Source organism: Dendrobates tinctorius, unplaced genomic scaffold (genome assembly GCF_039654945.1).
Source record: "Dendrobates tinctorius isolate UK_male_01 unplaced genomic scaffold, ASM3965494v1 ptg000044l, whole genome shotgun sequence".
NCBI classification, from domain to species: Eukaryota; Metazoa; Chordata; class Amphibia; order Anura; family Dendrobatidae; genus Dendrobates; species Dendrobates tinctorius.
The window spans coordinates 27,167,519-27,239,607 of record NW_027361712.1 but is presented as its reverse complement, the minus strand read 5'-3'; the positions used below and the strand labels follow the sequence as shown (position 1 = coordinate 27,239,607).

The following is a 72,089-nucleotide window of genomic DNA, read 5'->3' as shown; positions in this document are numbered from 1 at the left end:
GCAACTCTGGTAAATCGTTTGCTTGAGGCATTCCCAGCACGCAGCAGCGGTGATGGTTCTCACACGAGCCGTACGGGCCGGGGGCAGCTTGGCAGAGGTGTTCGTGGTGCACACAGCAGAAGTGGCGTTGGAGACTGGGGTTTCATGACAATGTTGTGGACTGATTTTTCAAGTACCGCTCACACAACTGGTAATACTGCATCGATGGAAAGTGACAGGAGACAGCAGTTGTCAACTATGGTTACAAACTACTTTTCCTCCCATATCGATGTTCTCCCACACAGGTCATTCCCCTTTGACTATAGGGCCGCTAAACTGGACACCTGGCCTGAATTGGCACAATATGCCTTACAGGAGCTCGCTTGCCCAGCTGCAATTGTGCTATCGGAAAGAGTCTTCAGTGCAGCTGGATCAATCCTGACAGAAAAAAGGACCCGTCTGTCAACCCAAAATGTGGATGATCTAACCTTCATTAAAATGAACCATGCATGGGCTTCCAAGGATTTTGTCCCACCTTCCCCTGATGACACATAGGGTGACAGAAAAATGGCTTGCTTTGGTCCACCTCTTCCTGGGACTTGACCTATTTCGCCTTTTGCATCAGCTGAATGTCCAACATCAACATATGCCACTTTCTAAAACTCCCTAACTGTGCTGCCTCCCCCCCCATGGCCGGGGTCACCACCTAGCGCACGCAACCGTGCGAGTGCCGTTGCCCTGGACAGGTGGGTAGGCAGACTCTTGGGCGCGGGCACTGGCACAGGGTCCCTCATAGTGCAATCAAGTGTCTCTGACAGTGGTGGTGCACACCCGCCGTCAGACACACCGCCGTACTATGAGGGGCCCAGTGCCAGTACCGACGCCCACGAGTGGCCCCCCTTGCTTGGGCAGGGCCCCAGCATTTGCAATCTTTACCTCTCCCTGCTCCTCCGCTGTGTAGTCTGGGCTGTCAAATCCATACTGGGCCTGACACCGTCTGAGCCTGCCTCCTGATGTATAGACATATATTTTGAATGTGTACACTATGCTATCCATACATGTTATCCGGGGATACGGTACCCTTTCTCACCTTTGTGCAATCACGTGCAATCCATACTGGGCCTAACACCGTCTGAGCCTGCCTCCTGATGTATAGACATATATTTTGAATGTGTACACTATGCTATCCATCCATGTAATCCATACTGGGCCTGAGAACGGCTGGCGAGTAGTGTTGAGCATTCCGATACCGCAAGTATCGGGTATCGGCCGATATCAGCGGTATCGGAATTCCGATACTTAATTCCGATACTTTTTTCATATCGGATTCCGGGATCGGAATCGGAATAGGAAGTTCCCATCATGCTATGAGCCTGCTTGCTTTGATTAAGCCAATGGGAATCCTCCGAAGTGTGGGCACATCCTGTTAGGCATGTAGGCATGTTAACTATTGGCATGGCTGTGATTGGCTGCCGAAATGATGTCATGATGCACTATAAAAGCCACCGCAGCCGCCATTTCTGGTCACTCTGCTGTGAATTCAGTTAGGGACAGGCTGCTGTAGAAGACTGTGAGGGACAGTTAGAAATAGCGATTCTAAAAACAATATTGTGCTTTATCCAGGCTACATAAACCACCACTGTAGCTTGCTTTTCCCTAGCAGCGCTGTTTTCACAGCTGTCTGCAAGGGCTGTGTGAGTGCAGCTCACGCTGTGGAGTGGGTCCTGCAGCCACGTCAGGCTGTAGGCCACCCAGTGTGATCACTGCTGCCTCATACATCTTTTATTTTTTGAGCTGCATTTTTTAAATAATTTCAATCTAGTGTGCTTCCATCCGTATCCATATACGTTGGTTGCAAACACTAGTAGTAGACAGCGGAGCCTTTCTGCAGCCTTTCAGTGCTAGTGTCCACTTTGCTGCACTGTTCACGGCTGTCTGAGAGGTCTCTGACTGTGTGTGAGTGCAGCTCACGCTGAGTAGTGTGTCCTGCAGCTACGTCTGGCTGTAGGACGCTCAGCGTGCGTCACTGCCTCACACATATTTTTATTTGAGTGCAGCTCATTTTTTCTTCTATTAGTGTGCATCCATCCGTCTCCATCTACGGTGGTTGCAAACACTATATAGGAGTACACAGCGGAGCCTTTCTGCAGCCTGTCAGTGCCAGTGCCCACTTAGCTGCACTGTTGACGGCTGTCTGAGAGGTCTCTGACTGTGTGTGAGTGCAGCTCACGCTGAGTAGAGTGTCCTGCAGCTACGTCTGGTTGTAGGACGCTCAACGTGCGTCACTGCCTCACACATATTTGTCTCTGAGTGCAGCTCATTTTTTCTTCTCCTATTAGTGTGCATCCATCCGTATCCATCAACATTGGTTGGTTGCAAACACTATATAGGAGTAGATAGAGGAGCCTTTTTTTCTGGCTTGTGCCCTGCCGGCGCAGCCAGATTAGTATTACCCAATTTTTTTGGAGCCTCATCTTTTGCATTGTAGGTTACCTGCCTGCATTGTAATAGCTCCAAAAAGTTGGTGATACTATCAGTTTCAATTCTTTGTTCTCATACTTTGAGTTTGTTTCAAACAAAGAAACCACATAAAAAGTTCACCAAACACTACATTTTGAACTTGTGTAGGCCACATCAGCTCCTATTAAAGTCTAGTCCACACACACACACTTCATAAAATTAGTGTTTCTTGTACCTGTAACCAGCTGTTCAGGAATAAGCACACTAAGGCCCCCCTTTGTCCTTTTTTGCCTATCTTAAGCAGTCTTGCAAGATGAAGAAGGCAGGGAGTAAGGCGCGGGGGCGTGGGCGTGGGCGTGGAGTTTCAGCAGGGAGAGGACGTGGGGATTCTGCAGGGAGAGGACGTGGGGATTCTACAGGTAGAGGACGTGGGGATTCTGGGCCTGCTGCGGGCACCAGTGGATCAGCATCCCCCAGTTTTAGCAGGCAACAGTCCTTTATGCGCAGCTTTGTAGGACCTCAACGTACCCCACTGCTGCGGGAGGAACAAATTGAAGCCGTTGTCGGATGGATGGCAGCTAACGCATCGACTTCAATTACTTCCGCATCCTCTCAGGGTCAGAGCACCGAAGAGCAACCATCTGTCTCTTCACCACCTGCCAAAGTGCCCAGGCAGTCAGAGAGACATGGACAGGAGCCATCACAATCTCTACTTCTGTTCTCGGAATCTGTTGGCTTGGAAAGAGGGGGCCAGCCAAGCAGCATTCCTGAATGTGAAGAAGAGGGAGTATGCAGTGATGCGCAACTTCTTTGTCCCTCTGAATCTGAAGAGGCGAGTGGGCCAGTGCCTATGGTCAGCACACCTCAGTACGCATCAGATGATGACGAGACTCAGTTGCCACTTTCTGGTGCGTACGGTGCTGGCGAGACAACCCCGGAGAAGCAGCTGTTTGAAGAGGGGAGGGAAGATGATGAGGTCCTTGACCCATCATGGCGTGAGCAACAGGAAGGTGGTGGGAGCAGCTCGGAGGAAGAGATTCCCCTACCGGCCAAAACAGGAGGCAGAGGGAGGGGGAAGACTTGGTTGCCTGTACCCTCCACTTCGGCACCCGTTAGGAGCATTCCTCCTTCCAAAGGCAAACCGGGCGCTCACAAGAGTTGCAGTGCGTGGTCCTTTTTTGACACAGTTGCAGATGACATTTGCTTTGTCAAATGCAAGCTGTGTCATCAGAGAGTCAAAAGAGGGAGAAATGTCAGCAACCTCAATACCACAAATATGTGGAAACATGTGCGCACCAAGCACGAGTTGGAGTTGCATAGACACCCTCAAGACGTAGGCCAACGTACAGCACCACCTACCACCTCTTCAGTTCGTGTTGGGCCCTCTTCCTCCAGCTCACACACTGCTGGTTCGGCTTCCTCACAGGATCGCCAAGGAAGAACCTCTGCCACTGTTGTCCGGAGACCCTGTCAGATTCCACCCATAACAGCACGTTCCCATCCATCACAGCCATCGGTAGCACAGGCATGGGATAAAAGGCGCCCTTACTCGGCAAACCATCCCCGAGCACAGTCTCTGAATGCTGGCATTGCCAAACTTCTGGCAGTTGAAATGCTGTCATTCAGGCTGGTGGACACTGACACCTTCCGGGACTTAATGGCATTGGCAGTCCCCCAATACAACGTGCCCAGCCGCTTTTATTTCAGCAGGCGAGCCGTCCCTGCCCTGCAGAAACATGTTGAGGGCAAAATAAAACATGCGCTACTAAACGCCGTTAGTAGCAAGGTCCACCTGACCACCGATGCGTGGACCAGTAACCATGGACAGGGACGATACCTTTCCCTCACTGCCCACTGGGTCAATGTTGTGGAGCCGGGTACGGATCTGGAGAGTGGCGCTGTACGTGTTCTTCCAACGCCACGGATTGCAGGACTCCAGTCTGTACACATAGACTCCTCCTCCTACTCAAGTTCCTCAGAAACAGCAGAGCAGGAGCCTGTTACGACCGATATGAGCACAGCCGTGGCCAAACGTCAACAGGCTGTACTCAAATTAATTTCTTTGGGGAATCGAAGCCACACAGCGCAGGAGCTCTGGAATGCTATCAAGCTGGAGAGCGATGTGTGGTTTGGGCCAGCGAATCTCCAGCCGGGCTTGGTAGTGTGTGACAATGGCCGAAATCTGGTGGCAGCTCTTGGCCTAGGCAACCTCACACACATCCCATGTCTGGCACATGTTCTTAACTTGGTCGTGCAGAGCTTTCTGAGGGACTATCCGGATCTTGATGCACTGTTGCACAAGGTCCGCATAGAGTGCGCTCACTTGCGACGTTCCAGCACGGCAAGATCGCGCCTCGCTGCTCTGCAGCGACGATTTGGCCTTCCAGAACATCGCATCATATGTGACCTACCCACCCGGTGGAATTCAACGTTACATATGTTGGAGCGGTTGTGTGAGCAGCAGGCAGCAGTCATGGAGTACCAGCTGCATCAGGCGCAAACAAGTCGCACTGTGCGCCGTTCACACTTCAGCACCATTGAGTGGGCCTCTATGAAGGACATCTGCCTCGTTTTGCGTGCCTTCGATGAATCCACGCGGATGGCGAGTGCAGATGATGCACTAGTCAGCATGACTGTCCCCCTTATCTGCCTGCTTCAACAAACACTGCAAGCACTAAGGGATGAGGTTTCAGAAGAGGTGGAGGATGAGGAGTCCCAAATGCCATCTGCTTCTGGACAGTCTGCGCTACGTGTTTCCTCACAAAGGCCTAGGCAGGGGACACTTTGTGAGGAGGATGAGGAGGAGTCGATGGAGGAGGAAGACATCTCTCCAGAGGAGGGAGGTACACAAACCTCTACTCAGTATGTACAGCGAGGGTTGGGGTGATGCAGAGCAGGTCGAGGTCACGCCTCAAACAGGGGACAGCGGTTCTTTGGCAGTTGGGAGTCTGCAGCACATGGTTGATTTCATGCTGCAGTGCCTGAGAAACGACCGCCGCATCGCCCACATTCTCGTCTCGGCTGATTATTGGGTGTACACCCTCCTAGATCCTCGCTACCGGGACAGCGTACAAAGGCTCATACCAACGTTGAACCGGGAGCGTAAAATGCGGGAGTACGAAGAGTCACTGGTGCAGTCCATAATGTTTTCCATTCCACCCGACAGCATTGTTGCAAGTGCTTTACAAAGCAGCTCTGTGCGTCGAGGCAGTGGAGGAAACTCTGCACAAAGAGGGAGCAGAGGCAGTGCCGCAGCACAAGGCAAGACCACTATGGCCCAAATGTGGCAAAGTTTTGTGTGTCCACCACAATTGTCTACACCATCAGCGACGCCTCGAGTCAGCAGGAGGCAACGCTTCCGTCAGATGGTGTCAGACTACATGTCTTGCCCTGTCGCTGTACTCCCAGATGGCTCTTCCCCCTTCAAGTTTTGGGTCTCTAAGCTGGATACATGGCCAGAGCTTAGCCAGTATGCATTGGAGGTGCTGGCTTGCCCTGCTGCCAGTGTATTATCGGAACGTGTCTTTAGTGCCGCAGGTGGTGTACTAACAGACCGTCGCACGCGACTATCTTCCGATAATGTTGACCGGCTGACTTTTCTGAAAATGAACAAGGCCTGGATCTCCAAAGACTTTGCCATTCCTCTTACAGACTAAATTAGTGGTTGGCAACTGTATCCAGGTCTGCTGGTGTGTTCATTTTTCTACCACCTGAACTATAATCCCTGTGCTTCAACACAGCCAGTTGTCGCTCAGATGTGTCGTCTGCACAGAGAAACACACTAGCTCCTGTGTTACTGGGGTTCAGTAATGCCAGCTGATCCCCTGCTGTGTGGACGGCAGAGTCACCAGCTCCATCAACATTCAAACCACTACTGATTTTTAACCGTGCCCAACTTAGGTCTCTGGCTCCACTGTCTCTACTATTTCCCCTGACCTCCAACCCCGCCATCTACATCTCTGAAGTGGCGTCAGCACAATCTACACTTGTTCCTGTGTTCCTGTGGCTCAGTCCCATCAGTTTATCCCCTGATGTGTGTCCGGCAAGGTCTCCTGCTCTGTCCACATTCCCATAACCAGTAGTGGGAATGAGGACAGAGCTGGCGAACTTGCCGGACAAACATCAGGGGATCAACTGATGGGACTGAGCACCAGTAACACAGGAACAAGTGTAGATTGTGCTGACGCCACTTCAGAGATGTAGCTGGCGGGGTTGGAGGCCAGGGTAAATAGTAGAGACAGTGGAGCCAGAGGCCTAAGTGGAGCATGGTTAGAATCAGTAGTAGTCCACAACCTCCATAAAAACCGCTGCCCATTGGCCTCTGCATGCGGCATGCGTAATCCTGGGCACCAACAGCGTCAGTTGGTGTTCAGAAGTGTCGTCTCCACAGAGCCAAACACATTCGTTCAAGTGTTAGTGGGGTTCAGCACTGCCAGCTGTTCCCCTGCTGTGGAGATGGCAAGTCTCCTGCTGCCTTCACCTGCCAAAATCCAGTAGGCCCCAGCCTGCTCCTCGCCTAATCCTGGGCTCCAACAGCGTCAGTTGGTGTTCAGAAGTGTCGTCTCCACAGAGCCAAACACATTCGTTCAAGTGTTAGTGGGGTTCAGCACTGCCAGCTGTTCCCCTGCTGTGGAGATGGCAAGTCTCCTGCTGCCTTCACCTGCCAAAATCCAGTAGGCCCCAGCCTGCTCCTCGCCTAATCCTGGGCTCCAACAGCGTCAGTTGGTGTTCAGAAGTGTCGTCTCCACAGAGCCAAACACGTTCGTTCAAGTGTTAGTGGGGTTCAGCACTGCCAGCTGTTCCCCTGCTGTGGAGATGGCAGTCTCTCCTGCTGTCTCCGCATTACAAAGACAGTAGGCCTCTGCCTACACCCTCCTATTTCCTGGGCTTCAACACAGCCAGTTGTAGTTCGGAAGTGCCGTCCACACGGAAAGAGATACTTGCTCCCGTGTCTCAGTGGGGTTCAGTAACGTCAGCTGATCCCCTGCTGTGTGGATGGCAGTCTCTCCTGCTGTCACCTCATTCAAAATTCAGTAGGCCTCTGCCTACACCCTCCTATTTCCTGGGCTTCAACACAGCCAGTTGTAGTTCGGAAGTGCCGTCCACACGGAAAGAGATACTTGCTCCCGTGTCTCAGTGGGGTTCAGTAACGTCAGCTGATCCCCTGCTGTGTGGATGGCAGTCTCTCCTGCTGTAAACTCATTCAAAATACAGTAGGCCTCTGCCTACACCCTCCTATTTCCTGGGCTTCAACACAGCCAGTTGTAGTTCGGAAGTGCCGTCCACACGGAAAGAGACACTTGCTCCCGTGTCTCAGTGGGGTTCAGTAACGTCAGCTGATCCCCTGCTGTGTGGATGGCAGTCTCTCCTGCTGTAAACTCATTCAAAATACAGTAGGCCTCTGCCTACACCCTCCTATTTCCTGGGCTTCAACACAGCCAGTTGTAGTTCGGAAGTGCCGTCCACACGGAAAGAGATACTTGCTCCCGTGTCTCAGTGGGGTTCAGTAACGTCAGCTGATCCCCTGCTGTGTGGATGGCAGTCTCTCCTGCTGTCACCTCATTCAAAATTCAGTAGGCCTCTGCCTACACCCTCCTATTTCCTGGGCTTCAACACAGCCAGTTGTAGTTCGGAAGTGCCGTCCACACGGAAAGAGATACTTGCTCCCGTGTCTCAGTGGGGTTCAGTAACGTCAGCTGATCCCCTGCTGTGTGGATGGCAGTCTCTCCTGCTGTAAACTCATTCAAAATACAGTAGGCCTCTGCCTACACCCTCCTATTTCCTGGGCTTCAACACAGCCAGTTGTAGTTCGGAAGTGCCGTCCACACGGAAAGAGACACTTGCTCCCGTGTCTCAGTGGGGTTCAGTAACGTCAGCTGATCCCCTGCTGTGTGGATGGCAGTCTCTCCTGCTGTCACCTCATTCAAAATTCAGTAGGCCTCTGCCTACACCCTCCTATTTCCTGGGCTTCAACACAGCCAGTTGTAGTTCGGAAGTGCCGTCCACACGGAAAGAGATACTTGCTCCCGTGTCTCAGTGGGGTTCAGTAACGTCAGCTGATCCCCTGCTGTGTGGATGGCAGTCTCTCCTGCTGTAAACTCATTCAAAATACAGTAGGCCTCTGCCTACACCCTCCTATTTCCTGGGCTTCAACACAGCCAGTTGTAGTTCGGAAGTGCCGTCCACACGGAAAGAGATACTTGCTCCCGTGTCTCAGTGGGGTTCAGTAACGTCAGCTGATCCCCTGCTTTGTGGATGGCAGTCTCTCCTGCTGTAAACTCATTCAAAATACAGTAGGCCTCTGCCTACACCCTCCTATTTCCTGGGCTTCAACACAGCCAGTTGTAGTTCGGAAGTGCCGTCCACACGGAAAGAGATACTTGCTCCCGTGTCTCAGTGGGGTTCAGTAATGTCAGCTGATCCCCTGCTGTGTGGATGGCAAAGTCTCCTGCTGCCTACACAGTCGTACCACTACTGATTTTTAACCGTGCTCCAATTAGGCCTGTGGCTCCACTGTCTCTCGTATTTCCCCTGTCCTCCAACCCTGCCAGTTACAGCTCCGAAGTGGCGTCTGCACAATCCACACTTGTTCCTGTGTTACAGGTGTTCAGTCCGATCAGTTAATCCCCTGATGTGTGTCCGGCAATGTCGCCTGCTCTGTCCACATTCCCATTATCGGAATGTGGACAGAGCAGGCGACATTGCCGGACACACATCAGGGGATTAACTGACCGGACTGAACACCTGTAACACAGGAACAAGTGTGGATTGTGCAGACGCCACTTCGGAGCTGTAACTGGCGGGGTTGGAGGACAGGGGAAATACGAAAATCAGTGAATCCACAGGCCTAAGTGGAGCTTGGTTCAAATTAGTAGTCTACAACCGATCTTAAAATTTCTTCAATGCAGCCTAAGCCTGCTCCGTGCTTGTCCCTGGGCTTCAACACAGCCAGTTGTTGCTCGGAAGTGCCGTCTTCACAGAGTAAAACACTAGCTCCTGTGTTTGTGGGGTTCAGTAACGTCAGCTGTTCCCCTGCTGTTTTGATGGCAATCTGTCCTGCTGCCTCCCAATTGACAGCACATCAGGCCTCAGCCTGCTAAGTGCTTGTCCTGGGCTCCAACATCGCCAGTTGCTGCTCATAACTGACTTTGGCACGGGTACTCCCTCCTGCCCAGCTTGGTTCCAGCCCTGCCTGCTGTTTCCGGGAAGTGTCAATGTCAGTTTGCCACCCCAAGTTGCCATGTCGTGTTGCGGTTGGGTTAGCCGAGGCTAGGGTGCCAGCAGTTTAGGTGCTTCCTATGTGGACTGCGGGTTCTGGTAAGAAAGGTTTGTTCCATAGTGCCAGTAGGACAAGCACCCCCTGTAGGACTGTGTGATTCGGTAACTGCGGCCAGCTTGCGGCATGCCAACTTTGCTTTTCAGGGGTAACTTCTGATACCCCTCCGGGTTCCAGCACCGTCAGCTGGTTCTCATCAGAGCCTTTGGCCTAGGTGCCTCCATCTCGGTATCCGAGTTCCAGCAACGTCTGCTGGTCCTTGGTAGTGCTTTGTAGCACAGGTACCTCCTGCTTAGTAACCGGGTTCCAGCACCGTCAGCTGGTCCTCGGTTGTGCCATTGGCTCTTATTCCTTCTGCTGCCCCTCCGGGTGCCAGCACTGTCAGCTGGTCCTCGCTATTTCCATTTGCTCTTGCAGCTTATGCTACCCCTCCGGGTTCCAGCACCGTCAGCTGGTTCTCGTCAGAGCCTTTGGCCTAGGTGCCTCCATCTCGGTATCCGAGTTCCGGCAACGTCTGCTGGTCCTTGGTAGTGCTTTGTAGCACAGGTACCTCCTGCTTAGTAACCGGGTTCCAGCACCGTCAGCTGGTCCTCGGTTGTGCCATTGGCTCTTATTCCTTCTGCTGCCCCTCCGGGTGCCAGCACTGTCAGCTGGTCCTCGCTATTTCCATTTGCTCTTGCAGCTTATGCTACCCCTCCGGGTTCCAGCACCGTCAGCTGGTTCTCGTCAGAGCGTTTGGCCTAGGTGCCTCCATCTCGGTATCCGAGTTCCGGCAACGTCTGCTGGTCCTTGGTAGTGCTTTGTAGCACAGGTACCTCCTGCTTAGTAACCGGGTTCCAGCACCGTCAGCTGGTCCTCGGTAGTGCCATTGGCTCTTGTTCCTTCTGCTGCCCCTCCGGGTGCCAGTACCGTCAGCTGGTTCAAGAGGACAAAGAACAGGAAGACAACCACCAAGATGCAGAACAACAAGAGAGAGAAGACAAAGAAGCATAAAAAAAACAAAGCAGAAGAACATTAAGCATAAGACTAATACTCTGAGCAAATGATATTATCTTATTTATAAGCAGAAGAAGACTAAGCAGTGTATGGGGGTGAGTCCGTTCCTCCTCGTGGTGCCCCTGGAAAAGGCCTGCTTCTGCAGGCCAAACTGAACGCGGACAAATCCTGTTGTAAATCTTTTGTGACAGGCAGAACGGAAGGTGTAAACTTCTAACTTTTCTAGATAACAACTACAGGAATGCCTGACACAAACAAGAATATGATGAAGAAGAATAGGAAGAAGATGAAGAAGCTGAATATGTAGAATAATAATTGTTGAATAAGAAGAATATGAAGAATGTAAGAAAAGGAAGAAGAAGAAGAAGAAGAAGAAGAAGAAGAAGAAGAATGTAAAAAAAGGAAGTAGAAGAAGAAGAAGAAGAATGTAAAAAAAGGAATAAGAAGAAGAATGTAAAAAAAGGAAGTAGAAGAAGAAGAAGAATGTAAAAAAAGGAAGTAGAAGAAGAAGAAGAAGAAGAATGTAAAAAAAGGAAGTAGAAGAAGAAGACATACATGTCTGGCAAAATATAAATGAGGCTAACATAGTCAATATCTTTGTAACTCCTAACATCTTTAAAAAAAAAAGTTTAATTCCTGCTATTCCATTTGATTGGGCTAAACCTCTATGGCTTTAATGTCTCCTCCACCTCCCACAATACATTCTACATTATTCTTAGTTGTTTTTCTTCATGTAGAATTAACCTACAAGGAAAGAAAGGTTTTTTTTTAATTCCGATATTTTGGCCCCATTGACTTGCATTGGTTCCCGGTATCGGAATCGGCGATACCGATACTTTTTTTTAAGATCGGCCGATCCATTCCGATCCGATATTTTCAAGTATCGGCTGGTATCGCTCAACTCTACTGGCGAGCTGTTAAGCAAGCTACATCACCTGTGGTTTGCACACGTAAGTTTTTCATTTTTTCAGGCCTAAGGTTAGGCCTAATTCCGGAACTGCGGTTGACCTGCACTTACTGGGAAATCATCGTTCGTGGGTAATAATTGTAATCACAGATCCCCATCACTAACGTTGTTCAGCGGGTTATCTGCACCTGTAAGCGACAAACGCTGGCCTTTTCAGTGTAGCGCACATGCAGCCACGGACATGTAAGGCCATGACACACCAGTTATTGGCCAATCTCATGTGCCAGAGCCTCACGTGTCCCTCTAGTAAGCCGGACTTGGACCGCCGGGCATGACAGTCTCGTTCGTTAATGGAATTAAGCTTGCAATGTGTGCATCTTTTCTGTAGCTGGCATGGTTGAGGTTTCCCAGGTGGAGTCGAATTAAACCGTAGGCTCCACTCCTTCTGGACATTCCTTTAAGGTTCAGCTTTGCAACCATACTGCCCACGTAAAACAAACACTTTGCCTTCATGAACGCTGTTTGGAAGGTCATGACTCGTGGGAATAACGCCGCCCAATCAGTTAACCTGCTAGAGAGATCCTTCGTTGCTCCCAAGCATGACATCACACTCCCTAGGAGGAAGGTAATGCCACTGTGGCGACCGTACTCCTGGGGGCGACACAAGTGCACTGATGCCCAGCCACTGTTCGATGAATCTGCTGGTACATTGACCCAGACCACTACATTCCCCTCGCACGCTACACGGCCTGAATCTGACCTTGATGAAACTCAGGTTACCCTTCCCATATACAGTTCCATCTTACACGGTGACAAAGAGGAAGCTGCAGATGAAAGTGCAGGTTCGGCCCACCCGCCATCAGACACACCACCGTACTATCAGGGGCCCTGTGCCAGTGCCGTTGCCAACGAGTGGGCCCCCCCTGCTTGCTCAGGATCACAGCACTTGCAAGGTTGAAATACTGTGCAGTGAGATGGAAGATGGGAACGACGAGGAGTCCAAACTAGTACAGGGATTCCCTAGCGAGGAGACTTATTTCATTGTTTTCAATGTTGGGACAGCAATTTTTGGGGAGCACTATACTCTGGAGAATGATAGATGGGGCCCACCATACACTGGAACATTCCAAAGGTGGACATCAGACACTGGAGCAGCATTTACAGGGCCCATTATACACTAGAGCATTAGAAATGGGGCCCATTATGTTTGGAGCATTATTTGGGCCCATAAGACAGTGGAGCTTCATCAATGGGGACCAACATATACTGTAGCATTATGTGGAGCTCATCATATACTGTTTCAAACATTATATGGGACCAATGATTCTGTATGGAGAAATAGATGGGCTTTGTCATGAGATGTAAAAAGTGAAGTATTTTTCATTGTACTATACCACTATTTCTCTGCCGTATCGGAGCATGATGAGTTGTGGTATGTGTTAAAGGGGCGCTCTTTCACCCAGGGCACATGAAAACCTGGAGCCAGCCCTACCCCCCCACATCTTTAGCCAAATAACCCCCATTTTTCAGTGCGTAACTTGTATTATGAAGTTAATTAAGGTTGACAAGCTTAAGTAAGAAGAATTGATGCTTTTGGCATTCAAATGGGCACTGTAGGTGTGTTTCCTGTCCTCCTCTCACTGCCGACTTTTATTCCCCATTGACTTACATTGGGTTTCGGGTTTCGGGACGACCCCGACTTTTCCCTATAGTCGGCCGATCTTGCTCGACCCGACTTTTGGAAAAGTCGGGTTTCACGAAACGAAACTCGACCCTAAAAAACCAAAAGTCGCTCAACTCTAGTAGGCACTACTAAAGTGTCATCAATTTCCCCAGAGCATAAATAATATAATGGGGCTCTGACACCCCTTCCACTACAGGGAAGCCACCAGATGGAAACACAACTTGGAGCCTCCACATTTCCAAAAATTGTTTATAACATCAGCACCAGTAACCACCGCAGACTCAGAAGCCAGAACAAAGGCCTTTCAGAATGCAATAATGTGAGATACCAGCAGCGCTGAAAACATGTTCTGAGAGAATGCTGGCTGCCGAGCATGACAAAACCTCCAAGGAGTGAGATGTTAATAGACTAAAATGACTTCATAAGGGACAAGTTTGGAGCCAGTTGGTTAAGGAATAGTTTTTACCCACATAAATCCCTGTGTGACTCCAGACTCACAGCCCGGGTCTACTAAAATGCACTAATGTGAATTGCACCCTAATGCTTGTCCTAATATGTAGACTTTTTGACCTTTTAAAAGTGTATTCACATATTCAAAACTTTGATAGACTTGTATCTGATTCAGAAATACCATTCCCTCGATCCTTATGCTTTTATATGTTGACCCTAGACTTGTCTTACTCGAGTCCTTCATTATTAAAGGGAACCTGTCACCCCCCAGAGTGTTTTTAAGTAAAAAAAGCCACTTTCAGCAGCATTAAGGCTGCATTCTGTGAAGGTGGCTCTTATGTTTCTGATCCCTAGTAACACTGAAATATTGACTTTTATAAAATGCTCCCCATACCTGTATTGAGTCCCAGAGGTAAGGTGCCTCCCCCTGTATCAGCCGCCTCCCAGCCATCCTTCTTCCCCCTCTTGCATCTGTGAGCAGCCTCCTGCTGTGTTGCTGTTACATGCCAGCGCCTGGGCTGTGCCAACTGGTCTCAGGCAAGCGCAGTGCGTGCTGCCTGGGAACTGACATCAGGCTATCGCGCCTCCGTGTTGCAGAGGCCCCAGATCCCACTCCGCAGTGTGAATACATCATAACACACTATATGGCTGACAAATGGAAGCCTACAAAAAAATTTAAAAGCCTTTTTTCAGTTTTCGATATCACAGAAATGTTGACAGGCCATGAAACACTCTATAGCTGAAAAATGGAAGCCTACACAATTTTTCAAAGCTTTTTTCTGTTTTAGAGGTCACAAAAATGTTTACAGACCACGTGACACTGCATAGCTTAGAAATGGAGGTCTGCAAAATTTTTAAAAGCTTTTTCTTCATTTTAGACATCACAGAAATGTACTCCACACTACAGAATAGTGTATTGCTGAGACATAAAACCCTGGAAAATGTTCCAATGGTTTTTGGGTGTATTATATAACACAAAAAGCATGTAATATTGTTAGATCAAAATAAAATCAATTTTGTCAGCACCCACAAAAAAGCCGCAGCTATATATTTGCCAACAGACTGCATAGGCCTAATCTCTGTCTACTGACTGGATGATTCTGTCACTCTCCCTGCTCCTGTCAGATGGCCAACTATTCACAGTATTGCCACAACCAAGATGGCTATGGCATTACAATGACTCACAGACAATTCCTGCATGCTTATTAGGTGTGCAACAGGTGCCAAAGATGCGGGGCAGGGATTCTAGTTTTACATCAAGCTCCGAGTAACGATCACATCCGAGCACTGTGATACTCGCGCAGTGACGGACTGGGGTGCCAAGGGCCCACCAGTAACATTAACTTTGGGGGGGCCCACTTTCACCTGCATACAAATATTATACTGCCCTCATTTACAAATGTACCTATATCTCTATATAATAATAAACTAGGTAGTTTGGTAAATGAATGTTGAGGCGCTGCATTTTTTCTGTACAGAGTGAATCAAGAGAATTATGCCAAGTACTGTCATACAGTGTGGTTGGGGGCCAAGATCTGCATAGGGGCCACCGGGGGATTCCCCTGTTACCCTATGGGCCAGTCCAAGCCTGTACTCGAGTGATAACGTACATATATATGTCATATGCCGGGTCCCTGCCTTTGATGCAGGATCCAGCTCTGCTATGTGTAGCACAGGTGATTGGACAATGGTAGCTCCAAGTCTTCTAACAGAACTATTAAATATAGCAGAAAGTGAAAAAAAAAAGTTTCTAAAAATAAGAAAAAAATTAAAAAAACACAAAAATTCAACTCACCCCCCCTTTGCCCCATTGAAAACAATGAAAAAAAATTCACATGTGTGCATTTCAGAAATATCCAATTGATAAAAGTCTTAAATAAACTAACCAGATTGGTAGACAGCATAACAAGAAAAAAAAATAGAAAATTCAGAATTATGTTTTTTCAACTGCTGTAACACTGTAATAAAATGCAAAAAAAGGTAATCAAAACATCATATCTTCCCCCAAATTATATCAGTTAATATATGAGCTCAGGGCGTAAAATATGTCACCATCCAGCCCAGATCCCAGAAAATGGAAAGGTTATGGGTAAATAAAAAAAGAAAAAAACATTGTGGAATTGCACTTTTTTTTTGCTAAATTACTGCACTTGGATTTTTTTTCTCATTTTCCATTACACTATGTGGTAAAATCAATGGTGACATTCAAAAGTACAACTTGTCCCACAAAAGAAAGCCCTCATATGGCCATATTGACTGAAATCTAAAAAAGTTTTGGCTCTTGGAAGATGGGGAGAAAAAAACAAAAACAAACTAATGGAAAATGGCCCATGGGTGAAGGGGTTTGCACCACTTTTATCAACTATACGAAGGATTCTCAACTGTTTTATTTTCCTTTTTGATTTTTCTGGCCAATAGTCTGGAAAGTTTTTTGAAGCAGACATGGTAATTAATACACAGTTTTTGGTATTTTTATCAAATTCATCTACAAATAACAATTGTAATTCACTTCAGAGTTTGAGGAGAGTGATGTGGTGATGATCAGAAGGTTGAGTTTGCTGAGCGCGCTCGGCTGTCCAAATTCCTTCCGTGCGTAATGACATTTTCTATTTTTTTTAACTCTTAAACCTCACTGAATGCTGAATCATGAAACACTTTACTATAGACTTATGGGAATTCCATAAACTGAGGGTCAGCTTCGGGAAAATTATTTTCTTTTAAAGTAATGATTATTTAGGACTTTTAAATCCTGTTTAGTTATTACCCCCCAAGTTAATGGGAGACATTTGAAAAAAAAAACTAAAACTGAAGACTGATCTGACTATACACTCCTACTTCTACAGATTTACATTTCAATAAAGAGTGGTTATCAGGGAGTACCAAATCTGTTCTGGAAAATAATTGATGCCTTATTGTATAAAATGTAAACTCTATTGATGAGGCATTCAGACAACCAAAAGTAATAAGTAAATTCATTTTAGCGACAACCAAGAGATTGATGCTTGACTATACTATAGCTGTGGATTCAAATTTGGCTTCAATGATGATATGAGAATTTCCAAATATGAGGAGTTCTTCCCTCTCATATTACTCCGAAGTATATACAAAAGTGAAATCTGTCTTTCACTTTGACAGAAAATAGTTTTCTAGCCATCTTTAAGTGAGGAGAAAAGCTGGGTTGTAACATTTAATCTGTAAGTGTGCATTTTACAGAGCATATTAAAACATATAGAGTAAATGTAAGGCAAAAAAAAAGTGTGAAATTAATTCCATGTTGTTTTATGTCTTGGGGAAAAAATTTCATCATACTGGATGAGAAGATAAGAACCTCAAATTTGGACGCTGTAAAATAAATCTAGACAAAAAGTCTGTAATAAGCTAAAATAACCAATTTAGAAACAAAGAAAATATGTGGTGGTCTTTTGGAACCATACCAGTCATGATGTTGAGATATTGGAGGAGCTTCAGCCCCTCATGTATTGAAGAAACGGGATTGATTTTTCCTCCATATAGCATCATCATTTTTGTAGTTTATACCAATCTATCGGTGTCGGATTTCTCATCGTCAATGTGGATTGGGATACACTTGTATGAGCAAAGATATGTATGCCTTCATATGGTTATTAGAACATAGAGGCACGGAGCATATCAACCACCAAAAATATTTTTAATGACAAAATAGATCATAAGAAACAGTAGAAAACATAGATCTCAAAACAGTTTTAATCAATAACAGAGCTGTTCAAATTGGGTCAAAGTTGCACCAAAAATATGGTGTCACCCCACAGGCAGGAATAGATAGAAATAAAGAAACATAATCTTCAATTTACACTTGTTTTTTAACTATTGCACTGTTTCTTATTATCTATTTTGTCATTAAAAATATACCTTTCTAATGACTACATAATCTTTGGTGGTTGATCTGCTCCTCGTCACTATGTTCCAATGTTAATTGGGAGAGCCATAGAGTTATAGCCCACATTAGTCCTGGTTGACAACCTAAGGACTATTTATGTATAATATGGTTTCTGTATCTGAGATTTTGTATCTTATGGCTTTATATGGTACGCAAGCATTCTATTTTTTCTTGCCAAAGACAAAAATGAATCATTAACTTTTTAGATGGGAAAATGGGCAATGACATCTTTAGGTAGAATTCTACATTGAGATCCCTTCCATGAAACCCTGTGAGCAGTATTTTTATTATTTTTCCAATATATAGGAATAGTAAGAAATAGAGAAAAATGTAATGTTGTTTCTTCTGCTCTTTTTTTTTCTAGATCAATAATTTGCAGCCTGAGAGCTGTAACTTCCTTTTCTAATGTGATGCAAATCCACAAGAGACTAATGGAGTCTAGGAAGCAAGTTTCTGTGTACCGTCTCTAGCTCAATCCTACTCTATCTATAAATCCTGAAAACCAGGAGTAATGATGTCAGATTCCTCAGTAGTAGATTTATGCTGAGTCTTAATTTCTGCATTACCACCAAGAGATTTTGTAGTTTTAGATTTTGACCCTTTTCATTTCTTGCCTGCTGCATTAATAGTGTTCCCCCGAGGTTTTGAGAGATAGTCCAAAGCAGGCCCGGATTGGCAATATAACCAACCGGGCATTTTCCCGCTGGGCCGCTGTCACGTGGGCCGCTGGCGGCAGCGCCCAATCATCTGGCCGCTTGCCAGCTGCTGCGGCCACTGTTTCTCCTGCCGCCGGCCCTCTGCGGGCACGGCTGTGATAGTTTCCAAGTTCCTCCCGCACTGCAGGGAGATAAGCCGCCACGCCCCCTCCCCCATCCTCGCCCTAGCATGAGACCCCCTCCCCCCGAGCCACTCACAGCGTCGCACTCGCTTGCCTGCTGGCTCTGTTCGCAGGACCTGTGATGAGGTCACAGGAGGGGAGGAGTCAGGGGGTCACATGATCAGGAGCCTTTGTCCAGACCCCCGAACATGTCACCCCTGACTCCGCCCCTCCTGTGACCTCATCACAGGTCCTGTGCGCTCAGCCTTGCCTCTACCGTCTGCAAGACTCTGCTTTGCTGTTGTCATGGTGCTGGTTGAGGTAAGTATGTGTGGGGTCAGGATTTACAGTGTGGATGTAGCAGAGCTGTGTGTGTATGAGGTGTACGGAGCGGAGCCGTGTGTGTACGAGGTGTACGGAGCGGAGCCGTGAGTGTACGAGGTGTACGGAGGGGAGCCGCGTGTGTATGAGGTGTACGGAGCGGAGCCGCATGTGTGCGAGGTGTACGGAGCAGAGCCTAGTGTGTACGAGGTGTACGGAGCAGAGCCGTGTGTGTACGAGGTGTACGGAGCAGAGCCGTAGAGTCGTGTGTGTACGAGGTGTACGGAGCGGAGCCGCGTGTACGAGGTGTACGGAGCGGAGCCGTGTGTGTACGAGGTGTACGGAGCGGAGCCGTGTGTGTACGAAGTGTACGGAGCGGAGCCGCGCGTGTACGAAGTGTACGGAGAGGAGCCGCGCGTGTACGAGGTGTACGGAGAGGAGCCGCGCGTGTGCGAGGTGTACGGAGAGGAGCCGCGCGTGTGCGAGGTGTACGGAGAGGAGCCGCGCGTGTGCGAGGTGTACGGAGAGGAGCCCCGCGTGTGCGAGGTGTACGGAGAGGAGCCGCGCGTGTGCGAGGTGTACGGAGAGGAGCCGCGCGTGTGCGAGGTGTACGGAGAGGAGCCGCGCGTGTGCGAGGTGTACGGAGAGGAGCCGCGCGTGTGCGAGGTGTACGGAGAGGAGCCGCGCGTGTGCGAGGTGTACGGAGAGGAGCCGCGTGTGTGCGAGGTGTACGGAGAGGAGCTGCGCGTGTACGAGGTGTACGGAGAGGAGCCGTGTGTACGAGGTGTATGGAGAGGAGCTGCGCGTGTGCGAGGTATACGGAGAGGAGCCGCGCGTGTGCGAGGTGTACAGAGAGGAGCCCCGCGTGTGCGAGGTGTACGGAGAGGAGCCGCGCGTGTGCGAGGTGTACGGAGAGGAGCCGCGCGTGTGCGAGGTGTACGGAGAGGAGCCGCACGTGTACGAGGTGTACGGAGAGGAGCCGTGTGTACGAGGTGTACAGAGAGGAGCCACGCGTGTACGAGGTGGACAGAGTGGAGCCGTGTGTGTATGGAGTGGAGCCATATGTGTACGGGATGTACGGAGCGGAGCCAAGTGTGTACAAAGCATACAAAGCGTGCTTTTCCCACGGACACAGGAGTACACGGCGGAGCCCCGAGGAGCATTTTAAAACACACACATGACGTTCCACCTGAAGTGATGTGCTGGTAGCTGACCGGAAATGAGATAATTTCTTGAGGAGATTGTGACGGAACTAGGAATGCTTCAGATCCATCACCGTGTCCTCCTCCGACAGCGCAGACAGCAGGATCACCTTGGAATCGGGGATGCCGGCCATGTGAGCGGATCATGATAGGTCCTGCACCGGGAGGCTCAGGTGGGCACTACAATGGGAGCCGGGCTGCTATAGTATCTTTGTAGAATCTTTCTTTATTTCTTTCTCTCTTTTTCTTTTTCTCTCTGTTCTTTCTTTCTCTCTGTTCTTTCTTCCCCTCTTTTTTCTTTCTTTTTCTTTCCTCTCTTTCTCTCTGTTCTTTCTTTCTTTTCTTTACTTCTTTCTTTCTCTCTCTGTTCTTTCTCTGTCTCTCTCTGTTCTTTCTTTCTTTCCCCTCTTTCTTTCTCTCTCTGTTCTTTCTCTGTCTCTCTCTGTTCTTTCTTTGTCTCTCACTGTTCTTTCTTTCTTTCCCCTTTCTTTCTCGCTCTCTCTGTTTTCTTTTTTCTCTCTCTCTGTTTTCTCTCTTCCTTAGTGCCAGTCAGTGTGCCCATAATGCCAGCCACTGTACCAGTCAGTGTGATCAGCAGTGCTAAATGGGTGCGATTAGGTGTGCACATGGGTGTGACTAGTTGTGAAATGGGTGTGGCTGGGCGTGGCCAAAATTTGCAGCGGCGCGCACAGCGCGCATCAATCTTTATCCGTCTTTCCCTTCTTCAAAAGTTGGGAGGTATGATAGGGGCGGCTATGACCAGGGGGTCTGGTTGCCCAATAGAGAGCAGTTATGCCAGGAATTCTGTAATGATGCATACAAAAGGGGACAGAGATTTGGGAGGAGTACTGTACCTAAAAGCAATAAATAGGACTGAGCTGAAATACTGGGCACAGCTATGACTACATGTTATATAGTCGTGTTAATCTCCTCTCACTTCTTGTAAACTACAAGTGTACAAAGATATTATATAGTCACCATGTGACTAGTGGGCCTGTGTAACTTCAAATGCCAGGGCTGAATTTTAGTCCCAGTCCGGCCCTGGTCCAAAGCCCTCTTTGTCGCTTACCATAGTTATTTTCAGAGGAGATGTAGAGGGTGGAATTCTGGAGTGAGAGCTATGGGATCCCGATTTTGAGGAGTTATGCAAAGTAGGGTGTTTTTGAGGCCTTCAGCAATTATTAAAAAAAAGTTGTCAAGCGCCGCAGTTCCTCATCCTGTCAGCTACAAATTGGCATTGTGGTCAAGAAGATTTCCCCAGTCAAGGCCGATGTCTTTAACCTTTGAGTGTTGTTTGCAATGTCTCTTCATGAGGTAGATGAGGCAAGAGATCAGAGCTGCACCGCTATCTTGTCCCGCGGCCAGGCTGTGTCACAAAACACTTTAATAAACATTTGACAATCTTTTCAACACCAATTATTTCAGCCATGCCGAAAAACGTGTAGCAAGAAATGCCTGGTGGTGGATAATCATACAGAAAGAAAAATGTGCCAGCATGTCACAGAAGAGGTGTGGTGTGTACGGTGGTCAGATTGCACTAGTAAAATAGGTGTGGAAAAACAGACAAATGTCTGCAGTTGCAAAACTTTTTTTTTCTAGATTTTTAATAAAATTCAACTCCCTATCCAAAAATAATATAATAAAAAATATTGCTAGTTATGTACTTGTTTAAAAAAAAAACAGAATTTGCAATAAGGCACTGTATTTGTGTGGCATGCACAAATGTAAAATTTGATTTACAAAACAAATGAGTCTAAAAAAAAAAATCGCTTGAGACACACACTTTGTGAGGTAGACAGCTGCAATTAAAAGTAAATCTGTCACCCACATATTCTGAGCAGCAATATGTAAAGACAGAGACCTTGATTCTAGCATTGTGCTACTTACAAGTAGGGCCGGTTTTAGGCAAAATGGGGCCCTAGGCAAAGTTTAAAATGGGGCCCCAAATGCTAACATATGGCACCATCACACAGAAGCATTTCAATTGTATTTACATGCGCTGAGTTCAGGCCGCTAAATGAGTGTGGTCGACAATAATGAAGTCGTTCAACACTTGTTTCCAGGCCTCTTTCCACTGTCTGAGAAAGAATGATGGGGACAGAACAATCACTAATGGATCAATCTGTCCCCATACAGTATCATGTTAGCAGCACATCTACAGGTTGCACCCTCCATATAATATAATGTGCCCCATAGTCCTTCATATAATATAATACACTCCTCAGTCCTCCATATAGTATAATACACTCCTCATAGTCCTCCATAGAGTATAATACACTCCCCATAGTCCTCCATATAGTATAATACACTCCCAATAGTCCTCCATATAGTATAATACACTCCTCATAGTCCTTCATATAATATAATACACTCCTCACAGCCCTCCATATATTAAAATACATTCATTCCTCCATATAGTATAATACACTACTCAGTCCTCCATATAATATAATACACTCCTCATAGTCCTCCATATATTAAAATACACTGCTCAGTCCTCCATATAGTATAATACACTCCTCATAGTGCTACATATAGTATAATACACCGCCAGTCATCCATGTAGTACAATTCACTTCCCATAGTATAATGCACCCCATAGTTCTTCATATAGTATAATGTATTCCCCATAGTCTTCGATACAATATAATGCAGCCCACATATAGTATAATGCAGCCACCCCATAGAGCATAATGCAGCCACCCCACAGAGTATAATGCAGCCCTGCCATACAATATAATGTAACCCCCCATAGAATATAATATAGCCCTCCTCTTATAGTATAATGCAGCCACCACTTAGAGCATAATGCAGGCACCCCAGAGAATATAATGTAACCCCCCCATAGAATATAATGCAGCCCCCCTCATATAGAATAATGCAGCCCCACAATGGAATTTATGTCAGCCCCCTCATAGAGTGTAATGCAGACTCCATAGAATATAATGCAGCCCCTTATATAGTACTAGCTATGAACCCGTTCTACGCCCGGGTGGCGAGCATTTTTATTGGTATATGTTCTCCCATCCTGGTATGTGCTGCCCCCCTCCTATCCTGGTGTGCATGGTACCCTAACCCCCCCAATCCTGGTAAGCATGGCACCCTATTCCTCATCCTAGTATGCATGGTCCCCTCACCCCCCTATCCTGGTATGCATGGTCCTCTCACTCTCGTATCCTGGTATGCATGGTCCTCTTACCCCCCTATCCTGTATGCATGGTCCTCTCACCCCCCTATCCTGGTATGCATGCTACCCCTCACCTCCCAATCTTGGTATGCATGGTCTTCTCACCCCCAATCCTGGAATGCATGCTACCCCTCACCCCTCAATCCTGGTATGCATGGTCCTCTCACCCCCAATCCTGGTATACATGGTCCCCTCACCCACCTTTTCGTGGTATGCATGGTCTCCTCACCCCCCTTTCATGGTATGCATGGTCCCCTCACCCCCCTTTCATGGTATGCATGGTACCCTCTCTCCCTTTTGTGGTATGCATGGTCCCCTCACTCCCCTTTCATGGTATCAATGGTCCCTTCACTCCCCTTTCGTAGTATGCATGGTCCCCTCACTCCCCTTTCGTGGTATGCATGGTCCCCTATCTCCCCTTTCGTGGTATGCATGGTTCCCTCACCCTCCTTTCGTTGTATGCATGGTCCCCTCACACCCATTTTGTGGCATGCATGGTCCCCTCACCCTCCTTTCGTGGTATGCATGTTCCCCTCACTCCTCTTTCGTGGTATGCATGGTCCCCTCACCCTCCTTTCGTGGTATGCATGGTCCCCTCACCCCCATTTCGTGGTATGCATGAACCCCTCAACCTCCTTTCTTGGGAAGCATGGTCCCATCACCCTCCTTTTGTGGTGTGCATGGTCCCCTCACCCCCCTTTCGTGGTATGCATGGTCCCCTCACCCTCCTTTCATGGTATGCATGGTCCCCTCACCCTCCTTTCGTGGTATGCATGCTATCCTTCACCCCCCAATCCTGGTATGCATGGTCCCCTCACCCCCCAATCCTGGTATGCATGGTCCCCTCACCCCCCAATCCTGATATGCATGGACCCCCTCATCCCTATCCTGGTATGCATGGTCCCCTTACCCCCCAATCCTGGTATGCATAGTCCTCTCACCCCCCTATCCTGGTATGCATGCTACCCCTCACCTCCCAATCTTGGTATGCATGCTACCCCTCACCTCCCAATCCTGGTATGCATGTTACCCCTCACACCTCAATCCTGGTATGCATGCTACCCCTCACGCCCCAATCCTGGTATGCATGATCCCCTCACCCCCCAATCCTGGTATGCATGCTACCCCTCACCTCCTAATCTTGGTATGCATGTTACCCCTCACCCCCCAATCCTGGTATGCATGCTACCCCTCACCCCCCAGTCCTGGCATGCATGGTTCCCCTCACCCCTATTAAACTACACACATAAAAAAACATTTATACTCACCCTTCTTTCCTGTGCTCCAGTGCTGTCACCACGTTCTGCTGGAGGCCGGGGGAGTAGTCTGTCGCCGGAGTACGCTCATGCCCAAAGCTGTGTCCGGCGCCATATTGCTGAAGACACACTGCAAATGTGTCTTCAATAAAATGGCGCCGGATCGCGCTATGCGCATGCGCGATTCCGGCCGCACTCCTGCCCCGGTCTCTGGCCGAAGAGAAGCGCCGTGGCAACGCTCCTCCCAGTCAGCTAAGTATGTAAGTATGGCGCCAGACATAGCGGTATGCAGTGTGTATGTGTACCGCCATCTCTGACGCCATACACACTCCTCACCGCTGGATGCCTCATTCTGTCTGGAGCCAGACTGTGCAGGTGCGTCGCGCTTGCACAGTCTATAAAGGCTTCGGACAGAATGACGCTTACAGCGTTATATTATAGATAATGTAGCCCCTCCATAGAATACAATGTAGCCCTCCTCATATAGTATAATGCAGCCACAATAGAATATAATGTAGCCCCCTCATAAAGTATAATGAAGCCCCCATGAAATTATAATCTAGCCCCCCCATAGAATATACTGCAGCCCCCCACAGAATACAATGTAGCCCTCCTCATATAGTATAATGCAGCCACAATAGAATATAATGTAGCCCCCTCATCTATATATATAATCGTCTTATTCTGTCTGACTGTAACCGAAATCCTGCCTTGCTGATTGGCGGCTGCGACCAATCAGCGACAGGTGCAGTGCGCAGGTGCAGTCCTCATTTAGAAGGACCCACGCCACTGCTACCGTCGGGAGATCAGCGGTGCTAGCCACTGATCTCCCAACGGTTGCCGCGGGTCATCTCCGGGCGCATGGGCGTCAGCGGCGACGCAGCCGGGAGATGACTGCAGCTAGCCGGTACCCAGGGTCCGGAGGAGAGGAGACTCCTCCAGACCCTCGGTACGTACCATAAACGTGTAAAAAATAGAATTGAAATAAAAAATTGTGATATACTCACCTTCCGATGGCTGGATTTTTTTTTACTAAAAAGTATTACGCTGCATGCTGCTGCTCTCTAGTTCATTAATAATTAACAGAAAAAATACTGCACAATTGCAATTCAAATGAAGCAGGACAGAGACCAGATGCATCATATGAATGATCAAGCAAATCAGTCCAACATTGTAGGCATCTCTGCTATTTCTCATCCCATCAATTAAATCCCATTTTTATTTGCAGATTACCCCACTCATCTTCTTCACTGCTGCAGTTGTACAGTACATCACTTTACTGTCTGGAGTGCTTGTCCAATGTTTAAGGCTTTTACTTTCTATAAGACAATGTGGCAGACCTGGCACAGGGCCCCCTCCCACATTGCATTTTCTCCTGTATCTGCATTATTCTCCCTCAGCATTTTAGATCTGTTGTCTCAGCGCAGCAGGCACAATGATGTCACTTCATGGTGCCCGCTGCTTGGAGATATTCAGCGCTTCAGACCACACACTGAGGAGGCCAGAACAGCAAGGGGGAGCGTAGTATTTATTTATTTGTTTAAATAAATAAGCATGTTGTGTGGCACATTATATTATATGGAGGTGGATTATAATATATGAAGTGCAATGGAGTTGCATTATGCTGTATGAAGTATAATAGGAGAACATTATACTATGTGAAGAGCAATGGGCATGCATTATTTATATGTAATTCAATGGGGAGTATTAAGCTATAAGGAGGGAAATGGTGGCTCATTATACTATATGTAGGACTTTGGGGGTGCATTATGCAAAATGGAGGGCAATGTGGGCACATTATATTATATGGTGGGCAATGGGGGTACATTATACTATATGGAAGACTATGGGGTGCATTATACTAAATGGAATGCATTGGGAATTTGTTCTACAATATGGAGGGCAATGAGGGAGCATTATACTATATAGAGGGCAATAGGAGCACATTATACTAAATGAAAGGCAAAAGGGCGCATAACACGTCATTAAAAGTTATGTTGTGGTCATTATACTATACGGAGGGCTATGTGTGGGCCATTATACTACAGTATATGGAGGGATCATTATATTATATGTAATGCAATGGTGGTGCATTATACTATATGGAGTGCACTTGGGGTGTATTACACTATATGGATGACTATGGGGTGCATTAAACTATATGGAGGGCAATAGGGGTGCATTATATGACATGGAGGGCAATGGTGGTGCATTATACTATATGAAGGGCAATGGTAACACATTATACTATATGGGGGGCAATGGGGGCACATAATATTATATGGAAGGGAGCATTAGACTAGATATAAGGCAATGTAGGGTACATTATAACATTTGGAGACATATATGTGGGCCATTTAACTATATTAACGGCTATATGGGGCCCATTATAATATTTAGAAAGCTATATGAGGGCCATTACACTATTTGAAGGGCTATATGGAGCCAATTATACTATGTGGGGGTCAACATAATATATGTGGGAGCCTTTATACTTTAAGGAGGGCTACGTGGGAGCCATTACATTGCTTGCAGGGCTATGTAGTGGTCCATTATACTGTTTAGAGGGCTTTGTGTGGGGCCATTTTAATGTTTATATAGCTAGTGTTGCCATTATGCTATATGTAATCAATTATACAGTGTGATGGTTTGTGTATGGTCTATAATACTGTGTGGACGGCTGAGTTTAGACCATTATGCTGGTTAGAGGGCTGTGGGGTGGGGGCCATTATACTGTTTAGAGGGCTGTGTGGAAGACATTGTATTGTATGGAGGACTAGTTGGGCTATCATACAGTGTGGAGGGTTGTGCTGGGATCACCATACTCTGTGGAGGGTTGTGTTGAGGCTATTATACTGTGTGGAGGGCTGTATTGGGGATATTATACTGTATGGAGGGTTGTATTAGGGTCACAGTTGGGGCATCATACTGTGTTGGGGGTCACTATAATTTGCAAGGGGATACAGTAGGGTCATCATACTGTGGATGTAGAAGGTACAGTGGAATTCACTGTGAATGTATCATACTGTGTGTGGAGGGCACTTTTTTGGCATCCTACTTTATGGGGGCTATGACAGAGCTTAAATATTGGGAATATTACTTTGCAAGAGCTGAAAAATGGTGAGAAAGACTTTTCTGTGACTATTCATTTTATTTAGGATGGGGGGGCAATTACAACTTCTGTTATAGGGGCCCCATGATTTCTATGTACGCCTCTGACATAAAAAGTTTTTTTTTTGCCTGCATTCTCTTCCTATTTTTTTTTAGAGACTGTGAAAGTCCCACCATATTGGCTGTGCTGTACAATGTTAAGTGGTGCTTGTAAGATATTATGAGGAAACCTGCAAGGTCAAGCCTGAGGTCCTGTCAGCCTTAATGTGAACCTTGACCACAAAAATAATGTTAAAAATCGAAAGCTCTGTTAAAGTAGATTTTTTAGTAGTTTACTGTAGAATTTAAAGTATAGATTAAGCAATTTAGACATTAAAAAGTTGGATTGAAACAGCACCATTTTAAAAAACCATGAAAAAAGCTGTAAGTTATCTATCTTGCTGTATTCCCTGAGCACCATCTGAACTATAAAAATTGAGTGGATAGATAGATCATCCATCTTCCTTCAATGAGTACCCTAAATTAACAAAACTCGGAGCTCGCCTACCTCTATCATTTTGTTTATTGACATCTGAAGTATGTAGATGTACGTACTTTCTGTCCTGCTACATCATGCCTTTAGGAGGTAATCAAAGTCTTCATAATGATCATGACGACATACATAAGCATGTTTGTCAATTGTTGCCATGGACAAAGAAACTGAACTTTAGTTTTGCTTGCTATTGCAGAAAACAAATCACTTTAGGCTATAATAGCTGAATTATTAGCACCAGGGTTGGGCACTGTCGTGGACACTTGTGACACTACATACACACCCTGTCGCCGTACGTCCTCTGGCTGGACTAGCGGCACAAGGACAAGCAGTATATAAACAGCTCCAACCAGTCCTAAACACCTAGAAGCTTCACCAGATCTTCACATCAAGGTAAACCACTAAGCTTATTCATGCTTATTCCAGACTACTAGCTAATTGTGAGAAGAGAGTTTCAGAAAGAAATGTTAATTATTAATTTTATTATTATTATTATTAGTATTATTAGTATTATTATATACTTATTTCATTCATGTTCTTGTTTGACATGGAGGACATAGATTTGTCTAGATAATTTCTTGATAAATTCATATAAAATATCTAGATTTTACCGCACAGTAATATTTATATCACTTTGCTTTTTCTTGTATGTAAACAGCAAACACATAAAGCAAAGCAGCTAATCACGTAAAATACTCTACAATATTTCTTCTGAATAAGGCTCGAAATGATTGAAATAGCATTGTCCTTAAATGTCAGGTTACCAGTGATACTCACAATGCATTTTCTAATTGGTTTGTAAATTTTCATTATAATGGATATTTGCTCAGATTTTAAGAAATCTGCCCAATAGTGAGGAATGTTATAATATAAATACGTGATCATTACTTGTCCGCTGTCACTCAGTGGTCAGGTCACCTCCGGTCCTGTTGTGATGATGTCTCATCCAACATTAAAGTTACTACAGAAGCCAATCACTGGCCTCAGCAATGATGTTTGCACACAAGCGTTGATTCACTCATGCAAGGGAATTGGACAGATTACACTAGTGACACTCACCTCAAAGTCTGAGCAGAGTTTGAGTCGAACGTCTCCTTAGTGTGATCTGATTCTCTTAAATGAGAGAATCGTAACACAGGTGAAGACAAAATGGAGACCATGATTTCTCCATCTTCTCTATTCTGTGAGTCTGTGGAAATCAGACTGCCCTGAGATGTCATCTGGGTGCAGTCCGATGATTTCGACTCACCCATAGACTTGAATGGGTGAGTGTGATCCGAGTTGCACAGAAATTCCCAGCATGTTGCGTTTTTTGCCTTTTGACTAGAGTTGAGCGACTTTGGTCGGATCGGGTTTCATGAAACAAAATTTGAGTCGGATGAAACTGGTCCGACTAGGGCAAAAAAAGTCGGAATTTCGTCCGAAACCCGACCCCAGTGCAAGTCAATGGGGAATAAAAGTCGGCATTGAGTGGAAGACTGTCATCAGCTCAATGCCGACTTTTATTTCCCATTGACTTGCATTGGGGTCGGGTTTCGGACGAAACTCTTACTTTTTTTGCCCTAGTCGGACCAGTTTCATCCGACTCAAATTTTGTTTCATGAAACCCGATCCGACCAAAGTTGCTCAACTCTACTTTTGACAAATTGGCGTGAGAAAAAATAAGCACTGCCTCATGGAATAACATTGATTCGAGAGCTAGCCGATAAAACACCTTGTCTGATGTATACACTCACATGAATGAGCCCTTACCGTGAGCTACTTACCTGTAACTTGAAAAAAAATCCAAATCTCTTTAATTCTTAACATGGTTTCCTAAACATTTCCAATGGAACTGAGACAGAACTTTTAAAGTTAATGGAATACATCAAAGTATTTTTAAGATCATTTGCAAAATTAAATCCTCCATATCCATAGGGGCTCCAAAAAAAATAAACCCTAGCGCCACTGAAAAAAATTTTTTGTCCATGAAACAGTATAGTGGCATACCACTGAGTGATGGTGTTTCCAGGGAGGAATGACAAAGCATCATAGTTACATTTTATATAAAAACTATTTTGCTTCTCCATGTAATACTCGTGACATGGGCATGACTTCTAAAATGAATTCATCAGCCGTATCCTTCCTTCCTTTACTCCTTTTTTTCAAACCTGACCACCTTACACCACACTTTTGGAGATTTTTTGAGTGAAGATGAAATAAAATGACGGACGCATCTTATCTTAACAATTAGTAGAAAATTAAACCAACTTGTCAAAGAATCTAAAACAAATCTTAACGACTGTTTCCCTTTATATTGTAGGCACAATGAAGATTTTACTAGCATCGCTTCTGGCGCTGTGCACTTTTTTATCAGGTAAAAAAGAATATGTGTTGTATAAAATCAAAAAAATTATATATTAAAGGTTTATTCATTTCACAAAGTGTTAGCAGGGATCTGTATCAGTGTAACATGCCGTGTTTTACCCCATTGTTATTTTCTCTTCATGTAGCGCATGCTGTAACCCAACAATGTGGTGGATCTGTCGATTGTACCTGTGACCTCACTAAATACAATTCTTCAGGTAAGGACACAAACTGTGAGGGTTACCAGCAATTGTACACTGTAGCAGCCTTGTCTCCAGAGAAAGAATATGTCTGCAGCACCCCACCACACGGAATGCCATGTAGCCCCAAATGGAGTCTCTTTTGCTCCATGTAACATTTATGCCGCCTCCTACACAAGGTGGAGGATTAACTATTAACCCATTATTCTTATCAAATAGAAAGTGATCATAAATGAACTTACAATTGGTGATTTGCAGCGATAGGATGGGAACAGTACAAGTAATCTTGTAATACACATGTCAATTCTATGTGAACCCACTTGTATATGACCGAGAATGGTTTTCTGTGTGCATTTCTGTGGGTAAAACAAGTTTAACCATTGCTTCCCCCATTTAGGGACACCACCAAGTCCAACTATTAACTGCTCAAATGGAGTGATGACCATTTACATTTCCAAATGCCAACTGGAAAAGAACCAGTTCAACATCTCTAACTTGGCTCTGCTTAATAATACTGATCCCGATTGTGCCAGCCAAGAATACTCGGTAGATGGAGAGTTTGAAGTCGGCTTCCGTAATCCAATGAGCTCTGCTAAATGCGGCAACCAATTACAAGTGAGTACAAGTAAAACCTACTTCAATGTATGATGAAAATGGCAAGCTCGAGTATAACGCTCAGTGTCGCTTGTCATTAGATAAGGATCTAAACGTATCAGTGTTAAGATTGTATATTTAATTACTAATATGTGGTAAGGAATTCCTTAATTTGCCTGCTGTAACTGTAATGCAATCTTGTTATACCTTGATGTCTTATTTGCCTTTTTTCCACTCATCATCAATGATCCCTGGTCCACTGTAAAGTTCTGTAATGAATGATGTTTCAGTTCTTTGTATTAACTACACATGTCTCTGTGATTGTTTATACTGTACATGTTAATAAGATCTCCAGTAAGACTTGTTTTTCTGATCTTAAAGAGGTTGTCCACTACTTTACTATTGATAAACTACCCTTAGGATAACAACTGACATCAATGCCGATTAACTCTTCTCGATGCTGGCAGAGGCTGGAGGCGCTCATTTAAGGAGCTGCTAAGTCTGCTGATAGTGGCCGTGGCTGCTTACTGCACATTGACCCTCTATTGATTTGAATAGGGAGCAGATGTGCACCACCTGTTTGCGGCCACTATCAGTAGATGGAGCAGTTTCATAACTTAACACTTCCATCCACCTTCGGCACCAAGAGCAGCTGATCGGCTGGGTTGCCAGATGTCGCACCCCACTGATCAGACACTATTCTAAGGATAGGTCATCACTGTTAAAATAGTGGACAACCTCTTTAAGAACCCCAATAATTGTGACCTCTCATTATTGGAGAGAACACAAAACTAATTTGGTGATGTAGCTGCCCGATTTTTAACCCATTCTCCTGATTTTTTATCCAAGTGTACTCCTCATTTTGGCAATAAGGAACCCACATTGGTGTAGTAGTATGTGAGATGTAATATTTAATTTGAATACTAGGTTTTTATCCCTCTTTTTATATACTCCAAAAAACTTTATTTACTTTTGCAGCTACTGCTTGACACTGAGCACTGCTGCTGAGTGTACCTGTTAGCAGATGACTCCGGTTCCTCTCTCATATGCACAGTTTGTCTTCTACAGACATACAATTATATTTTGGAGGCTTGGTGCATTACTTTACATACACTGACCTTAACATTTTTCAGCTGCCTTCCTGTCTGTGTCACCACCTGCATGGTATTTACGTAGCCAAACTGAACTGTCGAATCATATTGCCAGAAAAATGTGGAAAGAAAAAAAAAAAGTTAAAAAGTTATGGCTTTGAGAAGAAAGGGAGGAAAAAAATGAAAATGAAAAAATAAAAAAAAAAACAAAGATCAACTAGGTGGTAACAGTACAGTACAGTACGCAGTGACACCACTATGGATCACTTGGACCGTAGCCTGAGTACAGTATGCGGTGACACCACTATGGACCACTCGCCCCGCAGCCTGAGTACAGTATGCGGTGACACCACTATGGAACACTCAGACCGTAGCCTGAGTACAGTATGTGGTGACACCACTATGGACCACTCGAACCGCTGCCTGAGTACAGTATGTGGTGACACCATTATGGACCACTCGGACTGCATCCTGAGTACAGTATGTGGTGACACCACTATGGACAACTCGGACCTCAGCCTGAGTACAGTATGCGGTGACACCACTATGGACCACTCAGACCGCATCCTGAGTACAGTATGCAATGACAGCACTATCAACCAATCGGACCACAGCCTGAGTACAGTATGTGGTGACACCACTATGGACCACTCGGACCGTAGCCTGAGTACAGTATGTGGTGACACCATTATGGACCACTCGGACCGCAGCCTGAGTACAGTATGTGGTGACACCACTATGGACCACTCGGACTTCAGCCTGAGTACAGTATGTGGTGACAGCACTATGGACTACTTGGACCGCATCCTGAGTACAGTTTGCAATGACAGCACTATGAACCAATCGGACCACAGCCTGAGTACAGTATGTGGTGACACCACTATGGACCACTCGGACTTCAGCCTGAGTACAGTATGCGGTGACACCACAATGGACTACTTGGACCGCAGCCTGAGTACAGTATGCGGCAACACCACTATGAGCACGTACTGTAGGTCATGTTGCTGCTGAAGACATAACACACACTTTATATAAGATGAACTGATGTTTTGGTTGAATTCCTGTTTCCACTTCTAATGTTGCCGCTGAGTGTTAATATTGTAAATACAATTTTATGTGAAGGCCAAAATGTCTTTATTACCCATAGATAAGATATATGTCATAGCCATTTATCTTTTCTTCTCAGGTAAATTCAACTCATGCCATTTATTCCAATATCCTGCATATTTATGTAGAGAAGCACAATTTCACCACTAGGAATAATGCCACTGCCAACCTCAGCTGCATCTACCCCCTTATTTATCCTGTTGCCCTCAACATTACTTTAAAACCATTATCAGGGTAAGTTTTATCCTTCTTAAAATGTCTGAGTATACTATCAGATATAATTGGTTAGGGCTTGGTCATAAATAATGCAATACTATTTCTGTGTTTTCTGTATTTTTCAGGACTACGGACATCTCAGTGCCAGGAGTAACAGGAACCTTGACTGTAATTATGACAGTGTTTATAGATGATCAATTTTCCCAACCAGTTACTATCGACACAGTGCTGACCGTGGAACAAACTGTTTATATTCAAGTATTGATGCCAGAATTGGATGCAAACCAATTTAACATTGAAGTGATAAGGATATACGCCACCCCAGGTGGAGTTGATCCTCAAACTGGGCCGGTATTTAATCTGACTAGTGGATCGCATGGGTAAGATTTCCCTGCTATCTAAGTTCTGCTGGTCTTTAAGATGAGATGAGACACAAAAACTTCTGCCTTTCTCAATGCTCTAATGTATATAGAAATAAAAAGTTATGCTTAAGGGCTCCTCAGACGAGAGTATAACTCGGATGAGGGCTATCCAATGCAATAGCACTAGGACCAATGTTATTCTATGGGGCAGTGCTGATCCGTGCTTTTCACTATTCTGCGATTTGCTGCACAAATCGGATCACACTCACTCATTCAAGTCTATGGATGCGAGGAAAATATCAAACTACACTCGGAAGACATCTGATTACAGTCCGATTTCTGGGGACTCACACAATGGAGAAGATGGAGAAATATTGTTCTCCATCTTCTCCTCAGTGTGCTACATTTCATTGGAGAGAATAGGATCACACTAAGCTGAGATCCTGATCAAACTCTGATTAGAGAATTATCTGATCATTTGCATAATCAATCCCGTCCTCTCGCATCAGAGAATCTACGCTCGTGTCACCCCGCCCTAAATGCATCTAACAAGCATCATATATTATGGTAGGTAGGATCATGTAAAGGAGCATTTGAGGGTTAATTGGTCTTCCAGACTCTCAAAAGAACTATGTCACATTGTAACATAAAATCCAGAAATATTGGGCCCATTTCATTATTTGTATTGGTGCCTGATTTTTCTTCAGCTTTTGGTGTTTTGCGACTTTTTTTGTTTGCATCCAATTCCCCTTTCCATTTTGTGGTTTTTTTTCCCATTCCATCTTATATGCATTTACCTGGTTAATTTTTTAGCTCACCTCTGTGGGCTGTTTAGGATCTATTGATATGTTCTCGTGATTCACCATTTTTTACTTTTTAAAAAGTCACAAAAATACTCTGGACTGTTTCTATGGAAATAATATTTTTTATGAATTTTTGTGACATTTTACAAAAATGTGCAACATTTTGTATTAAAAGGTCATAAAAATACGAAAAAGACAGTTTTTAACTCTGTGCAAGAAGTCATGAATGGCACAAAAAAGTCAGCAAATGCTGCAATGCAAAAAAAGAGACTTAAAAAAGATAATCACAAATGATAAATGGGGCCCAGGATTTGTCAATTTGTCCTTCAACTAAGTACAAGCTGAACAAGCCCAACCTATATTTATATATATAACACATACTGTACACATTAATGCCACAGGGACTATTGTACACTTGTTTTTACTGGTGTTATATTTAGATTTCCCATTAAATTTTGTTTAAGTAACAGAAACTTAGATTTCATATAGATCCAGGAAATGATTCAACGTAGCGGGTGGTTTACTTCTGTCAATATTACTTAATGGGAATCGGTCACCAGGTTTTTGCAACCTAATTTGAGAGCAGCAAAATGTGGGGACACTGATGTGTCACTTACTGGTCTGCTTTATCTAGTTTTTATAAAAACACAGTTTTATCAGCAGCAGATTACTAGAGGACTTTATGAGTGAGCCAAGTATGAGAAAGAAGAGTATCACTGTGATTCTTACATCTACATCCATTATGTTTAGGTGCCCGGACCCTCAATATGGTGTTGGCCTCATTTCTCCCATTAATAATGGTAATGGTACTGAAGCAAGATATTCGATGAAAGTCTTCAAGATCACTGGCCAAGACTTTGTACAGCTGTACGCAGATGTCACGATCTGTGCCTCGAACTGTGCAGTGGTAAGAACGTTTTAACCTTTATTCCCAAATTCGAAGTTCCAATACAGTAAAGCCAAAAGTTAGAGATAAAAGAATAAAGGAGCGCTGTTGTTTCATAGATAACTGTCCAAGATCCCTGTGTTACTGTTAGTTTACTGCTTCAGTAAAATCAATTGTGACTGTACAACAACCTGTGATTGATCCCTTACACTCTTCTTTTCATGTAACATTCTATCAGCTCCCAGGAACATTTTATATTAAAGTATCAGTTCTTTAGCTGCCAAAAATTGCCAATAAAGGAATGCTCTTTTCTACTTTGCGCAGAACTGCAATGAAAAAAGTGCTGCTAGATCATCATCAGATAATGTAGCAACTATAAGACTGGATCTAACTGCAGGTAAGGAAAAGCTCCAGATTTTACTGCTTTGATATGTGCTGAAACAATGGGCCTGAATCATTAAGACTGGTTTTGTGCATGTCTGGCTTAAAGGGAATCTGTAATTATGTTTTTGCTACCTCATCTGACAACGGTATAATGTAGAAAAAGAGACCCTGATTCTACTGATGTATCACTTAGTATACTGAGTGCCACAGTTATGACACAATCAGAGTTCTTAGATGCAGAACTCAGCAGAGCTCAGAATGCTAACCTCACCCACACCAGGCTCTCTCTGCACATTGTCTATTGACAGTGAGCTGCTTATCACAGGAGAGGGCGGAGTTGGACAACTGCTCATGAGTAAGCCATTCACAGCAATGATAATGTCCTAGTGATAAAACCTTCATTATTAGTAAATAACATCACACAGCCTGATAAGTGACACGGGTAGTATTATAGTGTTATTTGATTGACACCATACTGAAATAAATGTGCTAAGTGTCAGACTAGAATTTCTTAGACCAACCAGATACAAGGTTTCTGAACACCTACCCTCCAACTATACAGGATATCTGCATCTCCACTTTTAGTGTCGTAGTAAACTTTGCTACTATCACTGCAGGACATATTATCAATGACCTCTAAAAGGTAACAGAAAGACACTAGTGTCGGTGATTGACTCAAACACATCTCTAAATAGGGTTATTTTCTGCTGATCATTTGAGTATTCTGCTTGGGTTATTGAATGAGAGCCCATATATATATATATATATATATATATATATATATATATTACAGTATATTACAGTGTATGGACACATTATTTTGTCATTATTTTGTTTTTCTCTCTTATTGCTTAGCTTCAGATTTCTAAGTTGTCTCCTATTAATTTTTTCCTTGCTTAGTATCAATTTGTGATGAGTTTATCTTGTTTAACCTTGTCCTGGTTCCTTTTCACAGACAGCGATTCTCCCTCTGGTGCCAATGGCTGTAAGTATTTATTTATATTACACAGACTTTTTAAAAGGCCATATATAAAATTTGAATTTACGCGTGAAAAATTTAACTTTATATATTTTTATACATTTATAAAGAAACTTTAACCTCCAATTCAGTTTTTTTTATCTGTCAATCTATAAATTTTCTGAATCACAATACAAAAACATATTTTTTTTACAAATTATATTAATGCTCAGTGTGTTTCCAGATCTGGATCACAGGAGACCAAAGAGATTTTAGTTACTGGCTGGTTAGTTTTATCCCTATTAGATTTATATCATAGACTCATAGAATGGTAGAGTTGGAAGGGACCTCCTAGGCCATCTGGTCCAACCCCCTGCTCAAAGCAGGATTCACTAAATCATCCCAGACAGATGTCTGTCCAGCCTCTGTTTGAAGACTTCCATTGAAGGAGAACTCACCACCTCTCATGGCAGCCTGTTCCACTCATTGATCACCCTCACTGTCAAAAAGTTTCTTCTAATATCTAATCTCATTACTATCGATTTACTGCAAACTATTTTTTTGAAAGCATTATTTTTTGTTTGCTTAACTTGAAATTAGAATTTTTCTTCAGATATAATTTTTGGTTTGCTTTTTTGACTTACTTTACAAAAGCCTATGAGATTAAAATGAACAAAAAAATCTAAAATATTCTGCGCTTTATAAATGTAAACATTTCCCATATAACTTACACTAAAAACAATTTAGTGCCTTCCTATAAAATAATAATAATAATAATAATAATAATAATAATAATAATAATAATAATTATTATTATTATTATTATTATTATTAATAAATTGATATTGACTTTTAGTTTACACTTGGCTACAAAGATTTTTTAAATTAAAAAAAGGATAATACTACCAAACATACAGCATTTTTCATAAAATAAATGCTGAGAGTGCACCCACCCCTTTCATTTTTTAAGAATTTGTGGGAGTCACTTTTTGTGTTCTGAAGAGTTCCACATATTTAACTGGTAGATTTATTAGAATAACTGTATAACTGGAATTTTTTTTTAAAAAATCCTGCAGAAAAATAAAAAAAAATCTCTCTGTGAACTCTTTTTAAATATATTCTGCCTTATATATAAATATATAACTGACCGGTCTGTAGCCGTCGGTCTTTCTACAAACTTGGGGATATTCCGGTCATTTTAGAAGTAAGCAGACCCTACACCGCCATGAATACTAATAAAACTGCTTTATGTTTTCCTGTAGGTTCCTCCACGTCATGGACCTTGGTATCGCTATCGCTCATCTCTCTGCTTATTGCAAGGTTTATGTAAAGGATTTCCCATCTAATCTCTAAAGCCAGAAAACAAAAGAAATCTACTTTACCCAATGGATCGCTAATGACTTTATGCACTTTGCTTAGTTTTTATTCTTTAATATTCCTAAATTATTAAATAATCCAAAAAATAGGACACAATTAAGAACTAACAGAAAATGGAATGAAATGCATATAAGTCCACAGAAAGAGGCCATAATTACTACAGATGCAGCCACCGATTCCCAGCAGCGAACAGTAGCCACATTAGTACATGGAATACGGAGGCGGCAGAGGTGGAATATACTGATGAACAGCTGATGCCAGTTGGGTATTTTGGCCAAAATATTAAATAATGCCTCATATCTTGATCAATTCACAGGATGCAGTTTGGCTTTGTGATTCTGGCGGAGGAGGGTGACAGTACTTTGTGAGGAACATATGGATGGTGCTAGTCAGCTTTTTAGATCTAACCAGGGCGTAGCTACAATAGGTGCTGGGAGTGCAATCAAACCTTGTCCTTGGAGCCTAAGGGTCCCAAAACGTCCCTTTGGCCCATATGAAAAGACTAATTCTTTTAAAGACTTGCAATCATTGGGGGCCACGTTGGGGCTTTGCATTGAGGTCCATGAGCTTCAAGTTATGTCACTGGATCTAACATCCTGTACATCACAAATAGACTGTAAGCTGGCATGGTGCACTAAAGTTACTATGTGCCCTATAGAAGCGCTATCATTGCACAAGTGTAATACTAAGCAGCCACCCCCGTCATTAATGAGAGCTAAGTGAGAGGCTTTTCAGTACATCGCACCTGAGCACCCGGCCTCACATATCATTATTACTTACTGCACACTTCTTATTTGTGGACTATGGAAACTTTTGGCTTTAAGCTACTTGGAAACAGACTTATTTTATAGTGTTTGACTATTATTAAGCACTTTTGCACTCTGAGCTCTTCTTGTACTGTTATTAACCAATGTAAAAGCTTTCTAGCATGTAATAAATATTATTGCAATAATACAGTTTGTGTTTTCATTCAGTACAAATTTATTTTTTTATATGTATGAAATTTGGTGCAATATTTAGCAAAGAAAATATTTCAGTCAGAGATGAAGTGACCATTTGGGTGTTAGGGCATTACTGATGGCTAATGTCCCAAAGTTGTTCACAGTTTGCCAATCAGATGAATTTATGTTTCAGGACACATTTGCATTATAAATCTATGGTGTTTTGAAAGCTAGCACTCTGAGCAAATATAACTACTATTACAAACAGGTGTGAATTAAAATCACGAGGCCCCATAGCAAAAATCCTTATGTGGCAACGTCACAGAAGATCATATTGCTCAAATTCACACTAAGTAATCCTTTTTTTGGCCCCCATAAAGTATGATGCCAAAAAAGTTCCCCCAAAACACAATATGATACCAACAAAATGAATGCCTCCAAAGTACCCTCTACATGCCTACTATAATGGCCCTACAGTACCCCCTGCAAAGTATGATACACCTACAGTGAACCCTACACAGCATGAAGACTCCACAGTCCCCCCATATCCATCAACACAATCTGATGACCTTCACACAGCCCTACATACAGTATAATAACCCTTGATACCGTATAATGGCCCCTATAAAGTATGATAACCTCAAAGATATGGTAAGTAGATAAGTCTACCATAGTATCCTCTATACACAGTATAATGGCCCAGACAGTCCTTCCACACAGTTTGAGGCCCCCATACCCATCCAAACACTGTGATAGTTCTGTTTACACAGTCCTACTTACAATGTAATAGCCCACCATACAGTACAAAGTCTCTCACACAGCCCTCCATACAGTATAAAGGTCTTCACACTATATCATGGATTCCCGCACAGTATGATGGCCCCTACAGAGCTCTCCAAACAGTGTAATAGGGCTGTTGTGTGGGGGCCATTATGCTGTTTAGATGGCTGTGTGGGGGCCATTGTACTGCATGGAGGACTAGTGAGGCCATCATACAGTGTGGAGGGTTGTGTGGGGATCATCTTAATCTGTGAAGGGTTGTGTTGAGGATGCTATACTGTCGGAGGGCTGTGTTGGGGATATTATACTGTATGGAGGGCTGTGTTGGGGATATTATACTGTATGGAGGGCTGTGTTGGGGTCACAGTTTGGGCATCATACTGTAATGAGGGTCATCATAGTTTGAAGGGGATACAGTAGGGTTATCATACTGTGCATCTAAAAGGTACAGTGGAATTCACTGTGGATGTATCATACTGTGTTTGGAGGACACTTTTGTTGGCATCCTACTTTATGGGGCTATGACAGAGCAATCTAGGGGCTTCAACAGTAGGAATATTGCTTTGTTTGGGCTGAAAAGTGGTGAGATAAACTTTCTGTGACCATGTCTAACATTCGATTTATTTATGATAGGGAGGCCCAATTACAACTTCTGCTATAGGGGCCCCATGATTTCTATGTACACCTCTGACATAAAATGTTTTTTTTTTCCTTGCATTCTCTTGTTTTTTTTACAGACTGTGGAAGTCCCTCCATATTGGCTGTGCTATGCAATTTTAAGTGATACTTGTAAGATAGTTTATTATGAGGAAGCCTGCAAGATCAAGCCTGAGGTCATGTCAGCCTTCATGCGAGCCTTGACCACAAAAATAATGTTAAAAATCGAAAGCTCTGTTAAAGTAGAATTTTAGTAGTTTACTGTAGAATTTAAAGTATTGATTCAGCAATTTGGACCATAAAAAGTTGGATTGAAACAACATCATTTTAAATCCCATGAAAAAAGCTGTAAGTGGGAAAGTGAATTCAGCCTAAATTATCATGCTGTATCCCCTGAACACCATCTGAACTATTACAAATTGTGTGAATAGATAGAACATCCATCTTCCTGTAATGAGTATCCAAGAATTCACAAAACTCGGAGCTCTCCCACCAATATTTGATGTGATCATCATTTTCTTTATTGACATCTCAAGTATGTAGATGTACATACTTTCTATTCTGCTACATTGTGCCTTTGGGAGGTAATCAAAGTCTTCATAATGATCATGACGACATACATAAGCATGTTTGTCAAATATTGCCATGGACAAAGAAACTGAATTTTAGTTTTGCTTGCTATTGTAGAAAACAAATCACTTTAGGCTAAAATAGCTGAATTATTAGCACCAGGGTTGGGCACTGTCGTGGACACTTGTGACACTACATACACACCCTGTCGCCGTACGTCCTCTGGCTGGACCAGCGGCACAAGAACAAGCAGTATATAAACAGCTCCAACCAGTCCTAAACACCTAGAAGCTTCACCAGATCTTCACATCAAGGTAAACCACTAAGCTTATTCATGCTTATTCCAGACTACTAGCTAATTGTGAGCAGAGAGTTTCAGAAAGAAATGTGAATTATTAATTTTATTATTATTTACTTATTTAATTGATGGTCATGTTTGACATGGAGGACATAGATTTGTCTAGATAATTTTTTGATAAATTCATATAAAATATCTAGATTTTAATGCACAGTAATATTTATATCACTTTGCTTATTCTTGTATGTAAACAGCAAACATATAAAGCAAAGCAACTAATCACGTAAAATATTCTACGTTTCTTCTGTTTGAAACTTTGTATTTCTTTCATCAATGTCCTTGTGTCTGTAAAAATTTTAGTTTGTATTCTGAATAAGGCTCGAAATGAATGAAATAGCATGTTACCAGTGATAGTCACAATGCATTTTCTAATTGTTTTGTAGATGTATATTATAATGGAGATTTGCTCAGATTTTAAGAAATCTGCCCAATAGTGAGGAATGTTATAATATAAATATGTGATCATTAATTGTCCGCTGTCACTCAGTGGTCAGGTCACCTCCGGTCCTGCTGTGATGATGTCTCATCCAACATTTTAAGTTACTACTGCAGCCAATCACTGGTCTCAGCAATGATGTTTGCACAGGCTTCAAGGAATGATAATAAGGTTGCCGTCACACAAGCGTTGATTCTCTCATGCAAGGGAATTGGATAGATTACACTAGAGACACTCAGCTCAAAGTCTGAGCAGCGTTTGAGCTGAGTGTCATCTTAGTGTGATCTGATTCTCTTAAATTAGAGAATCGTAGCAACGGTGAAGACAAAACGGAGACCATGATTTCTCCATCTTCTCTATTCTGTGAGTCTGTGGAAAGCAGACTGCCCTCAGATGTCATCCTGGTACAGTCTGATGATTTTGACGCACTCATAGACTTGAATGGGTGAGGGTGATCCGATTTGCACAGAAATTCCCAGCATGCTGCGTTTTTTGCCTTTTGCTGATCGGTGTAAGAAAAAAAAACTCTAATCAGCACTACCCCAGGAATAACATTGGTTCGAGAGCTAGCCGATAAAAAAATGGATAGCACTTGTCCAATGTATACACTCGCGTGAACGAGCCCTTACAGTGAGCTACTTACCTGTAACTTGACAAAAATCCAAATCGCTTTAATTCTTGACATGGTTTCCTAAATATTTCCAATGGAACTGAGACAGAACTAGAGACAGAACTTTTAAAAGTTAATGGAATAAATCAAAGTATTTTTAAGATCATTTACCAAATCAAATCCTCTATATCCATAGGGGCTCCAAGAAAAATAAACCCCTAATGCCACTGACAAAAAATTCTTCATCCTTGAAACTGTATCGAGGCATACCACTGTGTGATTGTGCTTCCACCGAGGAATGAGGAATGACAAGGCATCGTAGTTACATTTTTTATAAAAACTATTTTGTCTCTCCATGTAATACTCGAGACATGGGCATGACTTCTAAGATGAATTCATCAGCCGTATCCTTCCTTCCTTTACTCCCTTTTTCCAAACCTGACCACCTTACACCACACTTTTGTAGATTTTTTGAGTGAAGATGAAATAAAATGAAGGATGCATCTTATCTTAACAATTAGTAGAAAATTAAACCAATTTGTCAAAGAATCTAAAACAAATCTTAACGACTGTTTCCCTTTAAATTGTAGGCACAATGAAGATTTTACTAGCATCGCTTCTGGCGCTGTGCACTTTTTTATCAGGTAAAAAAAAATATGTGTTGTATAAAATCAAATAAATTATATGTTAAAGGTTTATTCATTTCACAAAGTGCTAGCAGGGATCTGTATCAGTGTAACATGCCGTGTTTTACCCCATTGTTATTTTCTCTTCATGTAGCGCATGCTGTAACCCAACAATGTGGTGGATCTGTCAATTGTACCTGTGACCTCACTAAATACAATTATTCAGGTAAGGACACATACTGTGAGGGTTACCAGCAATTGTACATTGTAGCAGCCTTGTCTCCAGAGAAACAATATGTCTGCAGCACCCCACCACACGGAATGCCATGTAGCCCCAAATGGAGTCTTTTTTGCCCCATGTAACATGTATGTCACCTCCTACACAAGGTGGAGGATTAACTATTAACCCATTATCCTTATCAAATAGAAAGTGATCATAAATGAACTTACAATTGGTGATTTCCAGCAATAGGATGGGAACAGTACAAGTAACCTTGTAATACACATGTCAATACTCTATGAACCCGCTTGTATATGACTCAGAATGGTTTTCTGTGTGTATTTTTGTGGGTAAAACAAGTTTAACCTTTGCTTCCCCCACTTAGTGACACCACCAAGTCCAACTATTAACTGCTCAAATGGAGTGATGACCATTTACATTTCCAAATGCCAAATGGAAAAGAGCCTGTTCAACATCTCTAACTTGGCCCTGCTTAATAATACTGATCCCGATTGTGCCAGTCAAGAATACTCGGTAGATGGAGAGTTTCAAGTCGGCTTCCATAATCCAATGAGCTCTGCTAAATGCGGCAACCAATTACAAGTGAGTACAAGTAAAACCTACTTCAATGTATGATGAAAACGGCAAGCTCGAGTATGACTCTCAGTGTCATTTGTCATTAGATAAGGATCTAAACGTATCAGTGTTAAGATTGTATATTTAATTACTAATATGTGGTAAGGAATTCCATAATTTGACTGCTGTAACTGTAATGCAATCTTGTTATACATTGATGTCTTATTTGCCTTTTCTCCACTCATCATCAAGGATCCCTGGTCCACTGTAAAGTTCTGTAAAGAATGCCGTTTCAGTTCTTTGTATTACCTACACAAATCTCTGTGGTTGTTTATACATGTTATTAAGATCACCAGTAAGACTTATTTTTCTGAACTTTGAAGAACTATCCTTAGGATAATAACTGGCATCCCTGCTGATCAACTGTACTCGGTGCTGGCAGAGGCCTTAGGTGCTCATTTAAGGAGCTGCTAAGTCTACTGAGGGTCTCCGCGGTTGTTTACTGCACATTGGCCCTCTACTGATTTGCATAGAAGGACGATCTGCAGCACCTATTCGTGGTCATTATCAGTATTTATCCCTCTCTTTTTTTACTCAAAAAAATGTAATTTTCTTTTGCAACTACTGCTTGACACTGAGCACTGCTGCTGAGTGTACCTGTGAGCAGATGACTCCAGTTCCTCTCGCATATGCACAGTTGTCTTCTACTGACATACAATAATATTTTGGAGCCTTGGTGCTTTACTTTACATCCATTGACTTTACAATTTATTATCTGCCTCCCTGTCTATGTCGCCATCTACATTGTATCTACATAGTGAAACTGACCTGTCGAACCATATTGCCAGAAAAATGTGGAAAGGAAAATCAAAAATAAGTTAAATAAAAAAGGTATGGCTTTTGGAAGAAAGGGAAGAAAAAAAAGAAATAATTAAAAATAAAAAAATAAAAAACAAAAATCCCCTGTAGGTGATGGTGTTAACCTTGCATTTTATCAGCTCCCTTCTTGTCTGTGTCATCACCTAATGTAGATCATTTTGTAGGATGGTATAATTAGCCTAAATTATTTTGCATGGCAAATCTGCCTTACTACATTATGCAGTGACACCACCATGGACCACTCAGACCACAGCCTGAGTACAGTATGTGGTGACACCACTATGGACCACTCGGACCGCAGCCTGAGTACAGTATGCGGTGACACCACTATAGACCACTCGGACTGCATCCTGAGTACAGAATGCAGTCACACAACTATGGACCACTCGGACCACAGCCTGAGTACAGTATGCGGTGACGCCACTATGAACCACTCGGACCGCATCCTGAGTACAGTATGCAGTGACAGGACTATGAACAATCGGACCACAGCCTGAGTACAGCATGCGGTGACACCACTATGGACTACTCGGACCGCATCCTGAGTACAGTATGCAGTGACAGGACTATGAACAATCGGACCACAGCCTGAGTACAGCATGCGGTGACACCACTATGGACTACTCGGACCGCATCCTGAGTACAGTATGCAGTGACAGGACTATGAACCAATTGGACCACAGCCTGAGTACAGTATGCGGTGACACCACTATGGACCACTCCAACCGCATCCTGAGTACAGTATGCAGTGACAGGACTATGAACCAATCGGACCACAACCTGAGTACAGTATGCGGTGACACCACTATGGACTACTCTGACCGAATCCTGAGTACAGTATGCAGTGACAGGACTATGAACCAATCGAACCACAGCCTGAGTACAGTATGCGGTGACACCACTATGGACTACTTGGACCGCATCCTGAGTACAGTATGCAGTGACAGGACTATGATCCAATCGGACCACAGCCTGAGTACAGTATGCGGTGACACCACTATTGACTACTTGGACCGCATCCTGAGTACAGTATGCAGTGACAGGACTATGAACCAATCGGACCACAGCCTGAGTACAGTATGCGGTGACACCACTATGGACTACTTGGACCGTAGCCTGGGTACAGTATGCAGTGACAGGTCTATGAACCAATTGGACCACAGCCTGAGTACAGTATGCGGTGACACCACTATGGACTACTTGGACCGTAGCCTGGGTACAGTATGCAGTGACAGGTCTATCAACCAATCGGACCACAGCCTGAGTACAGTATGTGGTGACACAACTATGGACCACTCGGACTTCAGCCTGAGTACAGTATGCGGTGACACCACTATGGACTACTTGGACTGCAGCCTGAGTACAGTATGCGGCGACACCACTATGAGCACGTACTGTACGTCATATTCCTGCTGAAGACATAACACATACTTTATGTAAGGTGAACTGAAGTTTTGGTTGAATTCCTGTTTCCACTTGTAATGTTGCCGCTGAGTGTTAATATTGTAATTACAATTTTATGTGAAGGTCAAAATTTCTTTTTTACCCATAGATAAGATATATGTCATAGCCATTTATCGTTTTTTCTCAGGTAAATTCAACTCATGCCATTTATTCCAATATCCTGCATATTTATGCAGAGGAGAACACTATCATCACTGGGAAAAATGCCACTGCCAACCTCAGCTGCATCTACCCCCTTATTTATCCTGTTGCCCTCAACATTACTTTAAAACCAGTATCAGAGTAAGTTTCATCCTTCTTAAAATGTCTGAGTATACTATCAGATATAGCTGGTTAGGGCTTGGTCATAAATAATGCAATACTATTTCTGTGTTTTCTGTATTTTTCAGGACTACGGACATCTCAGTGCCAGGAGTAACAGGAACCTTGACTGTAATTATGACAGTGTTTATAGATGATCAATTTTCCCAACCAGTTACTATCGACACAGTGCTGACCGTGGAACAAACTGTTTATATTCAAGTATTGATGCCAGAATTGGATGCAAACCAATTTAACATTGAAGTGATAAGGATATACGCCACCCCAGGTGGAGTTGATCCTCAAACTGGGCCGGTATTTAATCTGACTAGTGGATCGCATGGGTAAGATTTCCCTGCTATCTAAGTTCTGCTGGTCTTTAAGATGAGATGAGACACAAAAACTTCTGCCTTTCTCAATGCTCTAATGTATATAGAAATAAAAAGTTATGCTTAAGGGCTCCTCAGACGAGAGTATAACTCGGATGAGGGCTATCCAATTCAATAGCACTAGGACCAATGTTATTCTATGGGGCAGTGCTGATCCGCGCTTTTCACTATTCTGCGATTTGCTGCACAAATCGGATCACACTCACTCATTCAAGTCTATGGATGCGAGGAAAATATCAAACTACACCCGGAAGACATCTGATTACAGTCCGATTTCTGGGGACTCACACAATGGAGAAGATGGAGAAATATTGTTCTCCATCTTCTCCTCAGTGTGCTACATTTCATTGGAGAGAATAGGATCACACTAAGCTGAGATCCTGATCAAACTCTGATTAGAGAATTATCTGATCATTTACATAATCAATCCCGTTCTCTCGCATCAGAGAATCTACGCTCGTGTCACCCCGCCCTAAATGCATCTAACAAGCATCATATATTATGGTAGGTAGGATCATGTAAAGGAGCATTTGAGGGTTAATGGGGCTTCCAGAGTCTCAAAAGAACTATGTCATATTGTAACATAAAATCCAGAAATATTGGGCCCATTTCATTATTTGTATTTGTGCCTGATTTTTCTTCAGCTTTTTGTGTTTTGCGACTTTCTTTGTTTGCATCCAATTCCCCTTTCCATTTTGTGTTTTTTTTTCCCATTCCATTTTATATGCGTTTACCTGGTTAATTTTTTAGCTCACCTCTGTGGGCTGTTTAGGATCTATTGATATGTTCTCCTGATTCACCATTTTTTACTTTTTAAAAAGTCACAAAAATTCTCTGGACTGTTTCTATGGAAATAATATTTTTTATGAATTTTTGTGACATTTTACAAAAATGTGCAACATTTTGTATGAAAAGGTCATAAAAATACGAAAAAGACAGTTTTTAACTCTGTGCAAGAAGTCATGAATGGCACAAAAAAGTCAGCAAATGCTGCAATGCAAAAAAAGCGACAAAAAAAAAATCACAAATGATAAATGGGGCCCAGGATTTGTCAATTTGTCCTTCAACTAAGTACAAGCTGAACAAGCCCAACCTATATTTATATATATAACACATACTGTACACATTAATGCCACAGGGACTATTGTACACTTGTTTTTACTGGTGGTTATATTTAGATTTCCCATTAAATTTTGTTTAAGTAACAGAAACTTAGATTTCATATAGATCCAGGAAATGATTCAACGTTGCGGGTGGTTTACTTCTGTCAATATTACTTAATGGGAATCGGTCACCAGGTTTTTGCAACCTAATTTGAGAGCAGCAAAATGTAGGGACACTGATGTGTCACTTACTGGGCTGCTTTTTCTAGTTTTTATAAAAACACAGTTTTATCAGCAGCAGATTATTAGAGGACTAGTAAATCTACTACCAGGTAGTCCAGCCGCGCCCCCACCACTGATTGGCAGTTTTGTAAATCAATGGTGCCGTCATACAGAACTCTGCATCCAGAGAACTGGCAGTTCTGCAGCAAAGAAAAAAAATTTCAATTAAAACTGCATCACCCAGAAAAGTAAGTGACACATCGCTGGAATCAGGGTCTCTGCCCATACACAATGCTCTTCTTAGGTAAAGTAGAAAAAAAAACCTAGTGACAGATTCCTTTTAATATGTGTGTATAATATTTTTTTTATATTGGGATATAGAACCTTTTTCATAAAATAAAATAAAAATCTCTTCCTTTACTTGACTCCCCAAAATATAAACTTACACTGATATAGAGGCCATTTTACAGAGCTAATGAAGAGCACTCAACAAGCATGAGTGAGCCAAGTATGAGTAAGAGGAGCATCACTGTGATTCTTACATCTACATCCATTATGTTTAGGTGCCCGGACCCTCAATATGGTGTTGGCCTCATTTCTCCCATTAATAATGGTAATGGTACTGAAGCAAGATATTCGATGAAAGTCTTCAAGATCACTGGCCAAGACTTTGTACAGCTGTACGCAGATGTCACGATCTGTGCCTCGAACTGTGCAGTGGTAAGAACGTTTTAACCTTTATTCCCAAATTCGAAGTTCCGATACAGTAAAGCCAAAAGTTAGAGATAAAAGAATAAAGGAGCGCTGTTGTTTCATAGATAACTGTCCAAGACCCCTGTGTTACTGTTAGTTTACTGCTTCAGCAAAATCAATTGTGACTGTACAACAACCTGTGATTGATCCCTTACACTCTTCTTTTCATGTAACATTCTATCAGCTCCCAGGAACATTTTATATTAAAGTATCAGTTCTTTAGCTGCCAAAAATTGCCAATAAAGGAATGCTCTTTTCTACTTTGTGCAGAACTGCAATGAAAAAAGTGCTGCTAGATCATCAACATCAGATAATGTGGCAACTATAAAAGTGTCTCTAACTGCTGGTAAGGAAAAGCTCCAGATTTTACTGCTATGATATGTGCTGAAACAATGGGCCTGAATCATTACTGGTTATGTGCATGTAAGGCTTAAAGGGAATCTGTAATTATGTTTTTTTACCTCATCTGACAATGGTATAATGTAGGAAAAGAGACCCTGATTCTACTGATGTATCACTTAGTATACTGAGTGCCGCAGTTATGACACAATCAGAGTTCTTAGGTGCAGAACTCAGCAGAGCTCAGAAAGCTAACCTCACCCACACCAGGCTCTCTATGTATATTGTCTATTGACAGTGAGCTGCTTATCACAGGAGGGGGCGGAGTTGGAAAACTGCTCATGAGTAAGCCATTCACAGCAATGATAATGTCCTAGTGATAAAACCTTCATTATTAGTAAATAACAGCACACAGCCTGATAAGTGACACGTGTAGTATTATAGTGTTATTTGATTGACACCATACTGAAATAAATGTGCTAAGTGTCAGACTAGAATTTCTTAGACCAACCAGATACAAGGTTTCTGAACACCTACCCTCCAACTATACACTATACAGAATATTTGCATCTCCACTTTTAGTGTCATAGTAAACTTGGCTACTCTCACTGCAGGACATGTTATCAATGACCTCTAATGGGTAACTTGTGAATCCACCCAAGACAGAAAGACACTAGTGTCTGTGATTGACTCAAACACATCTCTAAATAGGGTTATTTTCTGCTGATCATTTGAGTATTCTGCTTGGGTTATTGAATGAGAGCCCATATATATATATATATATATATATATATATATATTACAGTATATTACAGTGTATGGACACATTATTTTGTTTTTCTCTCATTTCTTAGCTTCAGATTTCTAAGTTGTCTCCTATTAATTTTTTCCTTGTTTAACATCATTTTGTGGTGAGTTTATCTTGTTTAACCTTGTTCTGGTTCCTTTTCACAGACAGCGGTCCTGATTCTGGTGCCACTGGCTGTAAGTATTTATTTATATTACACAGGCTTTTTAAAAGGCCATATATAAAATTTTAATTTACATGTGAAAAATTTAACTTTATATATTTTTATACATTTATAAAGAAACTTTAACCTCCAATTCAGTTTTTTTATCTGTCAATCTATAAATTAGCTTAACTTTTCTAAATCACATTATAAAAACATATTTTTTTTACAAATGATATTAATGCTCAGTGTGTTTCCAAGTCTGGATCACAGGAGACCAAAGAGATTTTAGTTACTGGCTGGTTAGTTTTATCCCTATTAGATTTAATTCATAGAATCATAGACTCATAGAATCTTAGAGTTGGAAGGGGCCTCCTGGGTCATCTGGTCCAACCCCCTGCTCAAAGCAGGATTCACTAAACCATCTCAGTCAGATGTCTGTCCAGCCTCTGTCTGAAGGCTTCCATTGAAGGAGAACTCACCACCTCTCGTGGCAGCCTGTTCCACTCAATGATCACCCTCACTGTCAAAAAGTTTATTCTAATATCTAATCTCATTACTATCTATTTACTTCAAACTCTTTTTTTAAAGCATTATATTTTGTTTGCTTAACTTGAAATTAGAATTTTTCTTCAGATATAATATTTAGTTTGCTTTTTTTACTTACTTTATAAAAGCACATGAGATTAAAATGAACAAAAAACTAAAATATTCTGCGCTTCATAAATGTAAAAATTTCCCATATAACTTACACTAAAAACAATTTAGTGCCTTCCTATAAAATGATAATAATAATAATAATAATAATAATAATAATTATTATTATTATTATTATTAATAATATATTGTTATTGACTTTTAGTTTAAACTTGGCTACAAAGATTTTTTAAATTAAAAAAAGGATAATACTACCAAACATACAACATTTTTCATGAAATAAATGCTGAGAGTGCACCCACCCCTTTCATTTTTTAAGAATTTGTGGGAGTCACTTTTTGTGTTCTGAAGAGTTCCACATATTTAACTGGTAGATTTATTAGAATAACTGAATAACTGGAATTTTTAAAAAAAAAAATCCTGCAGAAAAATAAAAAAAAATCTCTCTGTGAACTCTTTTTAAATATATTCTGCCTTATATATAAATATATAACTGTCCGGTCTGTAGTCGTCGGTCTTTCTACAAACTTGGGGATATTCCGGTCATTTTAGAAGTAAGCAGACCCTACACCGCCATGAATACTAATAAAACTGCTTTATGTTTTCCTGTAGGTTCCTCCACGTCATGGACCTTGGTATCGCTATCGCTCATCTCTCTGCTTATTGCAAGGTTTATGTAAAGGATTTCCCATCTAATCTCTAAAGCCAGAAAACAAAAGAAATCTACTTTACCCAATGGATCGCTAATGACTTTATGCACTTTGCTTAGTTTTTATTCTTTAATATTCCTAAATTATTAAATAATCCAAAAAATAGGACACAATTAAGAACTAACAGAAAATGGAATGAAATGCATATAAGTCCACAGAAAGAGGCCATAATTACTACAGATGCAGCCACCGATTCCCAGCAGCGAACAGTAGCCACATTAGTACATGGAATACGGAGGCGGCAGAGGTGGAATATACTGATGAACAGCTGATGCCAGTTGGGTATTTTGGCCAAAATATTAAATAATGCCTCATATCTTGATCAATTCACAGGATGCAGTTTGGCTTTGTGATTCTGGCGGAGGAGGGTGACAGTACTTTGTGAGGAACATATGGATGGTGCTAGTCAGCTCTTTAGATCTAACCAGGGCGTAGCTACAATAGGTGCTGGGAGTGCAATCAAACCTTGTCCTTGGAGCCTAAGGGTCCCAAAACGTCCCTTTGGCCCATATGAAAAGACCAATTCTTTTAAAGACTTGCAATCATTGGGGGCCACGTTGGGGCTTTGCATTGAGGTCCATGAGCTTCAAGTTACATCACAAATAGACTGTAAGCTGGCATGGTGCACTAAAGTTACTATGTGCCCTATAGAAGCGCTATCATTGCACAAGTGTAATACTAAGCAGCCACCCCCATCATTAATGAGAGCTAAGTGAGAGGCTTTTCAGTACATCGCACCTGAGCACCCGGCCTCACACATCATTATTACTTACTGCACACTTCTTATTTGTGGACTATGGAAACTTTTGGCTTTAAGCTACTTGGAAACAGACTTATTTTATAGTGTTTGACTATTATTAAGCACTTTTGCACTCTGAGCTCTTCTTGTACTGTTATTAACCAATGTAAAAGCTTTCTAGCATGTAATAAATATCATTGCAATAATACAGTTTGTGTTTTCATTCAGTACAAATTTATTTTTTTATATGTATGAAATTTGGTGCAATATTTAGCAAAGAAAATATTTCAGTCAGAGATGAAGTGACCATTTGGGTGTTAGGGCATTACTGATGGCTAATGTCCCAAAGTTGTTCACAGTTTGCCAATCAGATGAATTTATGTTTCAGGACACATTTGCATTATAAATCTATGGTGTTTTGAAAGCTAGCACTCTGAGCAAATATAACTACTATTACAAACAGGTGTGAATTAAAATCACGAGGCCCCATAGCAAAAATCCTTATGTGGCAACGTCACAGAAGATCATATTGCTCAAATTCGCACTAAGTAATCCCTTTTTTGGCCCCCATAAAGTATGATGCCAAAAAAGTTCCCCCAAAACACAATATGATACCAACAAAATGAATGCCTCCAAAGTACCCTCTACATGCCTACTATAATGGCCCTACAGTACCCCCTGCAAAGTATGATACACCTACAGTGAACCCTACACAGCATGAAGACTCCACAGTCCGCCCACATCCATCAACACAATCCGATGACCTTCACACAGCCCTGCATAAAGTATAATAACCCTTGATACCATATAATGGCCCCTATAAAGTATGATAACCTCAAAGATGCGGTAAGTAGATAAGTCCACCATAGTATCCTCTATACACAGTATAATGGTCCAGACAGTCCTTCCACACAGTTTGAGGCCCCCATAACCATCCAAACACTGTGATAGTTCTGTTTACACAGTCCTACTTACAATATAATAGCCCACCATACAGTACAAAGTCTCTCACACAGCCCTCCATACAGTATAAAGGTCTCCACACTATATCATGGATTCCCCCACAGTATGATGGCCCCTACAGAGCTCTCCAAACAGTGTAATAGGGCTGTTGTGTGGGGCCGATTATGCTGTTTAGATGGCTGTGTGGGGGCCATTGTACTGCATGGAGGACTAGTGAGGCCATCATACAGTGTGGAGGGTTGTGTGGGGATCATCTTAATCTGTGAAGGGTTGTGTTGAGGATGCTATACTGTCGGAGGGCTGTGTTGGGGATATTATACTGTATGGAGGGCTGTGTTGGGGATATTATACTGTATGGAGGGCTGTGTTGGGGATATTATACTGTATGGAGGGCTGTGTTGGGGTCACAGTTTGGGCATCATACTGTAATGAGGGTCACCATAGTTTGAAGGGGATACAGTAGGGTTATCATACTGTGCATGAAAAAGGTACAGTGGAATTCACTGTGGATGTATCATACTGTGTTTGGAGGACACTTTTGTTGGCATCCTACTTTATGGGGCTATGACAGAGCAATCTAGGGGCTTCAACAGTAGGAATATTGCTTTGTTTGGGCTGAAAAGTGGTGAGATAAACTTTCTGTGACCATGTCTAACATTCGTTTTATTTATGATAGGGAGGCCCAATGACAACTTCTGCTATAGGGGACCCATGATTTCTATGTACACCTCTGAGATAAAATGTTTTTTTTTCCTTGCATTCTCTTCTTTTTTTTTACAGACTGTGGAAGTCCCTCCATATTGGCTGTGCTATACAATGTTAAGTGATACTTGTAAGATAGTTTATTATGAGGAAGCCTGTAAGATCAAGCCTGAGGTCATGTCAGCCTTCTTGCGAGCCTTGACCACAAAAATAATGTTAAAAATCGAAAGCTCTGTTAAAGTAGAATTTTAGTAGTTTACTGTAGAATTTAAAGTATTGATTCAGCAATTTGGACCATAAAAAGTTGGATTGAAACAACATTTTAAAACCCATGAAAAAAGCTGTAAGTGGGAATGTGAATTCAGCCTAAATTATCATCCTGTATCCCCTGAACACCATCTGAACTATTAAAAATTGCGTGAATAGATAGAACATCCATCTTCCTTTAATGAGTATCCATGAATTCACAAAACTCGGAGCTCTCCTACCTCTATTTGATGTGAGCATCATTTTCTTTATTGACATCTCAAGTATGTAGATGTACGTACTCTCTATTCTGCTACATTGTGCCTTTGGGAGGTAATCAAAGTCTTCATAATGATCATGACGACATACATAAGCATGTTTGTCAATTATTGCCATGGACAAAGAAACTGAACATTAGATTTGCTTGCTATTGCTGAAAGCAAATCACTTTAGGCTAAAATAGCTGAATTTTTAGCATCAGGGTTGGGCACTGTTGTGGACACTTGCGCCACCGCATACACACCCTGTCACTTTACATCCTCTGGCTCGACTAGCAGCACAAGAACAAGCATTATATAAACAGCTCCAACCCATCCTTAACATCTAGAAGCTTCACTAGATCTTCACATCAAGGTAAACGCACTGTAGCAAGATGCTGCGAGGGCGCACATGGATGGTAAGTAGGATTGTTTTTTTAATGCTTATGTCATGGGGGCGATACATACCAGGATAGGGATGAGGAACCATGCATACCAAGATATGGATGAGATGGCCATGCATATGTAATAAGTAGGTAGGGGGATGCAGTAATACAAATGCTGCAGAGCAGGGATCAACTATATTTAATTATTTAACAGTGGGAAAACTCCTCCCAGGGAGATAACAGGGTAAACAAAGAGTACAAAGGGTAAAATTAAATAAAAGTCGGTTAACTAAACAGTCTCTTGTTAAAGGTTTCACTTATCGTGACTCCGCAGCCTGTCGCCCGTGGGTAGCAGAATGCCGACGGTGTTCGGTGTAATGTCTGCTGGCATCCTCGCCTAGCACACGATCCTTCCTCTGGCGGCAGCGGGCGGTCTCTGGTTTTGCCCGTTGAGCCCCTAGTCTATATATCAGTGGAGTAAGAGCGTATAGCTCTCCACAAGATTCCTTTCAGGTCTCCTTGAGCAGCCACCGTGAACTGAAGGATTGCGCTGCCATGCTTTACCTAGCGTATGCCTCTCAGCTGACATCCAGACATTCATACTGCGATGCTCCGTCTGTCGTACACTCTGCTGCGCACCCGCCAGTTTCGGAGAGTCCCTCACTGTGCAGCCCTTTCTCTACATGCTGCGTCTTGTCGCTCCCCTCACAGTGGATGCGGTCTGCCCCTCATCTGTGTTCTGGCGGGAAGACCGATTCAGTTGCCGGGCAACCCATTTACCTCACACTCACCGGCCATGCCCCCTTCACACTGGATACTGACTCGGTCTGGTTCACAGACCTTGTCTCTCACGGTCAGTACTGTCAGCGGGGGCGGCTGTGGCAGCATTGTTGGTTGTGTCAGAAGTCTCAGTGAGGGCAGTGATGTCAGCTGGGACAGTGGAGTCTGAGCGATACTCAGTCGACGGTCTCCTGTCAAAGCACTCTGCCATCCCAGGCTCTTCTCTCCTCTGCCCAGACGCCTCTTAGCTGATTTTACCTCACAGACGTCCCGTGCGACCAAAGTTCCCGCCCAAACTGTCTGGTCACTCGTGCGCTGCAGTTTCCTGCTCTTGGTTTTTGGCAACGCCCCTCTGTCCCCCACCCACTCTCTGGTGATGAACTGTGTTAATTCATAAAGGAATGTCCCCATGTTGTCCTCATCTTCGTTCTCGCCTAGCTCAGGTGTTTATTAATGACTGTTAAGAGAGGTCTGAAGGTGCATGCCTTGGAGATCTGATCTTCTGACACCTTTACATGTCCTACTACTGAAAATACCTGATAAGTAAATTGCTGCCTGAGTGATGGGCCACCTCATGATTTTCATTAATGGAGGCATTTCTTGTTATGCTCACATTAATGTTCTGGTTGGCAAGTAAAATAATTCAGGGGTCGAAAAAGTGTATATTATTACTGTATGTTACATAGATATAGTCATTATTAAGTTATTTCTTCTACTACATGTTTTCTTATTTTTTCAGGTGTCTCTTCTGATACTCATCTTGTTTAGACATCAGATCCAGTAGTGGTAAAGCCTAGATGTTTTCACACACTTTCAGGTACACCTTCTAATTTCTCCATGAGTAGCTATTGGATGGCCTGGGTAAGACAGGCTCCAGGTAAAGGATTACAGTGGTTGCACAATAAATGTGTAGGGAGCACAAACTATGTCGATGCAATTAAAGAATGATTTGCAATCTTGTGATGGGTGGAAAATTGTGGTGGGGGGTTGTACATCAAGTAGATGACACCCTTCAATTGTGTCTATAATTTGGTAATAGCCTGGTGGTGTTTTGTGACTCTTCTGAATGGAGTCCCTAGGTGGAATGGAAAAGGTTTTCCAGAGATGGAGGTACCCACGAGCTGGTAGTCGCAGCTGAAAGTAATGCTGGAAGATTTTAATATTTGGGTACATGTCAGGGGGTGAGATATAATGTCTTTCTTGCTTCCCTTCCTCAAATTGCCCTTCGATTATTAATGTTTATAGATAGTAGATTGTTAATTGATATTGTCTTTGATAAATGTCAGCGGTAGAGATGAGCGACTTTGCCTTTTTTAGGGTCGAGTCGGGTTTAATGAAACCCGACCTTCTCAAAAGTCGAGTCGAATGAAATCGGCCGACAATTGTGAAAAGTCGGGGGTCCGACTGAAACACGAAACCCAATGCAAGTCAATGAGGAAGCAAAGTCGACAGGGAGTGGAGGGCAGTAAACACACCTACAGTGCCCATTTCAATGCCAACAACATCAATTCTTATTACTTAAGCTTGTCAACCTTGATTTACTTTACAGTAATAGTTACGCATTGAAAACTGGGGGTTATTTGGCTAAAGTTGTGGGGGGGGGTAGGGCTGGCTCCAGGTTTTCGTGTGCCCCGGGCCAAAGAGTGCCAGTGGGCCCCTTTAACACATACCACAATTCATGATGCTCCGATACGGCAGAGAAATAGTGGTATAGTGCAATGAAAAATACTTCACTTCTTACATGAAATGACTGATGTCTATTTTAAATTCTACAATAGCTAAAAAAACGGACAGTATATTACTCCATACAGTATTATGGCCACCACATAGTGCGCCATACAGAATAATGAGCCCCATATAGTTCTCCATACAGAATAATTGGTCCCATATAATGTTCCATACAGTATATGATGAGCTCCACATAATGCTACAGTATATTTTGGTCCCCATGGATGATGCTCCACTGTCTTATGTGCCCAAATAATTCTCCATATATAATGGGCCCCATTTCTAATGCTCCAGTGTATAATGGGCCCCGTAAATGCTGCTCCAGTGTCTGATGTCCCCCATTTGGAATGCTCCAGCATATGATGGGCCTCATGGATGATTCTCCAGTGTATATTTGGCCCAAATAATGCTCCATATATAATCTGCCCCATTTAGAATGCTCCAGTATATCATGGACCCCATGAATGATGCTCCAGTGTCTTATGGGCCCAAATAATGCTCCATATATAATGGGCCCCATAGATGCTGCTCCAGTGTCTGATGTCCCCCATTAGGAATGCTCCTGTATATGATGGGCCTCATGGATGATGCTCCAGTGTATGATGAGCCCAAATAATGCTCCATCTATAATCTGCCCCATTTAGAATGCTCCATATATAATGGGCCCCATTTCTAATGCTCCAGTGTATAATGGGCCCCATAGATGCTGCTCCAGTGTATGATCTGCCCCATTTAGAATGCTCCAGTATATGATGGGCCCCATGGATGATGCTCCAGAGTCTTATGGGCCCAAATAATGCTCCATATATAATGGGCCCCATTTCTAATGCTCCAATGTATAATGGGCCCCGTAAATGCTGCTCCAGTGTTTGATGTCCACCATTTGGAATGCTCCAGTATATGATGGGCCTCATGGATGATGCTACAGTGTATGATGGGCCCCATATATCATTATCCAGTGTATAGTGCTCCCCAAAAATTGCTCCCAACCTTTAAAAAAATTAAATAAGTCTCCTCGCTGGGCACTGCTCTACTCTGGACTCCTCAGCGTCGCCATCTTCCATCTCTCTGCACTTGGACTGTTTAGGCAGAGGGCATACAGACGTGATGTCATTGTGCTCTCTGACCTGAATGTCACTGTCAGGAAATGCGGAAGACATCACGGCGGTGGAGCAGGGAGAGGTAAGTATTGCAAATGCTGTGGTCCTGAGCAAGCAGGGGGGCACACTCGTTGGCGATGGCACTGGCACAGGGCCCCTTGTAGTACGCCGGTGTGTCTGATGGTGAGTGGGCCCTCCCACCGGCAGAAACACTTTTGCGTACTATGAGGGGCCCTGTGCCAATGCCGCCACACTTTCATCTGCACCTTCCTCTGCGTCACCGTGTAAGGTGGTATAGTATGTGGGAAGGGGAACCTGAGTTTCATCATGGTCAGATTCTGGCTCAGTAGAGTGCGAGGGGGAATGTAGTGCTGTGGGTGAATGTACCAGCAGAATCATCTAGCAGTGGCTGTGCATCAGTGCACTCCATGTCAGATTCATCTTAGACTGGGGAATTCAGGATTTGACTTGATAACCCAGGCATGGTATGTGAAAAGAGCTCCATGGAGTAATCTGAATTGTGTGCTGCCGCATCCTTCACTTTTGGTGGGGGTGAAGGACACAAAGAAAGGGGTTCTTCCTGACCAGAAGCCTGCACTGACGACTCAGTGCTTGAATTTTTTGAAACTTCAGAAGAGGAGGCGATAGAGCTGGAGGCTGTTTTGGTAATGTAAGCCAAAACCAGTTCCTGATGCTCCGGCTTTAAAAGCGGTTTACCTACTCCCAGAAAAGGGAACCTTAAAGTCCTTCTGGAGCCAGACCATGACGCAGGCTCAACACCTCCTGCCTTAGCTGCTATTGTGCTTTTGGCACTACCAGCAGATGCATCACCACCACCATCAGTACCATCTGGCCCCCCATGTCGACGGCCTCTTCCACCATACTTCCTAATTTTTGAGAAAATGGACCCAAAATACCAGCAGATATATGGTACTGTATCAGAAGCGTACAGCTGTATACGTTTTTGGGGAAAATGTCAATCTCCGTATATTTGTTTCCGGAGTCACACACAGACGCTCTCCCAGTATGTATTTGACCATAATCCAAACAGCAGATATACGGTACTGTATCAGAAGCGGACAGCTCTCTACGGTGTATGTATGGAAAAATGAAAATCTCCGTCTATTTTTTTAAAGAGTCACACACAGATAGCATGGATTTGTCCGTGATGCCAGCCGGTACACGGTAGTGTGTGAGGAGCTTACAGCTCTATACGGTGTATGTATGGAAAAATGAAAATCTACGTCTATTTTTTTCAGTACTCAGACACAGACGCTGTCTCAGTATGGATTTTACCGCAATCTAAACAGCAGATATACGGTACTGTATCAGAAGCGGACAGCTCTATACGGTGCATGTATGGAAAATTGTAAACCTCAGTCTATTTTTTTCCGGAGTCAACAGCAGATATACGATACTGTTTGAGAAGCGGACAGCTCTATACGGTGTATGGAAAAATGGAAATGTCCGTATATTTATTTACTGAGTCACACACACACTGTCTCTGTATAGATTTGACCGTAATCCAAACAGCAGATATAAGATACTGTTTGAGAGGCGGACAGCTCTATACGGTGTATGAATGGAAAATTGCAAATCTCAGTCTATTTTTTTTCCGGAGTCAACAGCAGATATACGATACTGTTTGAGAAGCGGACAGCTCTGTACGGTGTATGGAAAAATGGAAATGTCCGTATATGTATTTTCAGAGTCTCACACACACACCCTGTCTCTGTATAGATGTAACCGTAATCCAAACTGCAGATATACGATACTGAAGCGGACAGCTCTATACGGTGTATGTATGGAAAATTTTAAATCTCTGTCTATTTTTTTCCGGAGTCACACACACACGCTGTCTCTGTATAGATTTGACTGTAATCCAAACAGCAGATATACGATACTGTTTAGCGGACAGCTCTATACGGTCTATGTATGGAAAAATGTAAATCTCCGTCTATTTTTTTCCGGAGTCACACATATATAGCATGTGTTTGTCCGTGATACCAGCCGGTACATGGTAGTGTGTGAGGAGCGTACACCTCTATACGGTGTGTGAAATAATGAACACTCGGTAACTGTGTAGAAAAAAAGAATAAAAGTATTTTTGCTTTGAACTAAGCAGTCTGCACACAGCAATGCAGCTATCAGGTAGCCTTATAAGGCTGCCTAATAACCACCAGCGCTACTGCACACAAAAAAATCCTCCCCTGTCACTGCACACTAACTGTACAGTGAAAATCGCTATCAGCAGAAGAACAGATTTTTTTTCCTTTCCTATCTAACACTCTCCCTATTGAGAACGAGCGGCAGCAACCTCTCCCTATGCTAAGATCGGCAGGAGTAACATGGCGGAAGGCGTTCAGGGCTTTTATAGTCACTGTGATGCCACACAAATCAAGCCAATCACTGCAATGCCCTTCTCTAAGATGGTGGTGGCCGCTGCCCATGTCATCACATTGCCTACAGTGTGCATCCTTGCTCATTGGCAGAGAAAAGGCGCCTGAAAGCATTATGGGAAACGCGACTTTGGTGCTCGGGTCAGCAACCGCATGGCCGACCTCACGCTATGGTTGTGTTTCGATCAGCGAAACCAGACTTTAGCGAAAGTCGGCGACTTTTGAATTTGAATTTGACCAAATATATATATATATATATATATATATATATATATATTCTGTATATACAGTTAGGTTCATATATATTTGAACAGAGACAACATTTTTCTAATTTTGGTTCTTGACATTACCACAATGAATTTTAAACAAAACAATTCAGATGAAGTTGAAGTTCAGAATGACATAATGAAGGGATTGCCCACACCTGTCCATGAAATAGCCTTGGAGTCGATTGTCCAATTACTTTTGGTCCCTTTAAAAACAGGGTGGCACATGTTAAGGAGCTGAAACTCCTAAACCCTTCATCCAATTATAATGTGGATACCCTCAAATGAAAGCTGAAAGTCTGAACTTCAACTGTATCTGAATTGTTTTGTTTAAAATTCATTGTGGTAATGTCAAGAACCAAAATTAGAAAAATGTTGTCTCTGTCCAAATATATATGGACCTAACTGTATATTCTGTGTATATTATATATATTCTGTAGAGAACTGTATTATATTGTCTTGTGTTCCTTTAATATAGTATTGTATAATATATGTGACTAATGTTCATGTACAGTTAGGATAAGTTAGTGCACCCTTCTTTGGGGACATTAGAGGAGGGCACTTTAGTATATAGTTCCTATAGATACAGGTAAGTGTAGTTCTGTTGTGGGCCACTAGATGGGGGCATACTAGTGGGGCCTTATAGGTATAGCTGATAGGATGTTCATTAGAGGGTAAATTGTAGGAGTGGCTGCAGGGTAGTAAGAGGGAAGCTTGTTGGGAAATTAGGTTAGATGGGGCCAGGGTGCCCTAGGGTCCACATGGGCTATAGGCCTGGACAGCATAGCAGCCATGCAATGTTCAAGCACTGCAGTCCACGTTACCCACGGTCACTGTGTGTCATAGCAGTGGGCCAGTGCAGGAAAGAAGAGGTGTTGCGACTTATCACCTGGTCCGATGCTTTTAGGGCAGGAATCAGTTGGACTGATGAGATGAAGGAATTTGGAGCTTTGACAATATCGGTACAGACGAGCTGGATGCTTGACCAGAGGCAACCAAACGTGGTGACTGATGATTTCGAGTCTGAGGCGAAACAGGCAGCAGGAATTGTCATCAAGGCGAGGTTAGGCCAGGAAGGAACTGGGGAGCAGTCTAGGAGGGTCCAGTCAGAGCATGTACTGCATAGATGCGACAGCCAGAAAGGGAAACATGAGGAAACCAGCAAATGTCACGATGTACCAATTGTGGATGTAACGTGTGAAGTACTCAGGGAAATTGCCCAGAGGAAGCTGAATCTGGAGATACAGGTATGCTGGAGAGAAGAGTACAGTTTTCTGTAGGGAAAGGACTGGAGTGGACATACATATTGCAGTTATTCAGGTGACAACTACAGTCCTGTCCCTCCCTTACATTTGGTGCAGTCAGCAGGATGCGACTAGTTCGCAATGTGGAGAACCTGCAGAAAGAAATGATGATGAAGATGTGTGTATGACTGCTGTGCCCCTGGAAAATGACCGGGAGAAAGAGCAGGCAGCTGTTATTACTGAAGAAGAAATTGTGCAAGAAACCCTGGATTTGCCTAATACCAATTTTGTTACAACACCAGACTTGATTACTGAATTGCATTTGACCAATTGGGAAAGAAAATCGGACATGTCTACTGTGACCAAGATGGTGGCAGTGAGAATAGCAGGAGAAGGTGAAGAAGCAAACAACAACGAAAACCACATCCTTCATGGGTGTTGCCGTCACCTCTTGGTGCCAAAACCTGCCTGTCAATATGCCCTGGTCCGCACCAGGTGCGTACGGATGAAGAGGAGAAGGCCTCACCCCCTGCCACCGACCAACCATGGAAGAGAGTAGCAATTGGAGGTGGTTCCACCTGGTCATGGGCAGGACTCATAAGAAAACTCCGGAAGGAGCTGCGCCATGCCATCTTGTACACTTGAACCGGCCACGATGCAGCACTCATGCACCCATAGCTGCCATAGTGGACCACATTGAGTGGAGGTAGCTGCAGGAAAAAGCAAAAACTCAACCTCCTGATATCAGCGAGGAACCAGCGGAGACCCCATCTGTCCATCTGTGGAGTTGCCTCAGCCACGAAGGGATACTGGAATCACGGAACCAGTGGTCCAGCGTCGGACCCCAGGATCGAGTGAACCGGATCCCCTCCTGTTGTCTCTGCGAGGACCGGAAATGATAACTGCCCAGGAAGAACTGTGACCGGATGTTGAGCACGAGCCGGCATGCCAGTTAACCATCAGACGCACGGGCGTTCCTGCAGAAGGAACCAGTATTCTGGGGAACACTGCATCCATCTCAGCCCCAACAGGGCTGTTTCCAGCCCCAGAAAGTAGACCCTCCCTGCAAAATTCCATCCCAGAGGCCGTCGTACACGCTCGCATTCCCATGGGGGAGCTAGTCCCTATGTCCCAGCCAACGGAGGTCCAGCCAGTTTCCAACTCAGCTGCAGCTCTGGGGGTGACATATTCCCACCTGGCCAGAGAGGGTTCTTTTCCCACGCCCAAGCAGGTCGCCTGGGTGGAAGCAGTGATCCACGACAAGAAGCAGCAGGAAAGGGAGATTTGGAGGGAACTGCGGCAGCCTGGCGGGGGTACTCTGCCAGGACGACACACCAGCGACTGGTTGATGTATACTAACACTGACCGAGGCTACTACTTTATTCATGAGGAAGGAATGGATACCAAGGTGTACATCAATGTGGCGTCCATCAAATTCGAGCGATTGCTAAACAAGGGAGACCAGGTCTCCTTCTTCAAGGAGGACTGTCCTGTGGGTATTTTGCGGTTGCAGTTACCCACTATGATGAGGTCAACATGGGCTTCTTCCCAGAGTCAGTACAGGCCCAAACATCAGCTGGCTCCCAGGAACCTGACAGCGCCACGATGGCAACCTGCACATCCTCTGCGGCTGCAGAAATAACCTATGAGAGAGCGACACGTGGTGCGTGCCATTGAAATCTGGAAAAAGAGACTGTCTTCCTAATCAGAGACCCCTGGAAAGACTACTCCCCTCAAGGAAAGGGGGAGCACCTATCCTGGAGCTGCTTCCTCAATTGTGGAAGATGTAGATAAGTTACAGTTAAAAAAAAAGTTTTATTATTATGGGTTTTTGTATTATGCCTTGGTCGAGGACAACCAAGTTCAAGGAAAGATGGAGTGTAAGGGGTGAGATATAATGTCTTTCTTGCTTCCCTTCCTAGGATTGCCCTTCGATTGTTAATGTTTATAGATTGCTAATTGATAATGTCTTTGATAAATGTCAATGGTCCTGCTACATAGAAATATGTATTATTGCTTATCTTGTATGGTATTGCCACAAGTATACTGTATATCTATATATATAAAATTGAATGCATGTTTGTGTGTGTATCACCAACCAATCACGAAGCATCGTTCATTTCACCAGAGCTGTTTAAAAGAAGCTGAACTGTGATTGGTTGCTATGAGCAATAGTTTTTCTTGCAACCAATCACTAAGCATCTTTCATTTCACCAGAGCTGTTTAAAAGAAGCTGAGCTGTGATTAATTGCTATGACCAACAGTCTTCCCACTCCAGAAAACACCTCAGCAGACACTGACTGGGTGGGAGAAATCTAGCATCCTTGGGAACATAAGCTCCCAGCCATTGTCTGCCACCCCAGAAAGAAGCAGAGAGTACATGACAGAAATAAATCCCCCCTCCCGTGCCCATATGCCCATCACACATCCTCCATCCTTTAGGCACATCTTCCCTCTTAAATGGTTCTCCAGTATGGAAGGTCAAATCCCTCAGCGCTCTGATTCTGACCCCAGGCTTCTATTAAAGGGATCATTGGTATGGAAGTCCGGACAAATCCATCCAGCACTTTGGTTTTGACCCCAGGGTTTCTTAAAGGGATCATTGGTATGGAAGTTAGGGCAATTCCACTAAGCACTCTGGTTCTGACCACAGGCCCCTCTTAAAGGGATCCCCGGTATGGAAGTTAGAACCATTCCACTCAAATCTGTGGTTCTGGCACTAGGGACTCTTAAAGGGATCATTGGTATGGAAGTAATGGGAATTCCACTAAGCGCTCTGGTTCTGACCCCAGGCCCCTCTTAAAGGGATCCGCGGTACTGAAGTGAGGGCAAATCCACTCTGCCCTTTGGTACTGACCCCAGGCCTCTCTTAAAGGGATCTCCGGTATAGAAGTGAGGACAAATCCACTCTGCACTCTGATTCTGACTCCAGGCCCCTCTTAAAGGGATCCCTGGTATGGAAGTGAGGGCAAATCCACTCTGCGCTTTGGTACTGACCCCAGGACTCTCTTAAAGGGATCTCTGGTATGGAAGTTAGGGTAAATCCCTCAGCACTCTGATTCTCACCCCAGGCTTCTATTAAAGGGATCATTGGTATTGTAGTCAGGGAAAATCCACTCAGCGCTCTGGTTCTGATGCCAGGCCTCTCTTAAAGTTATCCCCAGTTTGGAAGTTAGGGCCATTCCACTCAGCGCTCTGTTTCTGACCCCAGGCTGATGGGATGATGTGGGATATTAGGGGTAGTAGTCCAGTGGCTCTGGCTGACGGGATGATGTGGGATATTAGGGGTATTAGTCCGGTGGCTTTGGATGACGGGATGATGTGGGATATCAGGGGTAGTAGTCCGGCGGCTGTGACGGGATGATGTGGGATATTAGTGAAAGTTGACCGGTGGCTATGGCTGACGGGATGATGTGGGATATTAGTAGTCCGGTAGCTCTGGCTGTTGGAACGATGTGGGATATTAGGGGTAGTAGTCCAGTAGCTCTGGCTGACGGGATGATGTGGGATATTATAGTGAATGTGGCTATGCGGAGTAGGCGGGGCTGTACACTCAGCTTTACATATATAGATATAATCATTATAATTTGTTATATTTAACCGTAGTTAGTTACTATGCCCGGGCAGCAACGTGTTCTTCAGCTAGTACATATACAGTATATATATATATATATATATATGTGTGTGTGTTACCATTCTGTAGAGAACTGCATTATATTGTCTTGTGTTCCTTTAATATAGTATTGTATAATATATGTGACTAATGTACATGTACAGTTATGGTAAGTTAGTTCATCCTTCTTTGGGTACATTAGAGGAGGGCACTTTAGTATAAAGCTGGATGCTTTACCAGAGGGAACCAAATCTGGTGACTGATGATTTCGAGTCTGGGGCAAAACAGGCAGAAGGAATTGTCATCAAGGCGAGGTTAGGCCAGAAGGAACTAGGGAACAGTCTAGGACAGACTGGTCCGGGCATGTACTGCACAGAGGCAACAGCCAGAAAGGGAAAGATGAGGAAACCAGCAAATGTCACGTTGTGCCAACTGTGGATGTAACATGTCAAGTACTCAGTAAAGAAAGTGTTGAATTTAACTTGGACTGTGTCTCCATTACTGAGGGTCGCCTGAAAGAGGGACCGGAGTCGCTTGGGAAGTGCTCACAGAAGCTGAGTCTGGAGATACAGGTATGCTGGAGAGAGTACAGTTTTTTTGTTGGGGAAGGATGGACATAGATATTGCAGTTATTCAGGTCATGACTACAATCCTGTCCCTCCCTTACATAGCGACAAGCCTTTTAGCTCCAAAAACCTCTTTTAACATGAACTAATTATTGATAGTTCTGTTTGTTATAGTAAATGCAGAATTGGCCAATTTAATTTAAATGATGGGTCAGGGTTTTTTTAAATTTTTTTTTGGGGGGGGACCAGGAGTTCAATAGCCAGTTGTTTGACAGAAGGTGGTTGAAGGACAGGCTCTGCACTGCTTAAGTCATGGTGTTATGCAAACATAATGACACGCTTCCTGTTTGTTAATCAGCTCCTAAGGCTTCCCGGTATATTAAAATGCTGCCCGAGTGATGGGCCACCTCATGATTTGCAATGATGGAGACAGCTCTTGCTTTACTGACATTAATGTTCTGTTTAGCAGGTAAAATAATTCAGTATATTATTATGTTACATAGACAAAGTCATTATTAAACTATATCTTCTGCTACATGTTTTTCCTGTTTTTTTCAGGTGTCTTTTCTGACACTGGTCTTACACAGACATCAGACCCAGTGGTGGTAAAGCCTGCAGGTTCTCACACACTTTCATGTAAAGCTTCTGAATTCTCCATGAGCAGCTATTGGATGGAATGTGTTGTGAGTTCATTTTCCCCTCCACCACTGAGGCCCGATGAACTCCCTCTTCTGGTAAAGAAAGGTAGTGAGCCTGATTATCATGCACCTGAGACTAATGATGATGACTGGCTGAGTGGAGTTACTGACTGGATATAAGGCCGCCTACGCCCTTCTGCCCTGCGGGTGATTTCTCTGAGGGATCCTTGGAGTCCAGTCTGAAATCCTGCTCTTCTAAAGCTAAGTTTTCTGCTCAGCTTTTTGCATTTGTGCTTTGACTTTGTTTTGCTTTGTTTTTCTGGATTTCTGCCATTCCCTGCTGGGGTGAGCTGAATTCCTTTAGCTCTGTCTTCAGAAAATACCTGAGTGCTGATATAGTTTTTGAAGCCTAGCTGCTTCAGGGTCTTTTTCCATATCAGCCTGTTGGCTTATGTCTTTGATAGGGTTTTGGCAGATTGCAGACAGCAACCTTCCTTTCCTGACCTGTTTAGTTAGCTTGGGCCCCATTGTTTGCTCAGCCTATCTTTCTATCTTTGTGAGAGTTTTTTCATCTTGCTTCACTGTCATTATATGTTGGGGGCTGCCTTTTACTTTGGGGTCTGCTCTGGGGCAGTTTAGATTTCCTTTTCTGTCTTTAGGCTATTTAATTCTCCGGCTGTGATCGAGGGGTCTAGGGCTCCGTAGGAACCCCCCACGGCTACTGCTAGTTGTGTTGATAGGTTCAGGGGTCTGCAATCTGTTGCCAACTTCTCTGGTTTTCTGGACGTAGCTTCTATTTTTGTGTCTGCCTCCTACGGTGACTCTATCATAACAGAATCACCCGCCATACCGCAGATCCTAGGGTACTCAATAGCAGGAAAGAATTGTAAAAAAAAAAAAAAAAAAGTGTGTATATTTTTTCCTCTATATCTCTGAGGCCATAGGGGGAATTTTTTTTTTCTCTCAATGGAGATAAAGCAATTGTCTGATCGTGTGGAGCAGCTCGCTGCGGAAGTGCGGGGAATTTCCGCCTACCTTGCTCATTCACATGCTGCTGAACCAAAGATTCCTACACCTGATGTATTTTTTGGGGATCGGTCTAAATTTTTGAATTTCAAAAATAATTGTAAATTATTTTTTGCCTTGAAGCCTAACTCGTCAGGGAGCTCCGCGCAGCAGGTTAAAATTGTCATTTCTTTGCTGCGTGGCGATCCCCAGGATTGGGCGTTTTCTTTGAAACCAGATGATCCTATTCTGACTAATGTGAATGCATTTTTTCAAGCCTTGGGGTTGTTGTATGACGAACCTAATGCTATTGATCAGGCTGAAAAGACCCTGCTGGCATTGAACCAGGGTCGAGATTCTGCAGAATTGTACTGTCAAAAATTCCGAAAGTGGGCGGTACTTACTACCTGGAATGATAATGCCTTGGATGCTCTCTTTCGGAAGGGTTTGTCAGAAGCCGTAAAAGATACTATGGTGGGATTTCCTGTTCCCTCTGGTCTTGACGATTCTATGTCATTAGCTATTCAGGTTGATCGTCGTTTGCGTGAACGCAGGATTGCACGAGAGGTGTTGCCACCTGTTGAACAAATGTCTGAACCTATGCAATGTGATAGAGTTTTGTCCAGAGAGCAGCGTCAGGAGTTCAGAAGGCGTAATAAGTTGTGTTTTTTCTGTGGAGATGCCTTGCATATTATTTCTGTCTGTCCTAAACGAGAGAAACGCTTTGCACACACGTTTTCTGTTGGTGGTGTTCAACCTAAGTTTCTTCTGGCTATTACTCTGATCTGCTCCCTGTCCACATTTTCCGCCAAGGCTTTTGTGGATTCGGGAGCAGCCCTAAACAAAATGGACTTGGATTTTGCTAAATGTTGTGGATTTCCGATGACACCCCTGCAGACGCCTATCCCTTTGAGGGGGATTGATGCTACTCCTTTGGCGAAAAATAAACCTCAGTTTTGGACCCAGGTGGTAATGCGGGTCGCCCCAGACCATCAAGAAAATTGCAGATTTTTGGTGTTGCATAATCTGCATGATACCATTGTTCTGGGGTTTCCCTGGTTACAAATTCATAATCCAGTTTTGGATTGGAAATCTGTGTCTGTGGTGAGTTGGGGTTGTCGGTGTGCCTTTAGTGAGGCTCTGGTGTTTTCCAACTCTCCTCAGTCGCATGATGTTCCTGACTATTTGGCGGACTTTTATGATGTATTTAGTGAGAATGAGTCTGCGTCTCTGCCTCCTCATAGGAGTTATGACTGTGCAATTGAACTGAGCCCGGGGTGTAAATTTCCCAAGGGTCGGCTCTTCAATTTATCTGTACCTGAGCACGAGGCTATGCGATCCTATATTAAGGAGGCGTTGGAGAAGGGTCATATTAGACCATCCTCGTCACCCTTAGGTGCGTTTTTTTTTTTGTAGCCAAAAATGATGGATCATTAAGACCTTGTACTGATTATCGTGCCCTCAACAAAATTACTGTTAAATATCAGTATCCGTTACCCCTGACTTCGGATCTATTCTCTAGAGTTAAAGGTGCTTGCTGGTTTACCAAGCTTGACCTCAGGGGGGCGTATAATCTTATTCGCATTAAGCATGGGGATGAATGGAAGACGGCGTTTAATACTCCGGAGGGACATTTTGAGTACCTGGTAATGCCTTTTGGGCTCACTAATGCCCCTTCTGTCTTCCAGTGCTTTATGAACGATATTTTCCGAGATTTTGTCGATAAATTTTTGATTATCTATCTGGATGATATTTTGATCTTCTCCAAGGATTGGGATTCTCATGTGGAACATATTCGGACTGTGTTCCGGATCTTGAGGGAGAATTCCCTGTATGTCAAAGGATCTAAATGCCTTTTTGGAGTACAGAGGATTTCTTTTTTGGGATTTATTTTGTCTCCGTCAACTATTGAAATGTACCCGGCCAAGGTACAGGCCATTTACGATTGGGTTCAGCCCTCTTCTTTGAAGGCCCTCCAGAAGTTTTTGGGTTTTGCTAATTTTTATCGGAAATTTATAGCAAAATTTTCTAGTATTGCCAAGCCATTGACTGATTTGACTAAGAAGGGTGCTGATGTGTTAAATTGGTCTCCGGAGGCTGTTTCTTCCTTTCAGGAGCTGAAGCGAAGATTCACCTCCGCCTCGGTTTTGCGGCAACCTGATGTCTCACTTCCGTTCCAGGTAGAGGTGGATGCTTCTGAGATTGGTGCAGGAGCTGTTTTGTCCCAAAGGGATCCTGTAACATCTAAAATGAATCCCTGTGCTTTCTTTTCCCGAAAGTTCTCTCCATCTGAACGTAACTATGATGTGGGGAATCGGGAACTGTTGGCCATGAAATGGGCATTTGAGAAGTGGAGACATTGGTTGGAGGGAGCTAAACATCAAGTCGTGGTCCTCACTGAGAATTTGATTTACCTAGAGTCGGCTAAGCGCTTGAACCCTAGACAGGCTAGGTGGGCCTTGTTTTTTACACGTTTTGATTTTGTGGTTTCTTTTCTTCCTGGAACTAAGAATGTCAAGGCAGACGCCCCCTCTAGGAGCTTCTTTGCTGATTCTCCTGTGGTGACCAAGCCTGCTACCATCTTAGGCGAAGGGGTAGTTCTTTCTGCCATCTCGCCCGATTTGAGACATGCTCTAGAAGAGTTCCAGGAGGACAAACCTGAGCGTTGTCCCAGTGGAAAGTTGTATGTTCCTGACCAGTGGAAGAAGAGAGTGATGTCTGAAGTTCATTGCTCTGCTTTGGCTGGTCATCCAGGTATTTTTTTTACTAGAGATCTGGTGAGTCGGTCTTTTTGGTGGCCCTCCTTGTCTCGTGATGTCAGGAATTTTGTGCAGTCCTGTGGGACTTGCTCCCGGTCTAAATCGTGTTCTCGCTCTAGTGGGTTGTTGATGCCTTTGCCTGTCCCCAAGAGGCCATGGCCCATATTTCAATGGATTTCATCTCTGATATGCCTGTCTCTCAAAGGATGACTATTATTTGGGTGATTTGTGATAGGTTCTCTAAGATGGTTCATCTTGTACCACTCCCTAAGTTGCCGTCTTCCTCTGAGTTGGTGCCCCTGTTTTTGCAACAGGTGGTTCGCTTGCACGGGATTCCTGAGAACATTGTATCTGACAGAGGAGTTCAGTTTGTGTCTAGATTTTGGAGAACTTTCTGTTCCAAGCTGGGAATTCAGTTGTCCTTCTCCTCTGCTTTTCACCCTCAGACCAATGGGCAGACAGAGAGAACAAACCAGACCTTGGAGTCGTATTTGAGATGTTTTATTTCCGCTGATCAGGATGATTGGGTTTCATTTTTGCCCTTGGCCGAATTTGCTTTAAATAATAGAGCTAGTTCTGCCACTTTGATGTCACCTTTTTTTTGTAACTTTGGGTTTCATCCTCGATTTTCTTCAGGGCAGGTGGAGCCCTCTGCCTGCCCAGGTGTTGACACTGTGGTGGAGAGAATGCACCAGATCTGGGACCAAGTGGTGGATAAGTTATCTCTCTCCCAGGAAAAG

General features: G+C 43.5%; 2 protein-coding genes across 2 annotated transcripts; both read left to right on the top strand.

Moving 5' to 3' along the window:
• The first annotated feature begins 30,401 nt into the window (after positions 1–30,401).
• LOC141089202 (pancreatic secretory granule membrane major glycoprotein GP2-like) lies at positions 30,402–42,609 on the top strand. The gene is made up of 8 exons (XM_073575533.1): positions 30,402–30,450; positions 30,587–30,658; positions 31,038–31,255; positions 33,512–33,666; positions 33,774–34,028; positions 35,564–35,720; positions 36,024–36,096; positions 42,464–42,609. The coding sequence occupies exons 1-8, from the start codon at positions 30,402–30,404 to the stop codon at positions 42,607–42,609; spliced, it is 1,125 nt and encodes a 374-aa protein (XP_073431634.1).
• A 756-nt stretch (positions 42,610–43,365) lies between these two features.
• Positions 43,366–51,928, top strand: LOC141089244 (pancreatic secretory granule membrane major glycoprotein GP2-like). The gene is made up of 9 exons (XM_073575555.1): positions 43,366–43,414; positions 43,551–43,622; positions 44,002–44,219; positions 46,663–46,817; positions 46,925–47,179; positions 49,113–49,269; positions 49,573–49,648; positions 50,596–50,625; positions 51,861–51,928. Exons 1-9 carry the CDS (start codon positions 43,366–43,368, stop codon positions 51,926–51,928), a joined length of 1,080 nt encoding a protein of 359 aa, XP_073431656.1.
• The last annotated feature ends 20,161 nt before the right edge of the window (positions 51,929–72,089 follow it).

Excerpts from the sequence above, each read along its gene's own strand:
- LOC141089244 (XM_073575555.1), top strand. The coding sequence starts at position 43,366 with ATGAAGATTTTACTAGCATCGCTTCTGGCGCTGTGCACTTTTTTATCA. Across the intron at positions 46,818-46,924 it reads ACTTTAAAACCAGTATCAGA|GACTACGGACATCTCAGTGC; the intron begins GTAAGTTTCATC and ends TGTATTTTTCAG. Across the intron at positions 47,180-49,112 it reads CTGACTAGTGGATCGCATGG|GTGCCCGGACCCTCAATATG; the intron begins GTAAGATTTCCC and ends CATTATGTTTAG.
- LOC141089202 (XM_073575533.1), top strand. The coding sequence starts at position 30,402 with ATGAAGATTTTACTAGCATCGCTTCTGGCGCTGTGCACTTTTTTATCA. Across the intron at positions 30,451-30,586 it reads GCTGTGCACTTTTTTATCAG|CGCATGCTGTAACCCAACAA; the intron begins GTAAAAAAGAAT and ends CTCTTCATGTAG. Across the intron at positions 30,659-31,037 it reads CACTAAATACAATTCTTCAG|GGACACCACCAAGTCCAACT; the intron begins GTAAGGACACAA and ends TCCCCCATTTAG.